Source organism: Durio zibethinus, chromosome 26 (genome assembly GCF_047325235.1).
Source record: "Durio zibethinus cultivar Kanyao isolate XHJ-2024 chromosome 26, ASM4732523v1, whole genome shotgun sequence".
Taxonomy (NCBI): Eukaryota; Viridiplantae; Streptophyta; class Magnoliopsida; order Malvales; family Malvaceae; genus Durio; species Durio zibethinus.
Genome location: NC_143187.1, coordinates 2992065 through 3064153, shown reverse-complemented (window position 1 = coordinate 3064153; position 72089 = coordinate 2992065). Strand labels below are relative to the sequence as shown.

Genomic DNA, 72089 nt, shown 5'->3' with positions numbered 1-72089 from the left:
GAGCCCAAAATTCATGTCAACTAGGCTTAAAATCCAAAATTTACCTTTAGCCCAAAATCCAGATAAAGGACCAAACTTTGACTAATAAAAATAAAAATAATAATAATAATTAATTAAAAAAAGGGGAACCCGTGGCTGTGGGTGCCATGCACCGCACTGGCACCCACGAGCCCCCTCTGACTGTAGCCCTTCACACTAGGAGCATCACTAGGCTCACCCTTCATTTTCAACAACGGCAGGTAGGGCAAAATCTCCAAGAAACATGATCTAAGCTAAAATGAAAAAAAGGACAAAAAATAAATAGAAGTCACATCGGGCGTCGTTAACAGAAGTCACATCAGGCGTCGTCGCCCTGGCAGCGTGAAGGCTGCCAGCGACACGTTGAACACCCCAAAAATCATAGAAATCCTGGATTTCGTCATTCTTCCCAGCTCTATAAATTTAGAGCTTAAGCACCACGACAAAGAAGGAAAAAAGAGGGATAACCTCCGTTAAAAAAAAAAAAACAAAAAAAGAAACCTTTACTAAAAAAACTATTTCCCTAACCTGCCAAAAAAAAAAAAAAACCCAAAATCCACATTCTGTGGAGTGGGGAACCAACCCCAGAAAAAGAAACAAATCAAAAAAAAAAAAAACCAAAGAAAAGAGGGATGTGGTCGAAAGTTTACAGGCTGATTTAGGAGTTTCTAGGTGATTTCAAGGAAAAAAAAAGGTTAGAACGAGAATCGAGAGTTTGAAAGGAGTTTGTGGGTGGCTTTGGAAGTTTTCTGGCAACCGACATGGCGACCAGTGACTAGTTACAGCAACGGACCACGGCAGCTACGAGCCATTTTCCAGGGGATAGCCTAGAGTTTTTTGGTTGAGCTTGAAGTTTTTTTTTAAAAGGAAGGCTGAAATGGTTTGATAAAAAATGTTGGGTTTTTATAGTTAAAAAAAAAGGTTAGAATCGAAACGATGCCATTTTGGGAATGGGACGATCATCGCGAACCCGAGACCCGACTTGAAGATTAGCGCGACCTAACTCGAAGATGCTGCAGTTGACGAGCATTAACCAATCTGACTGAACCGGCATGGAACTGGTTTGAATTGGAAAAAAGGGTTCTAGACCGGTAGATCGACCTTGAACTGTATCGCACTGTTGATACAGTTGTCTGATTAAGTTTAAATTTTTTTTTTAATTTTTAATATTATTTTTAATATTTTTAATATTATTATTATTTATGTATTTTTAAAATTTTAAATTTGTTGAAATAAATATTTATTTTATTTATATTTTAATAATAATAAAAAAAAATAAGTGAAGATAAACAATGAATTCTTGATAATTTAGTTAAAAAATTAAAATAAATCTCATAAAATAATATAATAAATAGCACCTAAAGAAAATAATACTAACAATAATTAAAAAAATGAAATTGATTTTTAAATTTTTGATACTTTTAAATTTGAAAAATAAAAAAAGTAACAAAAAATAAATAAAAATAATGAAAAAATGTAAAAAAGAAAAATTTTATTTGAAAATGAGATTTTAAAGTATTCAGAGTAATAATGCTTTAATAATTTTTAAGTGAACAGATTATTTTTTAAAATATTATTAATGTATTAAAATATTTATAATAAATTTTTAATATAATAAAAATATTTTTTATTAAACAAAAATAAAAATTAACTAAACAATTATTAAATAAAATAAAAATTAATTTAAAAAATAATAAAAATGATGAAAAATAAATTTTTTGTCCGATTATGGAGATTTAAGGTATTAAGAATAGTAATGCTTTAAAAATTGAAAAAAAAAAATTTTAATATTATTAATGTATTAGATTATTTATAAAAAATTTTCCTTCAACCCCCATTTCACTGCTCGCTGCCATCGGCCGCCTGCGAGAGAGAGGTCTCCTCATAGCCGCACAAACTTTCACCGAATGGGTCATGTCATCCGAGCTCAACATAAGGGTGCGGGTTCCGTCTTCAAGGCCCACACCCACCACCGTAAGGGTCCCGCCCGTTTTCGCAGTCTCGACTTCGACGAACGAAATGGTTACCTAAAAGGTGTGCTCACCGAAGTCATCCACGACCCGGGCCGTGGCGGCTCCTTAGCCCGTGTGGTCTTCCGTCACCCTTTCCGTTACAAGAAGCAGAAGGAACTGTTCGTTGCTGCCGAGGGTATGTACACTGGACATTTCGTGTACTGTGGTAAGAAGGCTACTCTTATGGTCGGAAATGTGTTGCCTCTTAGATCTATCCCTGAAGGAGCTGTCGTTTGCAACGTCAAACATCACGTTGGTGATCGTGGTGTTTTCGCTAGGTCTTCTGGTGATTATGCTATTATTATCAGTCACAACCCTGATAACGACACAACCAGGATCAAGCTTCCATCTGGTGCCAAGAAGATTGTTCCAAGCGGCTGTCTGCCATGGTTGGCCAGGTTGTAGGAGGTGGTAGGACCGAGAAACCTCTTCTTAAGGCTGGCAATGCTTACCACAAGTTTAAGGTGAAGAGGAACTGCTGGCCTAAGGTGCGTGGTGTGGCTATGAACCCAGGTGAGCATCTCCAGCGGAATCGGCAAACTGTCATAACGGTTTTGAGACTGTCAAACGTAAAACGAGTTTTAAAATCGAGAGAAATAAAAAGAGTCACCACCAATCTTTATTAGGGTGTGATTGACCATTCAAAAGGTTATCCTTTTAATAAAACTATAAAAATGGATTTAAAATTTATCAAAAAGATAAATTTCAGTCTACGAAAAATGAGGTTGGGTTCAGGAGTTGATTACGCGTGGAGAAAGATTAGCACCCCCACAATGCCCATAAATTGGTACCATTTAATTACGCTCTATTTTCGGTGTTGGATAAAAATAGTTTTAATTTGGAATTTAACACCAATTCCCTTCACTTAAAAAGAAATAAAATTTTGCTAAAATATTTATTTAGAACTATTGAGAAAATCTTTTAAGTTAAAGAATTATCTTAAAATTCTCCATTGCCTAGGCAGAATTTAAAATAATTCTTTTCGCCTAAGATTTAATACAATAATCCTTAAAATGAAATAACAATCTTTATGAAAAATAATTGTTAGTGACTTTCCAACATCTAGGTAGAGTATCAAGAATTATTTCATTCGAAATGTTATTTTTGTTTTATTTTATAATATCACTAAAAGATTTTTTTTCTTTTTTTTTTTAAAGTATTATCCCTCTTTTTTGTTTTTTACTATAAAATATTTTATCATCGAACAATAAATTAAAGAGAGAATAATGCAATCAATTATCGATGATAATATGCCAACGTATGTATGCTAATGAATGTCATTTACAATGAAATACAATTTAAGAGTTGAATTCTTAAGTATAATGAGACCACCCCGACTCTTCAACATCTAGGCAGAGCTTAGGTGCGACTGTTTATATTTAAGATCTCAATTTTATTATAATTTTATTTATTAATCTTATTATTAATGTGAATTAAGAACTCGTGTGAAAAGACTTAATGAAGTAAAATTTTTTAAATACCTCATCATCTAGGAGGCATTCGGGAACAAATTACTTTAAATAGAATTTTTATACGTGTCCTTAGGATTTTTAGGACTTTGGATTTTAAGAGGTTTTGAATCTTAAGGGATTTTGGATTTTTAGGGGTTTTAAAACTTAAAATTTTGAAAATTAAAAAAAAGTGTTTAGGGTTTAAGTAAAACACAAACATCTCTAAAAATTTCCATCATCTAGGCGGACTTTCGGAGCAAGTTCAATTTTTTTTTTTATAATTTTTGAAAACTAATTAAAAATTTCTTATGTGTTTTTTTTTAATGAAAATTTATTTATAATAATTCTCCAACATCTAGGTGAAATTATTTGTTTGAAAAAATATTTTTTATTCCTTCAACATCTAAGTAAAGAAAATAAAATGCTTATTCCATTATTACTATTATTATTTAAACATTTTTAATATATTTTTTAGTTATTACTTTATATTGTTTTCATTTTATTATTATTAATAATAATTAGATATTTATCCTAATAAATTTAAACATTTATCATGCATAAATATAAAATAACAAAAATAATAATATATAAAAAAATTTAAAAAAAAAAAATTTTTTTTTACCTGAACCAGGCGGGTCAACGATCCGGTCAACGCTGGTCTGGGCGGTCTAATCGATTCGGAGGTTGGAGCGACGGTTCGGGCGATCTGATCGAATTGGCGGTTTAGGCGACCAGCAGTTCAGGTCGATTCACTGGCGGTTCGTCTAAACCGGCTCAAGGTTGGCTGAAGCGGGTCGTCGGGTCGGGTTACGGGGATCTCGAGTCTGGTTCGATCCATGCACGGATCCTCTATGCTTGAAATGGCGTCGTTTTGGGCCTATGCTCAAAACGACGTCATTTATGTCCTATCTTTTCTATAAAAGTCATATTTTTTTTCCTCAATCTGTTTGGTTTCACAAAAAAAAAAAGCTATGAGAGGGGGTTTCTGGTCTCACCGGAATCCGACGTCGTACTTGCACTGGCGGCCGTGTGAGTCGTCATCGACGGTGGTTGTCGATGATCGAAAAATGGTCAGAAAGTCATCGAAAATTCCTCTGGACGCCCTCTTTCCAGATCCGACCTTCGCCTGGCCTAAAAGTGGCTTAACCATCACAAATCTATCTTTAAAGTTTCGAATCTCTCATCTTTTCTTTTTTTTTTTTTGTTGTGAACAAAAACTGATTTGTCTTCCTTCTTGCAGGTAGCTTGGTGCTAGGTTCCTCCCTATGGGGAGGACTGTGTTTTTTTTTATGATTTGTGTAGATCTATTTCGTTTTTGGTTTGGGTGTTTTTTTTTTTTGGGTAGCATGAAATTTGGTTTCTTATGCATGGGAATGAGGGTCTGTCTGGGGCTGTTGAGGGTGTTTTGAGGGGGGAAGAGTTCGTCTGAACTCGAAGGTTTTCGTGGGTAGATCGAATGGATTTTTTTCTTTTTTTTTTGTTAGAGAGCCGGGAGAGAAGAAGGGGGAAGCGTTCGTCTGTTGATTTTAAAGAGCTTCAATTAGGTGAGATTTGGGTGGCTGTAGGTGGGCTGAAAGAGAGTTGGTCAGGGGGCTGGTCAAGAGGCTAACAGGGGTTGGTCAGGAGGCTGACAGGGGCGGCAGCAGCGTCGTACCAGCCCCTGGTTTCTGTCTCATTTCTCTTTTTTTAATTCTTTTTTTAATTTTTAATTATTATATTTTTTTAAATATTTATTATTATTATTATTATTATTATTATTATTATTATTATTATTATTATTATTATTATTATTAGTATTCATATACTTAAAATGGAAACAGTAGACCCGGACAAAATCGATGTCTACAGCTGCCCCTCTTTGCACATTACTGAGAATCAGGAATATGGTAAAGATAAAGACAACGATTTTGTTCGAAAGTAAATCATGAATTTTTTTTTTTTACAGGTCAGGTCAAGTGATAAAGAAAGCAACATTATGAGTTAAAAAATAAAGAATCAATTAAGGCAACACCTAAAGTCGAATAAAAGAAAGTAATCGAGATGACACTGTGAGTCAAGGATTAAAGATGACTGAGACTGAACTACAAGTCGAGTGAATTAATGAAATGATCGGGATTAAACCGTGAGTCAAATTAAAGATGACTGGGACTGAACCGCAGGTCAAGAGAATTAATGAAATGACCGAGATTAAATCGCCAGTCAAAGATTAAAGATGATTAGGACTAAATCGCAAGTCGAGAGAATTAATGAAATGATCGAGATTAAACCACGAGCCAAAGATTAAAGATGACTGGGACTAAACCACAAGTCAGAAAATTAATGAAATGATCGGGATTAAACCATAAGTCAAAGATTAAAGATGACTGAGATTGAACCGTAAGTCAGAGAATGAAATGATCGGGATTAAACCACGAGTCAAAGATTAAAGATGACTGAAACTGAATCGTAAGTCAGAGAATTAATGAAATGATTAGGATTAAACCACGAGCCAAAGATTAAAGATGACTGGGACTAAATCACAAGTCAAAAAATTAATGAAATGACCGGGATTAAACCATAAGTTAAAGATTAAAGATGACTGGGACTAAACCGCAAGTCAGAGAATGAAATGATCGGGATTAAATCATGAGTCAAAAATTAAAGATGACTGGAACTGAACCGCAAGTTAGAAAATTAATGAAATGATCGAGATTAAATCGCGAGCCAAAGATTAAAGATGACTGGGACTGAACCGTAAGTCAAAAAATTAATGAAATGACCGGAATTAAACCACGAGCCAAAGATTAAAGATGACTAAGACTAAACCATAAGTCAGGAAATTAATGAAATGATCGGGATTAAATCGTAAGCCAAAGAATAAAGATGACTAGGACTGAACCGTAAGTCAGAGAATGAAATGATCGGGATTAAACCACGAGTCAAAGATTAAAAACGACTGGGATTGAACCACAAGTCGGGCAATTATACAAGACTGAGCTGTGAGTTGAGAAATAAGAGATTAGGTACTCCATAAACCAACAGTTTTGATTTTAAAGATTATGCTAACATACCATCTTCAAGGCCATCATCTTTGTTTCGAGAAAGAAAAATGTTGATTATTCCTGATGTCTCATAAAGAAACCTTATATGCAACTTATTAAGAGGCATGTAATGCGTGCAATGATTGTGATGAAAGAAAAGATAAAGATGCCATCAACGAATTATATCATGCATTTCATCCAAGTTAATTCAACTTTTGGTTCAATTTTTTCAAACTTTAAAAGCCACTTCTAGTAATCTCGTCTTTTTAAGTCTTTAAATTTTTGATCAGCAATCTTTATCTTATAACGGACCAATCTGACTTTTAGTCACTCTAAAACCTCTCATTTTTTATTCTTTATCCCTTTTTTCTTCTTTGTCTTCAGTAATCAATCGATTTCGTTTCATTCTTTCTGCCCCCATCTTACTATTTTTGTCATCCTCATATTGCATTCTCTTTTCGAGCGATGCATTGGTCTATTATGAGCTTTATAAGTCAATATCTTAATTTTAAATGACAACGCAATGATTTCAGGTTCAAAGTTGGGTGTGCAATACGACTAGTAATAGGGTATTTCAGGTTTAGAAAGATAAGCCTTTCGAGACATAAAGAACAGTTAACTCAAAAGTATTTCAAAAATCAAATATCAATTCTCTAAATACTGAACATTTGGATGACCTCGGCTTACTTAGACCAGGTCTTTTCCCAAAAACTCGTTACATTTGTGATCTTGTCACATGTGATTTCATATAACCAATCTTTGCCCCACATCTATGACTAATTAGAACTTGCCTCTTAAAAGTCATCTCTTTTAATTTTGGTGACAATTCGTCCATTTGGTGTCATTCTTTCATTTTCTGAAAAACTTTTTTCGAGCTTCACCTTTATTCAAGCCGCCTTTATAGGTTTTCAGCTTAAATGACCCCATTTGACTTAAACCGCCCTTTTCGGGTTTTCAATCTGAATCACTTTCTTTCTGATTTTTTTTCATTTTTTTTTCATTTTTATTTTTTTCATTTTTTTGTACATTTTTCATTTTATTTTTTTTCTTTTTTTTTAGGCAAAATATTTTTTGACAGTGTCTAAATTTACAGGATTTGATAATTCATCTCCGTTCATTTCTGTAAGGATCAGAGCTCCACTAGAAAAAGCCTTTTTTACCACATATGGACTTTCCCAATTGGGCGTCCATTTTCATCTATTGTCATGCTGACATGGAAAAATCCTTTTCAAAACCAATTCACCCTCACGAAAAGCATCGAGGTCGTATCTTTTTGTCATATGCTCACATGATTCTTCTTTGATACATTTGTCCATAACTGAATGCTGAGAGCCTTTTCTCTTCAATAAGATTTAGTTGTTCGAAATGATCTTGAACCCATTCTGCCTCATCCAATTTTATCCCCATCAACACCCTCAGAAAAGGAATTTTCACTTCAATTGGCAGTACAGCTTCCATCCCATAAACTAGTAAAAATGGGGTGGCCCCTGTAGAGGTTCGAATTGATGTTTTATAGGCAAGCAAAGCAAAAGGTAACTTTTCACGCCAATCCTTATATGTGTCGGTCATTTTCTCCAATATTCTTTTGATGTTCTTATTTACAGTTTCCACTGCACCATTCATTTTTGGGCGATATGGTGCTGAATGATGATGCTTGATCTTGAACTGTGAACATAATTCTTTCATCATTTTATTGTTTAAATTGCTAGCATTATCTGAGATAATCTTTTTCGAGAGACCATACTGGCATATTATCTCTCTTTTATAAATCTACACACCACTGATCACGTAATACTAGCATACGAAGCTGCTTCCACCCATTTTGTAAAATAATCGATTACCACAAAGATAAATCGATGCCCATTTGAAGCTTTAGGGGTTATGGGTCCGATCACATCCATTCTCTACATGGAGAAAGGCCACGGTGAAGCCAAGACATGTAGTGGGACTGGAGGAGAATCAATTTTATCTGCATAAATTTGGCATTTGTGGTATTTTTTAGCATAACTGATACAATCATTTTCCATTGTAGACCAGTAGTAACCAACTCTTATGATCTGTTTAGCCATTATATGCCCATTAGCATGTGTTTCAAAAATCCCTTCGTGTACTTCTTCAAGTATCATTCTCGCTTCCACAGCATCGACGCACCTTAGTAAAATTTGATCTTGACCTTTTTATATAGAATTTTTCCATCAAGCACAAAACCTGCTGCTAATCTTCAAATGATCCTCTTATCATTTTTTGAAGCCTGCTCTGGGTAGTTTTGACATTTGATATACTGTACAATGTCATAGTACCATAGTTGTCGATCTACCTCTTTTTACATATTTGAACAGTGAGCTGGTGAAACTTTTATTTGTACTCTAATGGGCTGGATTCTCACACCATTATTTAACTTAAACATCACTACCAGAGTGGCCAAGGCATCAGCAATATGGTTTTCTTCTCGATAAACATGCTGAAATTGAATCTCTTGAAAATGTTTCCTCAAGCCAACTATGTGCTTTTGGTACAATACTAGTTTCGAGTCCCTGGTCTCACATTCACCTTTTAGTTGATAAATTACTAAAGCTGAATCCTCATATACATCTAGTGTTTCAATTTTCTTTTCAATGGCCATCTGTAACCTCATGACACATGCCTCATATTCTACGACATTGTTTGTGCAATTGAAATCTAACCTCACGGTACGTGGATAATAATTTTCTTCTGGGGATATTAGCACTGCTCCAATGCCATGCCCCATTATATTGGATGTCTCGTCAAAAAATATTTTCCATACTTCTCTTACAGGCTCTTTATCTTCGTCCTGCAAGATTGCCATCAAAATTTTATCTGAAAAATCAAACTTCATAGGTTCATAATCTTCTGTAGTTCAATTAGTAAAAAAATCAATAATTGCACTCCCTTTTATGGATTTTTACGTCACATACACAATATCATATTCTGATAGCATGATTCACTATCTCATTAGCCTGCCTGATAAGGATGGTTTTTCAAAAATGTACTTGAAGGGATCCAATTTTAATATTAGCCACATCGTATGGTAGAGCATGTATTGTCTGAGTTTACGAGTAGTCCAAGCCAAGGCACAATATATTTTTTCTATTTGGGGGTACTTGGCCTCGTACTCTGTAAACTTTTTACTCAAATAGTATATAGCATGCTCTTTCTTACCAGTTTCATCTCATTGCCCCAATACACATCCTATCGATTTTTCTTAAACCATTAGATATAAAATCAATGGTCTTCCTGCAACTGGTGGAATCAACACCGGTGGGCTTATCAAATACTCTTTAATCTTTTCAAATGCATTTTGACATTCTTCATCCCATTCACCAGGATTATTTTTGTGAAGCAACCTGAAGATTGGATCACATTTCGAGGTAAGTTAGGATATAAAGCGAGAGATATAATTCAATCGCCCCAAAAAGCCTCTTATCTCCCTTTACGTGCATGGTGCTGATAATTCTTGAATGGCTCAAATTTTATTAGAGTCTACTTTTATACCTCTTTCACTGACTATAAACCCCAATAATTTTTTAGATTTAACACTAAAGATGTATTTGGCTGGATTCAGCTTGAGCTGATATCTTCATAATCTTTTGAAGAGCTTTCTTAGATTAACAACATGATCTTTCCCTTCCTCAGACTTAGCTATCATATCATCAACATATACCTCTATCTCTTTATGCATCATATCATGAAAGAGAGTGACCATCGCTATTTGATATGTGGCACCAGCATTCTTTAGCCCAAAAGGCATAACTTTATAGCAAAACATCCCCCATATTGTCACAAATGTAGTTTTCTCCATATCTTCACGAGCAATTTTGATCTAATTATAGCTAGAGAACCCATCCATGAATGAAAAAGTGGAGTCTTTAGCAGTGTTATCCATAAGGGTATCAATATGTGGCAATAGAAAGTTATCCTTTGGGCTGGCCCTATTTAAATCTCAATAGTCCACACACATTCTAACTTTTCCATCTTTCTTGGGAACTAGGACTATATTGGCTACCCATTCAGGGTACTTGGCTACTTCTAAGAAACTATCATTAAATTATTTTTTTACTTCTTTTGTTATCTTTAGCAACATTTCTGGCTTCATGAGTCTCAACTTCTGTTGTACTGATCGACATTCTAGTTTTAAACGCAACCTATGCTCAACTACCTCTGTGTTAAGTCCTAACATATCCTGGTAAGACCATGCAAATATATCCATGTACTCTTATAGCAGATTCATTAACTTTTGCTTCTCAATTGGTGATAGTGAAGTACCGATCCTGATTTCTTTCTTATCGTCACCATCTCTCAAATTTAATGGGTCAATTGATTCCTGATGGGGTTTTATAATTTTCTTCTCTTGCTTCATCCATTTCAACAGATCATGAGGTAAATCATAGTCTTCTAAATCAACACCATTATTAAGCTCGCTAATGTGAGTCAAATTTTCAAAATCAAACCCGATGTTATTGCCTTGGTCATCCATAATGTTCATTATTAAAAAACCTAAAAATGAGTATAATCATAAAGAAATATATATTGATCTTGGCAATGGCAAAGAGAATGGTAATGAAAGAAAAGAAAAATGAAAAATAGAGAACACGGTATAAGTGAAATGCATTGCATTCATCATTTTATTAAGATAATGAAAATAAGCCTATACACTTAACCTCCGCATGCTTTTGGGTAGAAGCAATTGAAATTTTTGAGTTTAAAGGTTTAAAGACAATAAAAATGATACACCATTCTTTGAGTCTTTTAAAAAGGAAAAAAGATCTCTTTATTTTGCACGACTCCTTCATCTGCTTCTATTTGAAGTCGTGAGAAAGCTTCATCTAATCCCATTACCAGTCTTTCTTGTTCAACTCCTGTCGACCCAGGGTAGATATACTCGACTAAATGAAAGGTATAAGGTACAATGACCAATCTATAATGGGATCTCTATATCGCCAATTATCTCTCTTCGTGCCCCATCAAACGCTCTTACAATCATATGGCTATTCCGCATATGAGAGGGATCCACTAAAAGTTTTGATAATGTCGTCAGAGGTATAACATTAATAGATGATCCATTGTCAATCAGCACTTTGACCACAGTGTGGGACTTACACTTGACAGTAACATGTAAAGCCTTAACACTATCACGTCCTTCCGGAGGTATTTCATCATCATTGAAGGTGATAAAATTTGAGGCTATAATATTTCTAACCATGTGGTCTATCTTCTCAACAGAAATGTTATACTCGACATAAGCTTGGTTGAGCACTTTCAGCAAAGCATTCCTATACGGCTCAGAATTCAATAGTAGAGACAGTAAGAAAATACGAGCTGACAGTTTATTTAGCTAGTCCAGCACACTGTACTCATTATGTTTGATTTGTTAACTTGTACTTTCGAGCTTACCATTGGTTGAAGATCTCGATTTTCCCTTGCATTTTCTTATCCTATCTTGTCTTTCCCTTTCTTGGCCATTTCTGACATTTCAGGGGTATAAATTCAATCGCTTCGGGTCATTCCTCCTATTCCCGCTATGTTGGCGGTATTCTTCACACTTTGGATTATTCGAGGTAATATTAGGCCCTCGTATCACTACATCATAATCATATCACCATGAAACTGCTTTGTTGGTCTGATAAGGGAATGGACTAGGACATGAATGGTCATTGGTGTCTTGGGAGAGAAGATAATTTTTTCAGTTAAGGGCTCTGGTTTCTCATCATAATAAACAGTGAGGGGTTTGGGGATAAAAAACTTGCTAGGATGCTCGTCACCCATTGTATTCACACTATTTCCATCATATTCATCATAGAATTCAATGATGGCCTCATCCATCAAGCTCTGTAATGTTTGCTTAAAAACCTCACAACTTTGGATCAAATGCCCAATTGTTCTCCCATGATATTTACAAAAATGGTCAGGGTCTTTATGACTGCCATTATCATCTAAAAATAATGATTGAATCATGCCCGTCTCATATAAACAGTCATACACCCATTCAAAAGGGGTCCTTACTTCATTCGTGCATCTTTTGATCTTCACATATTTTTTCTTACCCACCATATTGATTTTCCCTTCAGTGTGATCTGATAAAGGGTTTTCATTGACATTGGGCTTGAATTTAGTATCAAAAGACAAAAGCTCATCATTTATCAAACCTTGCACCTTATGTTTAAATGTCGTGTAATTTTCAATAGAGTGTCCTGTAACTCCGTAATGATAATCGCACTTGACGTTAGGGTCATACCAACTTGGGTAAGGTGGTCTTAATGGTTTCACATAAGTAAGAGTGACAAGGTGGCCTCTCATAACTGGGGGTACAAATCGATGTAAGACATAGAAATTAGGTCAAAATGCAATTTTTCCCAATTGTTATTATTCTGTGAGTTTCTTTTATTACTGTTTGGGTAGGTTGGTCAGGTAAATGATCAAGCTGAAGGTGTAGGGGTGTAATTGGATGGTTGAGGGTTAAAACTTAGTCTGGGTAGTGATTGTTGGGGTGCTCGATAATGGTATGGTTGTGTAGAGATTTAGTTTATGGTAGGGTAGTAAAGGGGTATGGATTATACAATATGAAAGGATGGTGTGAAGGATTTCTGTGAGTGACAGCATGTGTCTCCTGCTCTTTCTTCCTTAAAGTAGCTGTCTTCTTTTCAGACCCTTTAATTTTACCACTTTTGATAGCGTTCCCTATCATCTCCCCTGAGATTACCATGTCAGAGAAGTTTTTCATGGCATTTCCCACCAATATGTCATAATACAGGGCTTTCAGTGTATTGATGAATAGTACAATTATTTCTTTTTTAGTCAGTGGCGGTTAGACCTAAGTCGCTGCATCTCTCCATCGATGTGCGTATTCTTTAAAGGTTTTCGTTGATTTTTTCTTTGTATTTTGTAATGACAGCCTATCAAGGGTTGTATCCAAGACGTGCTTATACTAAGCAAGAAAAACTTTGGCCAAATCTATTCACGAATGAATCTTGCTTTGATCTAACTGCACGTACCATTATCTTGGAAACAGTGTATTAATAGTTTGTCGTTATGGGTATAACCCGTCATCTTTCTATAAAACATGGTGATATGAGCAGAATGACACTTTGTCCCATCGTATTTTTTGAAATCTAGGGCCTTTCATTTTGGTAAGATAACCAAGTCAGGCACTAGGCTGAGCTCATTGGCACCAATAACCCTATAAGTGTCATTACCTTCAATTGCTTTGAGCCTCTCTTCGAGTTGGTCATACTTATCACGAATTTTTAAATTTATAACAGGTTCTGACATTTCGTGAGACTTCTCTTGTTCAACAGGTTCGTCAAGATTTGGTACCATGATGGGATCGACTGAGATGGGTCTCGAATTGGTATTCAAGTGGGTCGGTTATTGACTTACAAAATGGTTGACATAGGGGTATGGCTGTGCACTTGGTGGTTGTATGTGTATACCCCAAAGAACTTGAACCTGAACCTGAGGTGGAGTGAATCTTTGAGGGTATAATAGCTCTTTCATATTAACCTCATCTCCTATTTTTGATGCGCTAGTGACTCATTTTCCTTTCATTGATCCAATCAACAATTGTTTTAATTCAGCCACATGTGCTTCAATGCTTTGTTGTATTTCCATTACCCTTTCTCGTATCTCTTCCTATGCCCTTTTGACCTTTTTAAATCTAGTTATATTCTCTTCTTCTATGGCTCGAGTCTGAGAACGAGTATTATATCTATGCAAAATTGATGAATTTTGGTTCTTTGGCTTTGCTGTCCTTGAACCTTAGTTTATTAACCATGAATTAGATTGCATGATATAATGTTGTTGATATTATTGTTAGTATGAAAATGCATGCATGAAATGAATGAAATGTAAATTAGGGTACTATCTTGGATCGATCGAAACAAAAAGAAACTTTCATTAACCATGGGAGTCTTTACACTTCATCCGATCATTCTTGCATTAAAGCCATAAAAACATTTGATTTGAGCATATTACTCCCTAGCTTCATACAAAAAGCACAATAATCTTTGACTGTAGCCTTAGGTTGGTACAATCTCTCGTTCTAGTGCTTCCATTTTTTCAACCATGTTGCTTGCTTTTCGAACAGCCTTGTAGATTTGAGCAGTCAGATGTTCGATGTATTGCTGCCTCCCTAAATTTTCCGCTCTCAACATCTCTCGAGCATTTACCTCCATATTGCAAGTGCGAGCCCAATAATCTTTTCTATCTTGTCATTCAGTCAAAATCTTGTCTATGTGACTGTGATTGCTTGTCAATTGAAGCTCCAAACTCATTAATCCATGCTCTAAGGTTTTTTTTCACTTTGCAAATTAGAGTTCTTGTTTCGTTCCCTCTTTAGTTCAGCTTTTAGCTTTTCACTTTCTTTTTAGTGCCTTGCTACCCTTTTAAAAGCTCTTGAAAGTTTTTCTTTCCATTCATGCTATTCTTTAGTGAGTGTGGAGATCATTTTTTTGTTCTCTCGAGTTCTGTTCTTTTAATATTCCACCATATCTCTTAGTTCCTTCACATTCTTCTTAGATCCTTTCAAAGGTCTACTATCCAACCTTAATTTTTTATTTTTTTAATATAGATTTTACAGATCCTCTTTCAATACTTTTCATTCTTTAGTCAACTTTTGTATTGCATCATCTTTCATCATCAAATCATATCTTAGTTGGTTAACCTGATCCATCATAGCCATCTTTTCTTTCTCTAACCTTTTTTTTTAATCTCAAACTCTCGCTGAGCGATCTTAAGAGTCGACAATACCGATACTGAAATAGGAGTTGGTAACTTCTCTGAAACATTAGCTATAAAGGCCTAATTTTGTTAACCCTTTTCATTCTTCACATATATATAGAGCCAGTGAAATTAATAGTCTAGAGATATGTATTGAGTTGAGAATAAAAGAATAAAATGATTGAAATTTTTGTTGTTCAATCGAAGTTATGAATTTTCTTGGATCATTCCCTCCTTTATGATGATTAAAAATCTGAAAAAAGAAAGTAGATTCGTAAGATATTGTTAGAAAATTTATAAACCAAGTATCCTCACAAAAATATTCTACAAGTGTTTTCTTAGAAAACGATTTTTGTACAAACTAATAAATTGATCAAAATTTTAAAGTTTTTAGAATTCTCCTTATAGACATCTCATTTTGTTCGAGGTTCAACTTAATTTGGTCTGTTGATTAAATAAATGATAAATGAAAAAATGGAAAAAAAAAAAACTTTGGTAGGTTGACTTTGTGCAGGACTATGTGTGAGGTGTTTAAATTAAATTCAAAGATTGAAATTGAAATTAAAAGGGACTGTAATTCTGTTCGGGTATATGGTTCTTTATATTAGAACTCCATAAATAGATACTCCCACAAAGACAATCACACACACGAAACAGAAAACAGAAATAAAAAAACACAGCAAGCAGAAAGCAAAAAAAAATTTTAGAGTTTTTTTGAAAATTTTTCAAATTTTGGTGAAATTTTTCAATGCCGATTGAATTTTGCTGGCTAGTTTTCCAGTATCGGTTGAATTTTTTGGTAGACTTCCAAGATTTCGGTAAGCTTCCTAGTTTTTGGCAATCATTTTTCAGAAACCGATGAACTTTTCGATAAATTTTCAATGAACAACCCAGATTTCGACAAAATTTTTCAGAATTCGGTTAGATTCGACTGGTGTTCTTAGGGGTATTTAGAGAGAAAGGGAAAGACAAGGAAAGTAGAGAGAGAGGGAGTAGAGGAATTCTGGCAAAAATAAACTGAATTTGGGCAATTTATATCCTCACTGAAATGGCGTCATTTTGACCTTAATAACCCATCAAGATCTATTTTTTTTTTATTCAATTGACCCGACCTGAAGTACGACCCATCTTTTGACCCGCGCACCAACTGTTCGCAGTAGCCAATTTGAGCCACACTGAGCCGCCAAATCGTATCCCCCTGAGCCACATTCTATGCCTTAAGCCGAGTCGTTTCGAAGCTGTTGAGTATATCCGCTTTTATTTTTTGGTATTTTCTATTTATTTAATATTCTATTTATGTGTTTTGAGTATTTTTGCATGATTAAATTTAAAAAAAAATTAAAATAAAAAAGATAAAAAAATAAATTTTGGGAATAAATATTAATTATCTAATGATGAAATTTATTGAAATTTCAAATGGTAAATTTTTATAAAATTCTTAGGTAAGAAATTTTGTCTAAATTTGTTCCAACTGGTAGAATAATTTAAATAAAGTTTTAATAACAATAATTAATATTTATTTTTAATCCAAAAAATAATAATAACAAAATAAAAAATAAAATTTTGATTGAAAATATGTGATAATTACTCAATGACGAGATCCTTAGAAATTTCAAATGGTAAATTCCTAAAAAATCTTTAGGTGAAAATTTTTCTCTAAATTTGTTCCAAATGGTGGAATAATTTAGATAAAATTTCAAGAAATAATTGTCATATTATTTTCTTTCCAAAAAAAAAAAATGAGAAAGAGGAATAAAAGAATTTTTAAATAGGCCTAAATGGTGAAAAATTTAGAGATTCAAAAGGAGAAAATATTTCTAATTTAGTCCAAATGGTGGAATAATTAGATATTTTCGACGAAAATCCCAAAAAAATAAAACTAACAAAAATATTTCCAACGACGTAGCCTCTTTAAGAAATAAAATGAGATTTTTGAATATTCTTGAGGTTAGAAAATATTTTTAAGAGTTCTACCAAATTGATGGAAGAATCTTAAGAATTATTTCAAATATTGAACATTAAATTTTAAAACCATTAGAATCAAGATCCTATGATAAATTTAAAATAAAATGATACAATCCTTCGGATGAGCATGTGGGCATGCTATAACTTTCCCCACATGTAACCGAACTCTCGAATCTTATTTTGATTAGCAGACCCGAACCTACTCTTTTAGAGAACCTTAGTCAAGCTTAGGAGCTCCTTAAAGGGATAGATTCCTTAGGTGACCAATCACACCTAGTAAAAAAGATTGGTGGAAACTTTATCTATTTGTTAAATCTAGCTATAGATTTTTAGATCTATATGTTATCACACTCTTTTTTTTTTATTTCTTCTTTCTCTTTTCATTTGCTACAATAAAATAATAAAAATTAAATGACATTAAGCCTGTAGGATGGATCTCAACATAGAAGGAAGTAAATTTCTCTTTGTGGTGAATGAATAAATAAATGGTTGAGAGTGATACTTTTTTTAACGGATTTGATAATTGAATTACAATAAAAATATATAAATAGGTATCTAAAAAATGTATAATTGCATATTATTTTAACTTGAACCTTAACATTATTAATTTAACTCGTTTGTGTCTTTCAACAATTATCATTAGACCATGTGTATATATGTGTTAGTATTTAAAAATACTAAAAAATTATGAAAAAGCTCCCATGGATGCCATTTGACATACACATATATAGCATATCCAAGAATTAATTGATTTTGGATAGGAATTTTACCACTTAGGAAAAACACATAAAATTAAGTTTTAATTGGATTGAAAGGAGTATTGATGGGTTTATGTTTGAGTTTGGATATGATTGAGTTAACTATGTTTGAGTTTGGGTTAACATTACATGATTCAAAAATTCAAGTTGCAAATTGTATATTTTTTCTTCAAATACTAATTTATATTTTTTTGAAAATTAAGATGTCAAATGTATAATTAACTTTACCAAGCATTATTAAAAGAAACAAATGAATGAGAATCGAATTCCAATAGCATAATATAAAGAAATTACTGTCAAATCACAAGAAGACAAAATCAAACAATATTTACATGTAAATCCAAATAGTTCAAATAAATTGATTAATTATAAAAGTTTCTTTTCTTTATTTCGTAAGGGTTTAGGGACATTCTATATTTGAGAAACAGCCTGATATGTATTACATACAATACTATATTCAGAAACATAATATTAGGCAGTAAAATTATGTTAGGTATGCAGCCAGATTGCTTTCCTTTCTATAGACACCCAATTGGGTCCAGGCCCAGATCAATTGGGCCTGGCCCAAAAGGATAAGCCCAATTCAATTTCTATCTGGTATTATTTTTATTATTTTTTTTTTCTTTTTTTGTATTTTATGTATTTTATTATTTATTATTATTATTATTGTGTATTAATATATATATTTATTTTTTCTGTTAATATTTATATGTATTTTATTTATATAGTTATATTTGTTATTATTATTATTATATTATTATTATCATTATCATTTTTTTCTGGTAAATATTTTTGGATTTATCTTATTTTATATTTTAATTATCTGTTAATTTTATTTTATTCATCCATCTGATTTTGTTTGATTATCTGATAGTATTATTATTTTTTCTTTTTTTTTCTTTTTCTTTTTTGATGGCTAAGATTAAATGTTGAAGAATCCTACTAGGAGTGGGGATTCAATCAAAAGAGTCCGATTGGATTCAAAGATTGAATACCCGTTCAAGGAGGAATTGGGATTGATTAGGAACTCCTGATCAACCCCTATAAAAGGCACCCTCTTGGAACAGATGAAACACACAAAGAAAACAGTGAGCAAAGCTACTGAATTTGAGAGAAAAGAGGTGTATAGAAGAGTTTTCGAAGGCTAAAGAAGGTTGAGAAGAGTTAGGATAGCTGTAGGGATCGGAAATAATTTTTTAGAAATTTTTGGCGAGAAATTTTTCTGAAAATTTCTGGGAAATTTACAGATTCCGACGAAAATTCTGACGAAGTTTGAATTTTACGATGAAAATTCCGGCCAACCTTGAAGTTTTCGGCGACCAACCCAGTTTCCGACGAAGAATCCCAAAAACCGGTGATCTTCCGGCCAACTTCCGGTGAAATTTCCATATTTTGGTGACTCTTTTCCAGAATCCGATAAAAATTCCACTGATGTTCTTCAGTTTTTAGAGAGAAAGGAGAGGAAAAAGGAAGAAGAGAGAGAGAGAGGAGAAGGGTTCTGCCGAAAAACAGAGGGAAGTGCCTTTTATACCCGCTTAAAACGACATCGTTTTGGCCTTAAGTAACCAGAGGATCCGCGCGTTTTGCCGAAACCCGACCCGACCCAAGTGTCGACCCGCTTCTGACCCGTGCGTGCCTGCCCCCCTCCGAGCCAAGTCGAGCCGAGCCGAGCTTCCCAAGCCGCCCCTCAAGCCGTTTTCTCTTCCTTGAGCCGAGCCGAGCCGCGATCCGAGCCGCTCCAGGTTTTTTTTTTTTTCATTTATTTGTTTATTTGTTTTTCTATTTTTTTATTTATTAGATTAGATTTATTTAATATTTTTTATCTTTATCTTATTTTTATTTTTTTTTACTGTTCTTTATTTTTTTTTCTTCTTTTACTTTTACTTTTATTTTGTTTTATATTCTTTAAATCAAAAAAAATATTTTGAGGAAAAGTTGAAAGTATCAATTTTCCTTAGAAATAAATTTCCAAAAAATATTTTTGGGAAAAGTTGAAAGTATCAATTTTCCTTAAAAATAAATTTTCAAAAAAAAGGATTTTTGAGGGAAAGTTGAAAGTATCAATTTTCCTTGGAAATCAAAGTTTCAAAAAAAAATATTTTTGAGGAAAAGTTGAAAGTATAAATTTTCCTTAGAAATAAATTTCCAAAAAAAATATTTTTGGGGAAAAGTTGAAAGTATCAAATTTCCTTAAAAATAAATTTTCAAAAAAAGGATTTTTGAGGAAAAGTTGAAAGTATCAATTTTCTTTGAAAATCAAAGTTTCAAAAAAATATATTTTTGAGGAAAAGTTGAAAGTATCAATTTTCCTTAGAAATAAATTTCCAAAAAAAAATATTTTTGAGGAAAAGTTGAAAGTATCAATTTTTCTTAAAAATAAATTTCAAAAAAAATATTTTTGGGGAAAAGTTGAAAGTATCAATTTTCCTTAGAAATAAATTTCAAAAAAAAAATATTTTTGAGGAAAAGTTGAAAGTATCAATTTTCCTTAAAAATAAATTTTTAAAAAAATATTTTTGGGGAAAAGTTGAAAGTATCAATTTTCCCTACACAAAAACAATCAATTCTTTCCTTCTTTTCTATTTTGATTTTTCTTTAACTAATCCGACGACGGAGCCTCTGCAAGTGAAACAGTAGTTTTTCTTGCATACTCCTGAGGTGAGGGAATTTTCTCAATTTTCTACTAAAAGTATTAGAGTCAATTGAGAATAATTTTTAATAATTAATTACTTGGTAAAATTTTAAGGCTTTTGGATAACACAAATTTAAGCTGGTACCATCTTTTGATGGGCGTTGTGAGGGTGCTATAACCTTCCTCACATGTAACCGAACTCTCGAACTCTGTTCTAGTTAGCAGACCTGAACCTATTCTTTTAGGGACCCTTAAGCTTAGGTGTTCCCTGAAAGGACAGATTCTTTAGGTGGCCAATCACACCTAGATAAAAAAAGATTGGTGGCGACTCCCAAAAGTCAATGTCTAGCGATAGATCTCCGAATCTAGACGTTATGACAGCTTGGCGACTCCACTGGGGACTTTGAGAGTCAGGCCAGCAAATAATTTATGTTATCCAAAAGCCTAATAAAATTGAACCCTTCTGTATATTTGTGTTATTATTCATTCATGTTTATTTGCTTTGTTAATTATGTCATTCATGTGCATGTGCATAACATGAGCTCTACACCCGAGCTCCGTCCCTCTAGGAGGGAGTAAAGTACCTATTGCTTTCGTGAGGTCTAATGCCTCCGCAGTGGCTAGCGAAATACTCCCACTCAAATTGAACCTTTTTCGCTTGTAGCCTGTAATGGGTGAGGATTAGAGTGCCTTACTAGTTTGTGATGGACAGGGATGTAAGGAGCAATTTGAGGACCTTTAGACTCTGACCTTAAAACTGCATGTAGTGAACTTTAAGAGTGTCTACACCTAGGATAGAGCTCTTTCTACCCAATGATAGATATACCCTAAAATTAGGACATAAAAAGGGTGTTTATCTAATCATTTTGATTGCTTAACTTTGTGTATTATTTTTATCATATGTAACATTATGCATCAGCATCACTTACATTTCATCCACGGAACTAACTATGTTGTTTGTCTGATTGTATGCATCTGTATTCTTTTCATGATCATGTTTCAACACAATCATTTGCATTCATTTCATACTAGATTTCATTCAAAAAATGTACATTTCATTTGTGTATCAAAGCATCATACATAAGGCACAGCATAATATTTCTAATCATAAGTATGGTACTCAAGGTCCGAGGATAGCTCCATCTAGCGAAAACCCTGCTCATCCATACAACACAAGATCCAGAGTAAGGCAAATGGAAGAAGAAAGTTCTCATAGATTTGAAAAGCTAGAAAAAGCACAAGAGAAGATTGAAAGTGAGCTAAGCAAGATTCTAGAAGCTCTTAATAACATAAATAAAGGAAAAAGAGTTGAAGAAAGTACAAGCCAGCAAGTTCCCCCATTACAAGAAATGGCTGACCCTCTGTACCCTCCAAGTTTTGGTCCACCTCAAACTCATTCTGCTCAAAAGGTCCCGCCACAACACTTCTCATATCCAATATATCCCGGAATACCATCAGCTTTCAACCCAGGACAGTATAATAGCTATATAAATCATGTCTTAACTGAAAAGGCAGCAGAACCGATTCTTGATCTAGATGATTTAAAAGAAAAAAAAGAAGGAAAAGATGAGAGTGGAAGCTGAAGAAAGTTCCAAGATTAGCATGCTAGAGTAAAGGCTAAGGGCTGTGGAAGGATTTAGTTTTTATGGGTCAGTTGATGCTGCTGGACTCTGCTTGGTTCCTGATGTGGTTATCCCTCATAAGTTCAAAGTACCAAAATTTAAAAAATATGACGGTACAAAGTGCCCCAAAACCCACATCACCATGTATTGCAGGAAGATGACAGCTCATGCACATGATGAAAAACTCTTGATGCATGTTTTTCAGGACAGTCTTACTAGCTCTGCTGCCAGATGGTATGTTCAACTGGATAGGACTCGCATTCGCTCTTGGAGCGATATGGCACATGACTTCATCGGTCAGTATCGACATATCATCGATTTGGCCCCTGATCGTTTGACTTTACAGAATCTGGAGAAAAAGGCAAATGAATCTTTTAAAGAATACGCCCAGAGATTGAGAGATATAGCTTTACAGGTACAACCTCCACTGACGAAGAAAGAGACCACAGTGTTGTTTGTTAGCACTTTAAAACCTCCCTATTATGAAAAGATGATAGGGAATGCAACAAAAAATTTTGCTGACATGGTAATCTCTGGAGAAATTATTGAAAGTGCCATAAAAAATGATAAGTTGAAAGGAGGAGAAACCAAGAAGACATCAGAAAAGAAAGAAGCTGAAGCTCAAGCTATGAGCTTTGATAGACAACAATTCAGGGGTTATCAACCCTATCCATCCCAAGGTTACTCTCCATACTATCCTACTATGAACAATGCCTCATCCTACCCATACCAGCTAGCTCCACAACCATCTTATTCATCCACTTACCGCCTTAACATTCAAGCTCCTGTAAGAACCCAAATTCACCCTACTAACCCAGCAAGTGGTTCACGAGAACAACGAACTACTCAAAAAAAACCTGTATTTGATCCAATCCCTATGACTTATATAGAGTTATATCGAGAACTCTATAATAGCCACTTGATTGCCTCCAGCCATGTGGAGCCGCTTAAACCACCCTACCCAAAGTGGTATGATCCTACAGCCCACTGCGACTATCACTATAGAATTACTGGCCATTCTACTGAAAATTGCACTACTTTAAAGTATAAGGTGCAACGGTTGATCAATGATGGAATGGTAAGTTTTGATCAAGGAAAAGCAGCAACATCTAATGTTAGCGCTCTGAGTGAAAGTCAAAAACAGAAAGGGTCCGAAGAATCACAATGAATTGAGGGGCAAGATGTTAATAGAGATTCTTCACATGATCGCATAGGGGGACAATTTTTTTTAAAAGAAAAATGGAGATAAGGCTGGTTGAAGGTTTCTTAGGATTTCTTTTCGAGTGATTGTTGGATTTCTTTTTGCAATGTGACTTCCCTTGTTATCATTTTAATAAAGGCAAGTCAATGCATTTCATTACATTTTTCTCTTTCACTTGATCATTATTCCATGCCCTGTTACCTTCCATAACTTCATTCCCATTCTTAAATTTCAGATGATGAATATTTAGACAATGATAACAATAATTCTGGGATTTAATTTTGAGAACTCATCCACGTTAATGTGAGGAGATTATTTGAGCAAAAAGTAAGATGTTACTGAAGGTGAAATAGATATGTCTTGAAGGTGTGCAATCTTTTATACAAGTTCATGAGCTTTGTTCAATAAATGATGTTCAAGAAAGGTATTCACAATTGAGATGAAAAATGGCCATCTTTCTTTTACCATTTGAAAAACCATTTATTGTTACCCCTTTGAGCTTATCATTTTTTTGAAGAACCCCAACCAAGGATCACCCTCTACACTGGAGGGTAAATTTTGAAAAAAAAAAAAGAAAAAAAACACCACAAAAGGTTTCAAAAATGGAAAGAGAAAGAAAAGCAAAAAAAAAATAAATGCCACACATGATTTGGGATAAAGTAGTGAGAATCCTTTGTGTCAAGAAAGAAAAATAGTGAAACGATGTGGGGGCAAAATGCCAAGTTGTATCAAATGATCCTTCGGTTTTGAACCTTTTTAATACATGTTTTGAGCCTATTATATCCTTTTTTTATGACCCTTCACCCTGGCCTACATTACAACCTTGAAAAGTCCATTTGGATCAAATGTGAATACTCAACTTGAATAATCATAGGGTGAGCAAAGACATGCTCATGATGAAGCGATGGAATCATGCTACATGAAAGATATCAACAATGGATGAAAAATGAGAAAAGAGAAAAAAAAAAGAAAAAAAAAGAAAAAAAAAGGGGAAAAAATGAGAAAATGAAAAAATAAAAAAAGAGATTCAAATTGAAAACCTGAAAGGGTGATTTTGGTAGCAAAAAAAAAAAAGATCCAGGTCAAATGGCTCACATGAATGGAAGATCAAAGACATCTGAAGATCCCTCAAAGACTAGGGCAAAGCTTACCAAGCTCAAGTTGACTTCAACAGTAAATGGAATGAGTTTTTGAAAAAGAATCTTAGATTAATGTTGAGAATTGTCTGAATATTCATCAATCGGACATACAATCCATCTCAATGACATTTTTTTCCCATTTGTTCTGTACCAAAATAGATCTTTATTGATTATCTTTACTATAGTTCACTTTCTGTCCTCTTATTGTTACACCCTTAGAATGAATTGAGAAAATGCCTGATTGCATTGTATTTGTCAAAATTTGAAATGATAATGAATGGATATGTGCTTAAAAGAATCTTACATTCATTTGAAAAGAAATCTAAGATGATAAAGAAATGGTAGAAACCTAAAAGAGATGATTTGAAAAGGTATATGATATAATGGGGCAAATTTTGAAAAGTGATGAACTGATCGATATGACTTGCAAGTTATGATTGAATGATGAAGACAATCAGTAGACAAAGTCTGTTTTGGAATGGTTAATGCTGGGACATCTATGAGTAATGACCCAGTGATGATGGATGAAACTTGTTTTAAAATTTGTTAGTGCTGAAAAATTCATTAAATGATGGTCAAGTGATGATCGATTGATGAAGCTTATTCCAAAGTATCGAGAAACTAAACAAAGAAGAATGTGAGTGGAAAGGACAATTGAGAGCTACACTGGTTCGATCTTAGAAGAGCAGTGTAATTGGATTTCTGAAGAATCAAAGGGTTTGATGCTTAAAAAAAGAGCTTGAGAAACTTGAGTACCATACATTGAACAGGAATTAATTGGCCAACATTTGCATAACATGCATTGAAATTCATATGCATTTGCATAGCATACACTACTTTCAAAAAAGTATAGTGTATAAATCCAAGAAGTAGGGGTGTTCCAAGATCCCACATAGAGAAGATAGATGTGAAGACACTTTCAAAATTGAGAAAGAAAAAGCTTGTCAGGTAAGTTCCTAATCCTTGAAATAGGATGTCTTTTAGTATCAGGGTTGATTTATAAGACCTTTGGGCATAATCTCCTGAAATTCCTTCAAACACAACTTTCAACTCCTTTGGACATGATTGTCAAGGAGCAATTTACTTTCCAAAGTCGTGGTGCCTCTGTTTAGAGGAGCAATTTACTTTTCAAAGTCGTGGTGCCTCTGTTTAGAGGAGCAATTTATTTTTCAAAGTCGTGGTGCCTCTGTTTAGAGGAGCAATTTATTTTTCAAAGTCGTGGTACCTCTGTTTAGAGGAGCAATTTACTTTCAAAACTTTCAAAGTCGTGGTGCCTCTGTTTAGAGGAGCAATTTACTTTTCAAAGTCGTGGTGCCTCTGTTTAGAGGAGCAATTTACTTTTCAAAGTCATGGTGCCTCTCTTTAGAGGAGCAATTTAGTTTTCAAAGTCGTGGTGCCTCTGTTTAGAGGAGCAATTTACTTTTCAAAGTCGTGGTGCCTCTGTTTAGAGGAGCAATTTACTTTTTCAAAGTCGTGGTGCCTCTGTTTAGAGGAGCAATTTACTTTCCCAAAGTCGTGGTACCTCTATTTAGAGGAGCAATTTACTTTTCAAAGTCGTGGTGCCTCTGTTTAGAGGAGCAATTTATGTTTCTCAAAGTCGTTGAGCCTCTGTTTAGAGGAGCTTTGGTAAAAAAAAAAAAACAAAACCAAAAAAACAAAAAACACAAAAAACACAAAAAAACACAAAAAATAAAAAAATGACAATGTTGAATTGAGTCTTGATTGGGTGTCTACGTCTTTGCACAATTTCTGTTTCACAGAAAATGTGCAAAGAGGGGCAGCTGTAGACACCCAATTGGGTCCAGGCCTAGATCAATTGGGCCTGGCCCAAAAGGGTAAGCCCAATTCAATTTCTATATGGTATTATTTTTATTTTTTTTTCTTTCTTTTGTATTTTATTATTTATTATTATTATTATTGTGTATTAATATATATTTATTTTTTTCTGTTAATATTTATATGTATTTTATTTATATAGTTATAGTTGTTATTATTATTATTATATTATTATTATCATTATCATTTTTTTTCTGGTAAATATTTTTGGATTTATCTTATTTTATATTTTAATTATCTGTTAATTTTATTTTATTCATCCATCTGATTTTGTTTGATTATCTGATAGTATTATTATTTTTTCTTTTTTTTTCTTTTTCTTTTTTGATGGCTAAGATTAAATGTTGAAGAATCCTACTAGGAGTGGGGATTCAATCAAAAGAGTCCGATTGGATTCAAAGATTGAATCCCCGTCCAAGGAGGAATTGGGATTGATCAGGAACTCCTGATCAACCCTTATAAAAGGCACCCTCCTAGAACAGATGAAACACACAAAGAAAACAGTGAGCAAAGCTACTGAATTTGAGAGAAAAGAGGTGTATAGAAGAGTTTTCGAAGGCTAAAGAAGGTTGAGAAGAGTTAGGATAGCTGTAGGGATCGGAAATAATTTTTTAGAAATTTTTGACGAGAAATTTTTCTGGAAATTTCTGGGAAATTTCCAGATTCCGACGAAAATTTCGGCGAAGTTTGAATTTTCCGACGAAATTTCGGCCAACCTTGAAGTTTCCGACGACCAACCCAGTTTCCAACGAAGAATCCTAGAAACCGGTGATCTTCCGACCAACTTCCGATGAAATTTCCAGATTCCGATGACTTTTTCCAGAATCCGGCAAAAATTTCACCGCTGTTCTTCAGTTTTTAGAGAGAAGGGAGAGGAAAAAGGAAGAAGAGAGAGAGAGAGGAGAAGGGTTCTGCCGAAAAACAGAGGGAAGTGCCTTTTATACCCGCTTAAAACGACGTCGTTTTGGCCTTAAGTAACCAGAGGATCCGCGCGTTTTGTCGAAACCCGACCCGACCCGAGCGTCGACCCGTTTTTGACCCGCGCGTGCCTGCCCCCCTCCAAGCCAAGCCGACCCGACCCGAGCTTCCTAAGCCGCCCCTCGAGCCGTTTTCTCTTCCTTGAGCCGAGCCGAGTCGCGATCCGAGCCGCTCCAGATTTTTTTTTTATTTTCATTTATTTGTTTATTTGTTTTTCTATTTTTTATTTATTAGATTAGATTTATTTAATATTTTTTATCTTTATTTTATTTTTATTTTTTTTTACTTTTCTTTATTTTTTTTTCTTCTTTTACTTTTACTTTTATTTTGTTTTATATTCTTTAAATCAAAAAAAATATTTTTGAGGAAAAGTTGAAAGTATCAATTTTCCTTAGAAATAAATTTCCAAAAAATATTTTTGGGAAAAGTTGAAAGTATCAATTTTCCTTAAAAATAAATTTTCAAAAAAAAGGATTTTTGAGGGAAAGTTGAAAGTATCAATTTTTCTTGGAAATCAAAGTTTCAAAAAAAAATATTTTTGAGGAAAAGTTGAAAGTATCAATTTTAATTAGAAATAAATTTCCAAAAAAATATTTTTGGGAAAAAGTTGAAAGTATCAATTTTCCTTGGAAATCAAAGTTTCAAAAAAATATATTTTTGAGGAAAAGTTGAAAGTATCAATTTTCCTTAGAAATAAATTTCCAAAAAAAAATATTTTTGAGGAAAAGTTGAAAGTATCAATTTTTCTTAGAAATAAATTTCAAAAAAAATATTTTTGGGGAAAAGTTGAAAGTATCAATTTTCCTTAGAAATAAATTTCAAAAAAAAAATATTTTTGAGGAAAAGTTGAAAGTATCAATTTTTCTTAAAAATAAATTTTCAAAAAAATATTTTTGGAGAAAAGTTGAAAGTATCAATTTTCCCTACACAAAAACAATCAATTCTTTCCTTCCTTTCTATTTTGATTTTTATTTTGATTTTTCTTTAACTAATCCGACGACGGAGCTTCTGAAGTGAAACAGTAGTTTTTCTTGCATACTCCTGAGGTAAGGGAATTTCTCAATTTTTTGCTAAAAGTATTAGAGTCAATTGAGAATAATTTTCAATAATTAATTACTTGGTAAAATTTTAAAGCTTTTGGATAACACAAATTTAAGCTGGTACCATCTTTTGATGGGCGTTGTGAGGGTGCTATAACCTTCCTTACACATAACCAAACTCCCGAACTCTGTTCTGGTTAGCAGACCTGAACCTATTCTTTTAGGGACCCTTAAGCTTAGGTGTTCCCTGAAAGGACAGATTCTTTAGGTGGCCAATCGCACCTAGATAAAAAAAGATTGGTGGCGACTCCCAAAAGTCAATGTCTAGCGATAGATCTCCGGATCTAGACGTTATGACACTTTCTAGTAAATACATACCACAGCCACAAATGCAAAAATGCTCCAACAATGCTACTTCACAGCACTGCAACCGATGGCAAGAAGGTTCTTATACTCTTTTAATAGATTCAAACCTAAATACCAAAGTTATACACCTTATTAATTGTAAGTTTGGTACTGTTTGTCTTAAGATTATATTTAATTGCCTTTGTCTCAAACACAAAAATTTTACCGTTTTCGAATAGATCTAGTAATTTGAAATACGATACAATAACATGATACAAAAATGATATGAATAAAGAACACGAAGATAACACGACTTAAAATTTTAGAAAAACCATAAATAGGTTTAATAAAATCAAAAATTATATTTTATGTTTTCGTGTCGACATAAACTATGACACGCGATTTTCATGTAAAACATAATACGAATACAATATTTTATACGACATGGCCACACGAATTGCCAAGTTTATCTTCGAATATCTATTGAATTTTATAATTTCTATTTTCTTATTTGTAAGATTAGTCTTATATTTCAATAAAATTTGCAATGTAAAAGCTTTAAAGTTTTTTTTCCATTATACTTATATCTTCATACCCCATTATACTATGTTTCGACAATTGTAAACTTTTGATCTGCTCGAACACTAAAGAAGGAAAAATAAATTCTTTTTGCTATAGGGGAAAAACAACTAAAGGTATTCATGTACTTAAATGGTCTATAGCCTAACTATTTTGTTCAATATTTGTATTTTGTTGAAAACTTTAACTTTTCTACCTTATTAACATTATAGTGAGAGTTGTACTGAACATTTTCATCAGAAGAGGATTTAATGGTTTGAGTGAAGCACTACTTGAACATCGACGATATACACCTCACTTAGAAGGTGTAAAGCTTATTCGAGTTAAATATTTTATGATGTTAAGTTTTGGAAGGGGACATATAAACGTAAAATATCAAGATTGACATTATTCTCCTAATTTAAGAGATTGGTTACTTAATTTTAATTGTTCAATACTTTATTTTATTATCATTTTAATATTTTCATATTTTTATAAAATGATTTAATCAAATGTTAAAAATAGACTCGGAGTGAGCCTAGACATTATTCTAGTATCCATTTATTAGAAAAATACTTGGTAGTTTTTAGAATTAATGATTGGCATGTGTTGAATTTGGATGGGATGCAATTAAGAAAAGAAAATGAGGTTTGGTCGTCCTTCTTGAATCATTAAAGTCTTCACCTGAATGGCCATAATCCACTTATTTGAAAGTATTTGGTTGTTTTTAGAATTAATGATCGGCATGTGTTGAATTTGGATTAGATGCAATTAAAAAATGAAAAAGTGGGTTAATTATCCTTATTGAATCATTAAATTCTTCACCTAAATAGCCATAATCCATTTATTTGTAAAGTACTCTGGTCGTTTTCAGAATTAATGATTGGCATGTGTTGAATATGGATTGAATGCAATTAAGAAATGGAAAATTAGGTTGGTTATCCTTCTTCAATCATTAAAGTTTTCACGTAATCCATTTATTTGAAAAGTAGTCGGTAGTTTTAGAATTAATGATTGGCACATGTTGAATTTGGATTGGAGGCAATTAAGAAATGAAAATTTGGGTTGGTTATCCATTCTTAAATCATTAAAGTCTTCACCTAAATGGCCATAATCCATTTATTTGAAAAGTAATTGGTAGTTTTAAAGTTACTGATTGGCATATGTTGAATTTGGATTGGATACAATTAAGAAATGAAAAAGTAGGTTGGTTTTCTTTCTCGAATCATTAAAGTCTTCACCTAAATAGCCATAATTCATTTATTTGAAAAGTGATTGACAGTTTTTAGAATTAATGATTGGTGTTATAATACTCTTGTAGTCGCTAAATGAATTGTAAAAAATAAAGAATCGACATTAATTTTTTTTTGTTAGGTATGATTTATTATTTATTAAAATTTATTTTTTTAATAAAATATTAATATTAATTCAAATTTTATTAAATAATTAATTTTAAAATTTATAAAAATAGTTTAGATTCAAAAATATAATTATATGTAAAAAAAATTAATATTTTCACAATATTCGTTGAAAAACGATATCAATTAATCATATATTATCTTTTGATTTTAATAAAAATGGTTTTAATATTTAAAATTAACTTGTTTTAAATTTTTAATTATAATAAAATTAATAAACTCTATATAAAAATAACTTTTTCAGAATATACTTACAAATAGACTTTTTTATTTTAAATGAAATAAATATTATTGACCATGATTATTTTTACTTTTCAAAATACATAAACTATATAAAATATATAAGTTCATTTGAAATTTTATATAAAAAATAACTTTTCAAAATGTTCTACAAATTTTCAAATATGGAATGAATAATAATATTAGAAAAAAAAAGTTAATAAATTGGTGAATGGTAGGAAGTAACTGTCAATTCATATAAAATAATAAAGCATATTCAACGTATTTAAATTAATTTACATCATCCAAACATAATTGTGTAAAAAAAATTACAACTTAATATAAAAAACTAAAATAACACTACATATATTCATATTATTTTGTATAACTAAAAAAATTATTCAACCAATTTAATGGGGCAAATCTGCTACATTAAAAAAAAAAAGTCAAATCTACTGTAACTTCCAAAAAAGAAAAAAAAATTCCACTGAAACGTTAAAAGAAATACAAAATCTCCTTTGTAATTCAAAAATTACCAAAAAATAATAATCAATCAAATATTTTTGAGTGGTGGTCTAAATTTGACAAAAATGCCATATTGCAAGTATCCTTGGTAATTCTTGAATAATTGCTAAGCTTTACTTTTATATCCTTATCGATCAGCTTTTAAATTTTTTGTGTAAATTCTGAAACCATTGTTAGAGAAAAATTGCATAATTACAAATAATCATAGAAAGAATCAAATCAAACCATTAAAAATCACTAAGCTCCCTAACCAAAACAAATAATTAATCTTTTGGACCTCTACTGTAACATGCTATTTCTTAACATCAACTGTATATAAACTTTGGCTAAGACGATTTGTATACAAAATTAAATTGCAATAGAATTTTATATGAATATATATTGTATTTCATAATATAAAAGTTAATACATTAATTCAAAGGAAAAATATATTTACAAAAATATAATACTAAATAAAGGAAATAAAAGAACATATTAATAATAATAATAATAATAATACTTACAAAGTTATAATCTTACACCAACCTTTGGAGTTTATTATGAAATATAGATAATTGGTGTAAAATATAAAAAAAAAATACAATATTTAAACAATGTATCAAGAAAAAGAAAAAAAAAAGTAAAATAATACAAATGAAAAATTTTTTTTACAACAGTATTTGTCACCTTCATCATATTATCATTATATTTATATACAACATATATATACTCATAAATGTTGAATCACAAAGATTTAGCTATCAATCAATGACTTATTACCATGAAAATTTTCTATCTTTCTTAATTACATATTATTATGGAGTTTAAATTTTAAATACATAAGTTGATATATCAATCAATTCTTTTTATTATTATAATCAATCACCCAAAATTAAGATAATGTAAGTATGGAACATTTTACCAAATTCAAAACAAAAATTGAAGATATTGAATGTTCAATAAGACCTTTTGTAAAAAAATAATAATTATTAAGAAATATTCATAATCAAAGTGTTTTTTAAAACTAAAATTAAAGCCACTGAATAGTTAATAAATTCCTTGGACAGAAATTGGAAAAATTGTTGATTAAGATCAAAACACATGATATCATTTGAGATTATTCATGAATAAAATATTAGCTCATATTTATTGACTTATTTGGTTTTTTGTCAAAAGTTAATATATTTAAGTTATTATAGTAAAGTAATATGTTTATATAATTATAAATAGTTATTAGAAGATATGTAGAATATTGATATTTATAGGAGGCAAGAATATTGATATTTAAATAATATAAATATAATCAATTTTGCCATAATAGATTATTTTAAAATAAAAATTTATCAAGTCAAATCCATTAATTAGAGGGTAAATGTTATTTACTTAAAACATTCCATATGTCAAAAAATTAAATTATCTATATAGAACAAAATGCCTTTTTTATTAATGGTTTTGGATTTTATATATTTATATAAGATATAAGATATAAGATTAGTAAAGTGTTGAAGGTACTTAATATTTATGATAACAAGCTGACTAAAAACTAAAAATGGAAGTAATGAGAGCAATTTATGGAATGTCTAAAAAATATCATTTAATAAATTAATAATATTTTATAACAATGTCTGTTAGAGTGCTTAAAAAGAAAAAAAAAATTCTAGTGTCCTAATTAGAAGATATATATGAAAATATGTTCATGAGTAATTAGCTTTCCAATTCTTTTTTAGTTCAATTGTATCATTAACCAAGTTAATTGCAACTTATTCATATAAGGTATATTCATATAAGATAAGAACATTAGGTATTTAAAAGAGAATAAATGGAATTAATTTAGTCTAACTAATTACTCTTTAAGTAATAAAACATTTCAAATAATTAAAATGCATTTATTAAAAGACATATGGCAATTTTTTAAATCTGTCCACATGTAAAAAATGTGGGTTTTCCAAGTAAGACTATTTCTATTTTTATCCAAAACTTTGTTTTTTATATATTTATATAAGTTAAGTTAACTAAAAACTAAAAATGGAAGAAATGAGAGTAATTTATGGAATGTATAAAAATTATCATTTAATAAATTAATAATATTTTATAATAATGTATGTTAGAGTGCTTAAAAAGCAAAAATAAATAAATAAATAAATCTAGTGCCCTAATTAGAAGATATGAAAATATATTTATTAGTAATTAGCTTTCCATTTAGCTGTTTTTCTTAACTTATTTGTATTATTAACCAAGTTAATTGCAACTTATTGATATAAGGTATGTTCATAAAAGGTAAGAATATTGGCTATTTAAAAGAGAATAAATATAATTAATTTAGTTTAACTAATTACTTTTTAAGTAATAAAAACATCTCAAATAATTAAAATGCATTTATTAAAAGACACATGACAATTTTTTTAAATCTGTTCATATGTCAAAAATATAGATTATCCAAGTAAGACTATTTCCTTTTTTACCTAAAGCTTTATCTTTTATATACTTATATAAGATAAGGTGACTAAAAACTAATGAGAGTAATTTATGGAATGTCTAAAAAATATAATTTAATAAATTAATAATATTTTATAACAAAGTCTGTTAGAGTGCTTAAAAAGAAAAAAAAATTCTAGCACCCTGATTAGGAGATATATATATATATATATATATATGAAAATATATTCATGAGTAATTAGCTTTCCATTTTTTTTTAGTTCAATTGTATTGTTAACCAAGTTAATTGCAACTTATTCATATAAGGTAAGAACATTAGGTATTTAACATAGAATAAATGGAATTAATTTAGTCCAACCAATTACTCTTCAAGTAATAAAAACATTTCAAACAATTAAAATGCATTTATTAAAAGACTTACTGTAATTTTTTAAATCTGTCCACATGTCAAAAATGTGGGTTTTCCAAGTAAGACTATTTCCATTTTTATCCAAAACTTTGATTTTTTTTTATATATTTAATAAGTTAAGTTAACTAAAAACTAAATATAGAAGTAATGAGAGTAATTTATGAAATGTATAAAAATTATCATTTAATAAATTAATAATATTTTATAATAATGTATGTTAGAGTGCTTAAAAAGCAAAAAAATAAAATAAAATAAAATTCTAGTGCCCTAATTAGAAGATATGAAAATATATTCATTAGTAATTAGCTTTCCATTTAGTTTTTTTTCTTAATTTATTTGTATTATTAGCCAAGTTAATTGTAACTTATTCATATAAGATATGTTCATATAAGGTAAGAATATTGGGTATTTAAAAGAGAATAAATGTAATTAATTTAGTCTAATTAATTATGTTTATGTAATAAAAACATTTCAAATAATTAAAATGCATTTACTAAAAGACACATGACAATTTTTTAAATCTGTTCACATGTCAAAAATATAGATTATTCAAGTAAAACTATTTTCTTTTACCAAAAGCTTTAGCTTTTATATATTTATATAAGATTTTCTTAACACACTTTATTTATGACAAATTTAGCCTTTTTTATTTTTTATTTTATTTTTTATATTTCATTTTCCTCACAAAAAAATTATTTAAAAAATTATTATTTCATTTTTATTTGAAAACTAAATCGAAGCCTTTTATTGAAAATTTCTCAAAATATTCTAGTATGTCGATAACATTAAAAAATTTTCTTACCTAATGATTTCTTAAGAATCATTACTCAGATTTCTTTAAAATTCTATCTTCGGAAGCTCATTTTTTTAATTAATTAATGCAATTAATATTCATACATTATTATATATAACCTTACTCTTAAAAATATTTTTTCTTTTATTATTATTTTTAAACTAATAAAAATAATAAGTAAATGAAAATCATTTTGTATTTGATATATTTCTAAATACTCCAGCACTTTGATAGCATTTTAGAAAAATATCATCATATAGAGATTTTAAAAAAATACCACGTGGATTTTCTTAATATCTCTTTGGTGAAGGATTTTCAATTTTTCTTTAAAAAGATTTTTTAACATTTTTTAAAATATATATTTATTTAAAAATTTAAAATTTAAATATATAAAGATGACCAAATAACTAACTTATAAAAAAAAATAAAGAAAATAATTAAAAAAAATTACTCAAAAGAACCTGTCAAGCCCAGTCAACATATCAGTCAATAGGTTCAAGTGACTTGGTCATTTTGTCCTAGTTCATGCGACGGTTTAAAGCTTTTTCTCTAATTTTTAGCGATTTAGCAGTCAGTTATTGGTTTAGAAGCAATTTGAACTAATTCAATTGGATCAATTCAAGGTTATTGTGGGAAGCTAGGCAATAGGTTAGGCACGCAGATCCTAGACTGGGTTAGGTCCACGCATTGATCTTGTTAAGTTTTTTTTTCAAGCTTATAAATGCCAAATTTTTTTTCAATTCATTTCAAACTTTTCTCTAAAAAAAAAAAATCCCAAAAACTCTCTATAGTTTCAAGAACTTCTATCGACCTTCAAAGCCAACCCAATTTTCGGCCATCGCACTAGCACCATCTGCTATTGTCGGCTGTCAATCATCAATCGTTGGTATTAATCGAGGCCTAAAATTTCCAAAAAAGACCCTTTCTACCTCGTCATCACTATTCCAACCTCCATTTAGCCTAAAATAACCCCAAACAGCCTAGATCTAAACTAAAATATCCTGGCTTCCACCCTTTGAAATGCCTTTTTTCGTCGTGTTATTTGTCGTCAATTTCTACTATGTTTCTCCCCCATCCCTGCTCGTTATTCCCACCAAATTTTAGGTTTCAAAACCTTTCAAAACGCCCCAAACTGAAGCCCCCCTTCTTTAATTTTGGTGATTTTGTCTTTTTTTTTCTTTTAGTTTAGAGAAAAGATCTAATTAAAAGAATTTTTTTAAAGAGAAAAAAAGTTTATCTTTTTCTAAGAAAAGAAATTTTTGTTTTTACAATTTTTTCTAAATGCAAAATTTTTTTGTTTGAAAAAAAATATATAGAAGAAAGAAAATTTTGACAAACATACAATAATTTAAAATCAATAAATAAATAAAAAGTTTTTTTGTTAAGTTTTTGTTTTAATTTTTGGTAGTATATAACCATTTTATTATTAATCCAAGAAAAAATGTTGTCAACAACAAATATATTCCCTCACATGTTATAATTAAGGTGATTTCTTACAAAAATGTCAACATGATTTTACCTAAGGTTGGCTCTTTACAGTTTATTATATGTTGGATTTGGATTGTCATGTATTTAAAAGTTCTCAAATTGTCCCTTACTATCATCCATATTGGACTAATAAAGCACCATGATCTTTATTCATCATAGGTCACAATTAGAAATGGTTCAATTTGAATTAAGTATTTTACTTGTCATTGCAAAGGTTTTTATCTCACGAGAGTATATGTACTTTACTTCTTCTTATAGAGACAAAGTTTGGATATGAGCTCATATATGAAATGTAATGTGTCATTATGTGTGTATGTGTGAGTGAAAATAACATTGCAATCTTTATCCTAAAAGCTCTATAATTTATCAAGAATAATATATACAAAACAAACAATAATAATTGAATAAATGATATAATTAAAATGAAATGCATATGATTTTTTTATTATTTTATTATTGTATTAAAAACAAAATCAAAATCAAAGAAATTAAAGTTAAATACATATTAAAACCATTAATTCAAAATTAAGGATACCACAAAATTAATTTTGGCCTGACTTTAAAAAAATTACATCCCTAGCTGAATAGCTAAGTTATCATAATTGTTTTAAGGGCTATTAGATGAGCTTTAAAAAAAAAAAGAGTTGTAACCAATCTTTTGTGAGTCTACCTATTAAAATTTACTCTTTTAATAACATCTTAAAATTAATTAAATCTTTATTAAAAGATTAATTTTTGAGCCTGAAAAAATAGTTTGCGTTCAAGAGAACGGTCACATATGAGAAACGATTAGCACCCCTAAAATGTCCATCCAAAAATATTACCAAATAATCATGTATTATTCTTTGATCTAGTGGTATTGATAGTTAATATTAATTACCTTGACTCTTTTTACTTATCACAATTTTAGCCTTTTATTTTTATTTTATTTTTATATTTTATTTTCCTTATAAAAAATTTTATTTAAAAAATTATTATTTCATTTTTATTTGAAAAATAAATTGGAACATTATAATGAAAAAATTCTTAAAATGTTTTAGTACATTACAATATTAGAAAAAATTTTCACCTAAAGATTTTTTGAAAATTACTACTCAAATTTTCTTAAAATCTCATTCTTAAATGCTCATATTTTTAATTAATTAATGTCATTAATATTCATACATTATTATATTTAACCTTACTTTTTTAAAAAATTATTTTATTATCGAATTTTTTGTTTTTAATTTTAAAAAATAAGTAAATAAGGAATCCTAGTAAGTTTTTATTTTTCAAGCTTAAAATTGCCAAACTTTTTTTTCAATTCATTTCAAACCTTTCTCTAAAAAAATTCTTAAAAACTCTCTCAAGATTCAAAAACTATCGCCAACTTTTAAAGCTAACCCGATTTTTGGTCACCGCATTGGCCATCATTTGCTATCGTCAACCTCTGGTTGCCAATGCCAACCGAAGCTAAAAATCTCCAAAAATGACCTTTTCCACCCCCTCGTAACTGTTTCAACCTTTGTTTAGCCTAAAACAATCCCAAATGGCCTAGATCTAAATCGAAATACCGTGGCTTCCACTCATTAAAACACTTTTTTTCGTGCTTATCATCATTGGTTTCTCCTATGTTTCTCCCCCTTTCTTGCTCATCCCTTTCACCAAATTTTGGGCCTCAAAACCTTTTAAAATGCCCTAAACAAAACCCTTTCCCTTCATTTTGGTGATTTTGTTTTTTTTGTTTTTGGCTTTCAGTGCTGATTTTCCCTGATCTAGGGGATGTGTGATTATTTTTGTGTTTTCTTATTTTGGGTTTTTCTATTAAGGGGGTGTGGGTTGCTTGATAGAAGGTTTGGGTGGGCCTTGAGTTAAATTAATGATGGTTTTGGTCCTTTTTGGGCGATGGTGAAGAATGTCTTCAAGTGAGGGTTTTAGCTGGATTTTTTGGTTAGTTGTCGAATGGGTTTTGGGAATGAGTGATGGTGGTGGTTTTTGCAGCTACTGGTTAGATTGGGACAAAAATGGTTTAGTTGGAGGTGTATGGGTGAGGAAATGGTGATAGTGGTGGTAATGGTAGAAGGCTCCCTAAAAATTTCTCCCTTTTCGTATTGATTTCAACTAGGTTTTAAAGAAGTGATTCTAACACATCCCAAAAATTAAGCTTTAATTTTTACTACCATGGTGATGGGAAATGCAAGGTAGGGTTTAAGGGTTGAGTAGGACATGGATTTCTACAGAGTATGTCAGCTAATAGGGGATAAGAATCTGACAAGGTGATAATTGAGTGTTGTGTCACGATACTAGAGAGGAGCCATGAATCACACATCGATTGTATATTAGAATTGATCATGGGATATAAGAGTTTACACATTTTCTTTCTTATGAGATGCTTTTTATAGGATAAAATCGTGAGATTAAAGGGGCTAAAATGGATAATACCTCACAAAGGTATTAACCGTGACAGGTAGGTTAATATGAGACATCGAATGAGTGTATGCATAAGTCTTGGAGTTGAGTGGACTTGGAGGTTGAGTCTCGACTCATGACAAGTGATATCAAAGCCAGCTCTAATGGTGCTAACGATGTGCTACCAAAAACGATGAACCGTCGTTGGAGTAAGAGATGGTGTCATAGTCCTAGAGAGGAGCCATGAACCTCACATTAGCTATGTACTAGAGTTGATCATGGGATATAAGAGTTCACATATTTTTCTCTTTGTGAGACACTTTTTGTGAGATAAAATAGTGAGGCTAGACAGGCCAGAGCGGATAATACTTCACAAGAGTTTGAAACGTGATAAGTAGGCTAATCTGGTATATTGGATGAGTGCATGCCCAGATCTTAGAGCCACGTGGGCTTGAAGGTTGAGTCTCAGCTCGTGACATTGGTACTATGCCTAGCACAATGCTTCAGCCCTTATTCTATCTTCTTTCTTTTTAATTAAAACTTAATTAATTCTAATTAATCAAATTTGGGCCATAATTGAATCTGGATAACATTTGGACTTTAAATCCAACTTGAATTGGACCAAACATTAGGACAAGAAAGTCAATTAAACCCAATATGCAATAAACAAGTCTATTCTTGACTACAATGCCTAATTAAATTTCGAATATCAAAATCATAAATGAAATTTAAAATTCATTTTTATCGATAGATAAAATTAAGTATCTATAATTTAAGATTCATTTTTATCGACGGATAAAATTAAGTGTCTATGATTAGAATGTGCTGAATTTGGATTGAATGCAATTAAGAAATGAAAAAGTGGGTTATTCTTCTTGAATCATTAAAGTTTTCACCTAAATGGTCATATCTTATATAAATATATAAAAGCTTAAACTTTTAGTAAAAAAAACAAAAGGTTAAATGTGGATGATCTATTCTTTTGTTATGTGGATGGTTTTGAACAATTGTCATATGTTTTGCATTAATTATTTTGATTTGTTGTTATATAAATTTTATTAATTTAAAAGATTTCTATTTTGAGTAAATTAAATATATTTATTTTCTTATAAATATAAAATATTATTGCCTTTATAAATATGTTACAATTCAATTATCTTAATTCATTTTCAAATAAATTCAAATTTTAATTTAAAACACCAAACATGAACACTATGAATAAGAAATATGCATTAAAAATATTGACTATTTAATATCTGTAATTTTAGTATTTAATTAAAAAATAATTTATGTAATGAGTATATAAGTCATATAATGCTAAGAATTCAAACCTAAAATAAAAGGCCTAATTAATTGCAAACATATTTTTTATATATTTCTTTCTGTATAAATATTAATTATAATCACAAAATTTACTGTTTCAAAATATATTCTCTAATAACCCATTATAATTACTCTGTATAAATTATGCTCAATTTATAAAAAAACTTTATAATCCTTACTATAAATATAAATCATATAATCTAAAAGTGTTAGGAAGCTACTTTCCAAATGTATCGATTTTATGATTAGGTAAATTTTTGTCAATACAATTATATTAATTTTTATCCATACAATTATATTAATTTATTATGACAATGAATTATTTTGATTTTGATTTCTTTTATTGTTATTTTTTTGTCAAATTACATTATTCTTTTAGTTTATTAGTCATTGTTCATTATAGGAACAACAATGCTAAATATTGATCACCAAGTTAATTTGCTTTGCTTTTGTGTTTATAGATGCTTTCCTTTTATCACATTTATTAGTTGGTATTATTTTAATATTTCTCATTTGTTTGCTCAATTTTTTATGAAAAAAAAGTAGCTTTCATTAACATCAAAAAGCATAAGTCTAAAAAACAAGCTTGGAAGTGATCCTAAGCAGGTTTGTTGGTTGCTAATCTCGCACTCAATCTTAGTTATGTGGTGTGCTAAAAAATAAACAATTCATCTAGTTTGAATGAATTGACAAGATGCACGAGATTAAGTTAAATTCAAAATATCAACAATCCGTGTCCCATATATGTATGATCTTTTTTTGTGATTTCAAAAATAGTTGTTAACGAATCATTCTCTACTATGAAAAGATTAAAATCATGATTACATTTATCATAATCGCATTTAATAATATAAATATTTTCATTTTGATTACAAAAAAGATCAAAATTATCAAATTAACTACCATTTCTATTCAATTTTGCCTCGACTAATATTACAATTATATATGATGTTTTTCTTTTCAAGATTTGTCTCTATTTCTTTCTTGGTTTAATTAGCTTGAATTGCATTTATTTCTACTTTATTATTTTTAACATGACATTGTCTAAAACTTAATCTATTTCTTAATTATCTGTTATTGATTTAATTTTTTTATTAAAATAATACAAATATACAATCAACCATAAGTAGAAAATTATTTTTATGTACGGTTCATGCTTTTATATAGTTCTAAGAGTTTTTTTAAGATCAAAATTATTAAATTTTAGTCATAATGCATTCTTTATATGTAAGAGGTAAAAGTATATACTTACCAAAAAAAAGTTTTAAATAAAGTTGGGATCATGACTTATTATCTTTATAAACTTTATACTAATTATGGTACTCAATTCATATCTTGATGTAAATATGGCAAATAATTTTATTACAACATCTCCTTAAAATGTTATTATAGTTACACATTGATCTTTAGTTTTTTTTTTTAATTTGTTTTACATCAAAATTTTTATTCTTATATAAAAATTATTAGTTGTATTATATTATATATGTATATATTTTTTTCATCCTCTAACTCTATAAATATATATATATATATGTATATATATAATCATTTATCCTTCACCTTTAAAATCATATCTCATTTCTACTTTGTATCCCTCCTCTCTATGTATACATTCATGTGTGTGTGAGATTTAGACCAAGCTCAATCTTCGCTGCAGGCTAGATCTTTCGATTCATTTTTCTTCCTGAAACCGCCTCTTAATTATCTGCAATGGAAATTGCAAGCCTAGTCTTAGAGGTAATCGCTTGTTTGCGGGATTGCAGCGAAAGAAACAGAGAGTACCGTATCTCGATCTGTCATCCCGAAAGGCTTATAAGATCTTTGAAAAGAGACACAGAAAAAGCTTAGGGAGCAAAGGAACGATGTGAAGACAAGAGTAGAAAATGCTGAGCGGCAACAAATGCGGCCTAGGGTGCAAGTCGAAGGATGGTTACGGCGAGTAGAAGAACTAGAAGCTGAACTTGACATGGTTGTGAGGGAAGGAGAAAGGTAGGCTCAGCAAAGATGTTTCCGCAACTTTTCTCCCAAAAGATTGAAGTCTCGTTACAACCTCGGGAAGCAAGTATCAAAAACATTGAAAGCTATTTCAGAGTTGAGAACAGAAGGAAGTTTTGTTGATGTGGCTGACATGTTGCCCCCGCCCTTGGTGGATGAAATGCCCCTCGAGGACACTGTGGGCATGGATTTAAATTTCAGGGAGGTTTGGAGCTACCTTTGTGATCAACGAGTGGGAATCATTGGAATATATGGTATGGGGGGTGTGGGCAAAGCCACCCTCTTGAGTAAAATCAACATTGAACTAATTGGCAGAGTTGGTCAAGATTATGATGTGGTGATTTGGGCCGTGGTGTCAAGGGATCTAAACATGGAAAAGGTGCAAGATACACTTGGCCGAAAACTAGGCTTCCCTGATGACAGATGGAGTAGGATGAGCTAAGGAGAGAAAAGCAATTCCATCTTCAGGGTGTTGAAAACGAAAAGATTTGTGCTATTGTTAGATGATGTGTGGGAGCTTTTTGATCTTATAAATGCTGGGGTACCACTTCCGAGTGAACAAAACAAGGCCAAAGTAGTACTCACAATACGTCAAGAGGATGTGTGCGATCTCATGCATGCACAAAGGAAGTTCAAAATGAATTGTTTAGCGTGGAGGGAAGCATGGGGATTGTTTCAAAGCAAGGTGGGAGAAGAAGTCCTACGGTTGGACCCAGCCATACCCAAACTAGCAGAAACGATTGTAAACGAATGTAGCGGTTTGCCGCTAGCACTCATCACTGTTGGACAAGCCATGCGTAGCAGAAGTACCATTGAAGAATGGCGTCATGCGGCAACCACGGTTAGGAAATCTGCTGCTGAATTCACTAGTATGGAGAAAACGTTACTTTCTCTACTAGAGTTCAGCTTTGATAGCTTACCAGATGATACTACTAAATCTTGCTTCTTGTATTGCGCGCTGTATCCTGAAGATTTTTATCTGGATAAAATGAATCTTATAATTGCTTGGGCTGGAGAAGGTTTTTTGGATCAAAGTGACGATCTATTTGAAGCTATTGATAAGGGGCACCATATTATAGGCACCTTAAAGCTGGCATGCCTGTTGGAGAGTGGTGAACGCATCGGAGATAATTATATTAAAATGCATGACATGATTCGAGACATGGCGCTGTGGGTAATTTCAGATAAGGGAGCTACAAAAGGCAAGTTTTTGGTGCAAGTGGCTGTCAAATTGACCAAAGCACCTGCAGTCTCAGAGTGGGAGAAGGCTGAAAGAATATCACTCATGAACAATTCTATTGATCAACTAACAGCAACACCTAGATGCCCCAATCTGTTGACTTTGAATCTTCGATATAATGCTTTGAAAATGATATCTGATAGCTTCTTTGATTTTATGCCTTCTCTTAAACTGCTAGCCCTATCTCACAATAAAAGTTTAGAAGAGTTGCCCTTAAGCTTTTTTGAATTGGTCTCCTTGCAACATCTTGACCTTTCTTTTACAGGGGTTAGAGTGTTGCCTCTGGAGTTTAGGAAATTAACGAAGCTGAAACATTTATATGTGAATAATATGGATAAACTTCAGATTCTTCCACAACAGGTTCTATCAAATCTCTCAATGTTGAAAAGATTGCACTTGTTTCATTCTGGTATTTCAGATCAACTAGAGGACGGTAATGTCTTTTCTGGTGGTAATGAACTGTTGGTGGATGAACTGGACTGCTTACCGAGCCTGCAATCCTTAAGTTTCACTGTGAAAAGCGAACATGCGCTGCAAAAATTTTTGAGGTCAGACAAATTACAGAACTGCACATTTGGCCTAGACATTGAGTTGTGCAGAGGCACTGCTATTCTGTGACTTCCGAAAGATATGGGATTATCATGGTTTCAAATCGGTAGTTGCAGTGATTTGGAAGAATTGGCTATTGACTGGTTGGAGGAGGAGGAGGAGGAGCAAGAAATGGTGCCTGAAATCCCATGCAACAGCAGGGATTTAAGGGCGAGATGTTTTATTCGACTTGGTTCCCTCATAATCAATAAGTGTAAAGTTCTTCTACATTTGAATTGGCTTATTTGGGTCCCAAACCTCAAAACTCTAAAAATTGCAAACTGTGAGGCCATGAAAAAACTTATAAGCGATGGTGATGGAGTTGAAATAACAGAGGAAAGTTGGGTTTTCCGCCATCTTCAGACGTTTCATCTTCATGATCTACCCCAACTGGAGAGCATTTGTAGTCATCCCTTATCCTTTCTGTCTCTGCGTCAAATCCATGTGTTTGACTGCCCAAAGTTCAAGAAACTCCCATTTCATGCCAACAGCGCCAAGGACAAACTATATAGTATTTCAGGACAGGAAGCATGGCGGACTGGACTCCAATGGGAAGACATGACCCTAAAATCTACTTTCTCCCGTTTCTTCCGTAACACTGATTCTCCAGCCGGACCATAATTTGATAGTTGGGAGGTACTAGACAGCTAATAAAAATTGCCTATTTCTATTTTTTGTAGGTCAACTGTTCCTTAATCTGAATTCTGAATACATTGAACTTCAAGTATATATGCTTTTTATGTTGGTGTGATCAATAATGGCTTTGTTGAAGTGATCCATGATTTGGTGCATGGATAAATAAAGAGTTTGGATGGGAGCTTTTCATCTAATCTGTCCGTAATGCATATTCACAGCCGCTCGTTTCCTTTGCCTTGTAAGCAATTTGCTTTAAGTTGACTCGAGAGTTATGGATAATTTTTTTCTGTTATTTGATCAGTGCATCCTACAATAATTCCTTCAACCTGCTGTGTTTGGACCATAGTTCTGGTTTGCATCTGTTAGTTACTTGTTTACAGGGAGTGATGTAATGGCCTGATTTGTCAGCTTGGGCCTGTCTTAAAAGTATTTCTATGGGTTTTGAGGATGGTGTTGGCTTCTTTCCCTTTATTTTACTTTGTTATGTTGTAATTTTCTGTAAGCAGAATAAATAATTCTATATGTTCTTGAATTATTTTTTTAAAACGTAAGTCAGTTGAAAATTTAAATGGAAATAAATATAATTAATGCATATAAATATTTAAAATTTATATGAGATCAAAATAATTAAATGCAAAATAGTGACAATTGATTAAGATTTTCTCTATGTCAAAAAAATGGACCATTTACATTGGATTATTTCTTTTTTAATCAAAAACTTTGAATTTTACATAAGAATATAAGATGTTCAAAATTTTTGGCAATAATTCTTATTGATTGATATTGTCTTCCATTTGGAACTTTTAAACAGACCTGAATTAGTGGCAATTCCCAACTTCATGTCTCAAACCTATAAATGGTGGTAATTTATTCAGTTTCATGATCAAGAAAATAACAGAAAACTTGTTCCAAGTCCTTGAATTTTCACGCACGTACAGTTTTATTTTGATTATTAAGGGTGAGTGAGAGAAGCTATGGGGAGAATTAGTTTGACGAGTTTTAACAATGCTGATGATGTCAATTATGCTTGCGCTAGCTGTGGCACTAGAAGAAAATATTCCAGGCCTCGATAATGCTGCTGAAAATATTCTTCCTTTCGATGCTGCCATTGCCATGCCTACTGAAACCCCACTATCTCCAGGAGCCCCTTCGCCCTCAGCAATCCCTTTGGCTCCAGGTTTGGCCCCAGATCAGTCCCCAGCAACCCCTTTGACACCTTACACGTAACACTCCTTCGGCACCAACAACACCTTTACCCCCTCATCGCCCCACCTCCAACAACCCTATTGCCCACCAACATAACCTTCGCCTCCATCAACCCCTTTATTACCTCCTGAAACTCCCTTGTCTCCCACAATCACTATGCCTCCAGCAGGCATGACTTGTGAGAACAAGTGTGCTATGAATTGTTCTAAACATATCATTGAATTCCTCTATAAGATATGTTTCAAAATCTGCAATCTTAAATGCAAGATCATTCAATCAGAGTTGATCTACAATTGTATTAATAATTGTGCTCAATCCAGGCCCACCAGTTTTGCTTCCGGTAAGAAAACTTCCCTACCTCTTTAATCAATTGTCTCTTTATACCTTATGTCTTTCCTTTAAAATTATTAGTTATCACAATTTTTCTGGTTCCTGTAATTATCCTATGATTCTGACAATGGGTGTTACTGATTTTTCAGATGAAGGGCAAATGGATAGCTACGTGAATTCATGCTATCAGAAGTGCACCAACCATAACTAGGCGTTCCTTGTAAAATTTCCTCCATATATATAGCCTGTGATGAACTTAATAGTCCAGAGATATGTCTTGAGTTGAGAATAAAAGAATAAAATAATTGAATTTTTTGTTGTTCAATCCGTAAGTATTTTCTTAGAAAACGATTTTGGTACAAACTAATAAATTGATCAAAATTTTAAAATTTTTGGAATTCTCCGCCTTTATGATAATTATGGAACTCAACCATACGAAATAAAGTTATCTTTTTAGTGAATGAATAAATGAATGGTTGGGATTTATACTTTTTTTTAACGGATTTGATAATTGAATTACAGTAAAAAATATAAATAGGCACCTAAAAAATGTATAATTACATATTATTTTAACTTAAACTTTAGCATTGGTAATTTAATTCGTTTATGCGTCATTCAACTATTATTATTAGGCCACGTATACATGTGTCAATATTTAAAAATACTAAAAGATTATGAAAAACCTCCACATGGAAGCCATGTAACATCCACATGGCACATCCAAGAATTAACTCATTTTGGATAGGATTTTTACCACTTAGGCAAAGCATATAAAATTTAGTTTCAATTGGATTGAAAGGAGTATTGATGGATTTATGTTTGAGTTTGGTTACGATTGAGTTAATTATGTTTGAGTTCGGGTTAACATTACAAGATTTAAAAATTCAAATTGCAAGTTGTATTTTTTGTTCTTTAAATACTAATTGATACATTTTGCGAAAATTAAGGTGTCAAATATGTAGTTAACTCCAAATAGCAATGTTAAAAGAAACTAATGCATAAGAATCTAATCCCAAGAGCATATATAAAGAAATTACTGTCAAATCATAAGAGAAAATCAAACATTTACATGTAAATCCAAATAGTTCAAATAAATTAATTAATTACAAAAGTTTCTTTCTTTATTTTTCTTTACTTGGTAAGGGTTTAGGGACATTCTATCTTTGAAAAACAGCCAGATATGTATTACGTACAATACCATTTTATAAACATAAAATTAGGCTGTAAAACTGTATTAGGCTATAAATATGCAGCCGGATTGTTTTCCTTTCTAACAAATACATATATAGGATTAAATTACACAAAAAAATTTTATATTGTTTTTAATAATTGATTTTAATAGATTCAAAGATAAGATGAAATCATTTTTTTCTCTTTTCATTTGGTCTCTCATTTCTTGGATTTACTGAAATTAATAATTAAAAAAGATAAAAAATTTTAATTTTATACTACCATAAATTGATCACTCTTATATATATATATATTAATATTTGATGCATTGCTAGTGTATAAATTTTACACACTATCAATGAATAAGATGATGCCATCTTATTAATGAAATAAATTAGATGATGCTACATCATTAATGAATAAGTTTTTTAAAAAATATTAATTTTTATATATTTATTTTAAAGGCTGGTATTTGTTCATTAATAAGGTGATATCATCTAATTTACTGATAGTATATAAAATTTATATACTAACAATATATCAAATAAAAACTCTATATATATATTTAGATTGTTTGAGCTTTTATAATTAATTAGCTTGTGACCCGTGCAATGCACAGTATTATATTTTTTTATAAAATTATTTTAATTAATTAAATTTAATATGATAATATTATATTTCTTTTAACTAAATTTATATGTTGTTATTATATTTAATTCAATCTGAAATCAAAATAAAAAAAAATTCTTCATACAAAATTTCTTTAAAAATTGGAAAGCCTATTTTGTCTTTATTTTTTCCAACAACCTATATATTAGGTTTGGTAACTTAAAATTAAAAGAATAAATTTGGATTTTAGTATAAAATGTGTGATAAAGAACGTAAAAATATAACATTAATTCATTATTGGACAATCACTTATTTTAAAATAAATTATTTTAATTTTAATGAATTCATCAATCAAACATAAACATTAAGAGAATTTATAATCTAAAAAATTATTTGTTAAAATTAATTTTAAAAATTTTGTTTTAATATGTTAAAAAATCTAATAATTTGATTATAGTCAATCCATTGATATTTATGTTTGTCAATTAATCACTAAATAATAAAATTAAAAGATTTTATTAGCAAGCACATTTATTTCATACTTGTACATATTACTTTTTCCCGTTGATATGTATATATATTTTAACATTATATTTGAGGCTAGATTATAAATATAAAATATTAGATAATATAAAATCAAATCAAAAGTACATAGTACTAATTTAATGTAGGATAAAATTTATCTAAATAAATTAATAAAATTTTTATAAAATGTATATAGTTATCAATTTAATAACTATATAATTTTCAAATTTTATAAGTTTTTTTTTTTAATGTCAAATAGTTGATAGATAATAATTTTTTAAAATATGTTTTTATATGAATTTACTAATTGGAAGCAAAATAAATTATTTTCTCATGAGATAGAAAAGAAATCTTTTATTTAATATAGTATTGTAATATTAGAAAGACAATATATAAAATTAAAATTTGGTCTTTTGATAATAATTTAAATTTAATTTTTTTTAGTATTAATTATTAAATGATAATACATCAAAGCAAACTCCTATTCTTTTTGGTGTCAATGTTGAATGTTAAAAGTTAAGAATAAAATTTAATTTTGAGTAATTTAAGGTAAACAATAATGAAAAATTAAATTTTAATTACAACTTGAATTGTAACTTATTCATAAAAGGCAAAAGAACTAGCTACTTATAAGAAAATTATTGTAATATTATATTTACTGTACAAATCATTCAAATAAATTAATTCTTAACTCTTAATCTTTTAAAAAGTTTAAATCCTAATTTAACTTTGCTTTGTCAATAACACTTGATTTGATCAATGCTAACACTATCTGAAAACTTGATTTTTACTTTAATTTTCAAAAAACAAATTTAGTCTTAAAAACTTTGTGCCTATTAACACAATTTTTTACTTCAATTTTGTTTTGAATTTTCAAAAGAAATGATATAGCAAAAAAATTAGCTTAATTCTCATTACATATAATAATATATAATAAATCAATATATTTATAATTTAGATAACGAATTAAAATTTTGTTTTCATTTATATGTATAAGATAATTGAATTTCATTTGTATTGAAATTATTGAAATTTAGAAATTGTTAATCCCATACAAGACTAATTTGTGTAAGCCATCCATATTTGTTTGGACAATTCCTTGCGTACCATATCCTTTTTTTTCATGGTAATAATCTTTCATTATAGTATTTGAGATCAGACATGTTCATAATAACAACTTGTTAGTAATTAGAAAAGCTAGTAAAACTTTGTACTGAATATTAATTACATAACATATGTATATACATTTGCACATAAAAATTATAAATTATTTCATAAAAAATAAACTAAAAATTAAATTTAAAGATAAAATAAAGCAAGACATTTTATATTGTGTATGAAATGTTTAGATTAATTTCTAAGGCATATCAACATATTTGTATATTATACTAATATTGTTCCAAAAACTAAAAGCATATTTTTTTTTGCTAAAAAGTGAATTGTAATTTTAAAAAAGAATAAAAGAAATCACATTTTGAAATAAAGAGGAATAAAATAAATGAAAAAAAAAAAGAAACAAATCAATGGAACAAATAAAAAAAAGTGAGCATAATAGAATTATAGAACAAAAGTCCAATACTATTATCTCTAATGAACAAAAACATATTCTTATTTAGAATGTTGAAGTTGGTGTGAAAAATTAAGAATAAAATTTAATTGAGGGTGATTTAAGGTAAAAAAACAAGTAACTTTGATTACAATTTGAATTGAAATTTATTTATATAATGTAAGAGTAATGAATATTTAAAAGAGAATAAGTGTAATAATCTAAATTAAATAAATTTACTTTTTTTACATTACAAATTAATCAAATCAAATTAAGTATATTTATTTTTTAAGACAAAAATGTATCAAATCAAATAAAATAATGTATTTATTAAATGACACATTGTATTTATTCATGATTGTACACATATAAAAAATAGGCATCTACCTTAAATATTTTCTTTTTTGTTGAAGGCTTTGATTTTTATATATTTGTATAAAATAAGATATAAGATTAATAAGGTATTCAAGGAATTTAATATTTATTACAATAAGTTGACTAAAAACTAAAAATAAAAGTAATGAAAGTAATTTATGGAATGTATAAAAACTATCATTTAATAAAAATTTAATTTTATTATCATTATTACATTAATTTCAAAATGTTTTTTTTTCAATTTCTCTCAAGTGTATTGAATACATAATATATTTGACTATTCTAATTATCAAGCACAAATTACTCTTAATTTAAAATATTATTACTCTTGATTTGGTTCTTAATTTATTTTAGTCAATTAATCATTTAAAAATAAATGTTAATAATAATCATTGAATGTGTTTTATAATAATGGAAATAAGTTATTTTAAATTAAATTTATTTTACCATTAAATTTTAAATTTTAAATGCATAATTAATTTTGAACACATGTCAATTTTTTATATTGTTTACATATAAAAAATGTAGACTGTTTATATCGGATTATTTCTTTTTTGTTATAAGTGTTGGGCTAAAAGACTCCAATCCAATCACACCAACGGAAGCAAAATCAAACAATAAATCAAACACATAAGAGACAACAATTTAACGTGGTTCGGTCTAACTGACCTACATCCACGGATGAGAAACAAGATCCACTTGTTGTAGAGAATTACAAACTTACATCAAATCATCAACCTCACTCAACAATCAATACTCATAAGACACTCTCAATCTCCTCTAATTCTATGGAGTATTCTCAACCCAAACAAATACAAACCCAAACCTTGTGTACCCTTTCAACATAACTAAACACATATCCATATGCTCTTGTAAACACCATTTTTTTATTTATTATTATTATTATTATTATTATTATTATTATTATTTTTATTTTTTTTATTTTTTTTCTGTTTTTTGCATTTGTCTTCTTCTCTTTTCTTCTTCTTTCTTTCTTCCTTCCTTTTCCTTTATTCTTCATCCTTATCCGATTCAAATCTAGTGCATTAAATGCACAATCCGTAAAGTCAAAATCATCGTCGCTAGCTGCCAACGGTCGATCGACCAGCCGCCAGTCACGAACGGCAGGCATAGTTTCTCAATTGAAAAAAATGAGATTCGAATCCCAGAAGATCTGGGATTTGAATCCTAAAAAGCTCTATAAATAGAGCTTGTTATTTGCAAACGAAAAGGGGGGAAACGGAAGCAAAAAAGGCAAAAAAAAAAAAGGGAAGAAGCTGTCGAAAAAAAAATTCTACAGAAACACAACAAAAAAAAGGTAAAATCACAGTCCCCAAGCAGGGGAACCCAGCGTCAGAAAAGCCACCTACACAAAAAAAAAGAGATCAGTCGATTTTGTCCACCAAAAAAAAAAAGAAAAAAAGGAGACCGAAACTTTGAGCCCCGATCTACGTCGATCGGGGCTTTTTTCGATAAAAAAGACATCGGATCTGGAAAGATCGCATCGAAGAGAATTTCAAAACGTATTTTCACCTTTTTCGGTGACCGAAAACCACCGACAGCGACTGCTGGCGGCAACCCAGATGGCGACCGACGCGGTGGTCCGACGATCGACCGGTGAGCTCACCCCAGAGCTCTCTTCCCCTTTTTTTTCTAAAAAATCGAAAGAATGAGTAAAAAAAAATTTTCAGTTATTTATAAAAATCATTAAAAGCAAAACAACGTCGTTTTGAGCATAGGGCCAAAACGACGCCGTTTCGGCCAAGGAGGATCCGCGCGTCAACCTGCAACCCGATCCGACGACCCACTTCTCTGTCAACCTCTGACCGATCTGATTGGACCGAAATCGAATCACCCAGATCGAACCAAATCGGTACTAAATCGTTGATCCACCCAGACCGGATCGAACCGCCGAATCGAACCGTTGAACTGAACCGCGCGTTGACTGGACCGTTGATCGGTCCGGTTCAGGTAAAAAAAAATTTTTTTTTTGAATTTTTCTTATTTTTTTATATATTATTTTATTAATATTTATGCATATTAAAATATTTATATTTGTTAGATTAAATGATGAAATTGTGGTTAAATTTTTTTATATAATTATGTTAATTTTTAAAATAAACTTTAAAAAAAATAATATAAAAATACAATTAATAATAATACTAAACTAATAAAAAATGTAGGAAAAATAAATTTTTATCCAACGGTGAGATTCAAAGGTATTTCGAGTAGTGATGCCTACGAAATCTCTAGGTGAGAAGATTTTTTTTTAAATACTATCAGTGTATTGGAGTATTTATAAAAAATTTTCAATACAGTAAAGATTTTCTTTTTTTTAGTAATAAATAAAAATTGATTAATAAATTAAAAATATAAGTAATAAAAATAGGAATAAAAGAAATTTAATCCAATGATGAGATTCTAAAAGTATTCCGAGTAAAGATGCTTTAAGAAATCTCTAGTGAGAAGATTTCTTGTAAAATATTACCAGCGTATTGGAATATTTATAGAAAATCTTCAATAGAATTAAATTCCTTTTTCTTCAAAATTTTAATTTTAAACAAGAATATTAATAAAATAATTAATAAAATTTCTAACAAAGGAGAATAAAATGCGTGCATAAACATGGTAACATTTTGCATTGCATGCATGATATTTTCTTACAAAAAATAAATTCGAGCCTCCAAAGATGAGATTCTAAAATATTTCAAGTAGAGATGCTTTAAGAAATCTCTAGGTGAGAAAGAGTTCTTCTAATGTTACCAACGTACTGGAACATTTTAAGAATTATTTCAATAAAAAGGTTTTAATTTATTTTTCTCGAGAATAAATTTTTTCTAATAAATAAAAAAAATCAAGGAAATTATTTTTTGAACACCAAAATTTGGACTATTTTTATCAAAATCAAAGGATAACACGTTGTTAATTGGTACCGTTTTTAACGGGCGTTGTAGGGGTGCAATCCTTCCCCACCGTAACCGACTTTCGAACCCAGACTGTTTTGCAGACCGTAAAATTATCTTTTTAATAAATTTTAATTAATTTTAAGATTTCACTAAAAGGATATGTTTTAATAGTTGGCCAATCGCACCTAGCCAAAAAAGATTGGTGGTGACTCCATTATTTTTATTTCATTTCCAAATTCGTCAGGTGAACACAAAACCGTTACGACAGCTTGGCGACTCCGCTGGGGACGCCATTTGTTTTCGAGAGTCAGGCCAAAATTAACTACATGTTATCCTCAAATTTTGATTTAAAAAGTCCTAATCAATTTCTTAAATTTTTATTCTTCATTTTTAGTAAAAATAAATAAATAAAACAAAACGAATCAAAAATAAAAAGCAAAAATATAAAAAAAACTCACACACATTTCTTTTACTATGCCTCTTATGTTTTATTTTTCTGTATATATTGCTCTCAATAAATTAGGATATATTTGCACACAATGGCACGATATATCTCATACATGAGCTCTATACCCGGGCTCCATCCTTTATAGGAGGAAGTAAAGTACCTATTGCTCTCGTGAGGTGATAACCTCCGCAATGGCAAGCGAAATACTTCCACTCGAATTGAACCCTTTTCGTTTGTAGCCTGTAATGGGTGAGGATCGGGGTGCCTTACTAGTCCATCATGGATGACAGTGAGGAACAATTTGGGAACCTTTAGACCCTGTCAATCCAAACCCAGCATATAATAAGCTTAGGAAACCAGCCTTATGTAGAGCCTTGTCCATCTTCTTGTAGGAAATACCTAAGAATAAAAGTTGTGTATAATATGAAACAAAACAAAACATAAAAAATCTCAAAAACACTAAAAAACAAAAAATATTTTTTTTTGAACCACACTAACTCAATTTTGTGTCATTTTTTTTTTGTATTAATCATATCATACAGTTTTACATTGAGATATTTGCTCTAAGACATATTTCTCCTAAGAAGTTTTCATGGATCTCGTAGAACTACAAATTTGCTCATCCTCAGTCAGTGTGCCATGTGAATCGTATAATAAAGTACATGTTTGGTCAAAAGAAGTTCAATAAAAGAATGAAGATTGTTTGCCTACCAGTTATGTGTCTAAATTACCTGAGAAAGTGCATTTAGATCTCACACAGAATGATTTAAAAGAGTTAGCTACTGTCTAGGGTCAGTTAAGTGAAGAAATAAAAGAAAGCTTTTACAAAAAGTATGGGCAGATTGCATCCCTCATTTCAGTAGTGATTGATGAATAGCTGGTCAAAGCAGCTATACAGTTTTGGGATCCATGTTATGGATGTTTCACTTTTAATCAGAAAGATTTGGTGCCAACTATCGAGGAGTATTCGATTTTGCTCGGGATAGAACAATAATGTCCAGATAAAGTATTTACCCGAAAGCCAAAATCAGGTTATCATAAAAAGTTAGCCAAGCTTATGAGGGTTAAAGTAAAAACCATTGATTCCTTTGCAAAGTCTAAAGGTGAACATCTCGGCATTCTGTAGACACCCAATTTGGTCCAGGCCCGGATCAATTGGGCTTAGTCCAAATGGGTAAGCCCAATTTGTTTTTTTATTGTGTATTTTTATTTTTATTTTTTTTTCTCTTTTGTATTTTATGTATTTATTATTTATTTATTATTACTATGTATTAATATATGTATATCTTTATTTATTTATTTTTTTCTGTTAATATCTATATATGTATGTTATTTATCTAGTTATATATTTATTATTATAATTTATTTATTACTTTTTTATTTATCTTGTAGTATTTTTTATTTATCTTATTATTATTTTTAATTATCTGTTTTTTTTTCTTTTTTCCTTTTTTTTCGTTTTTCTGATTTTTTTCTCGTTTATCATATTTTTTTTCTCTTTTTTTTGGGGCTGAAATTGAATTCTGTTGAAGAATCCTACTGAGAATGGGGATTCAATCAGAGTCCAGATTGGATTCAAAGATTGAATCCCCATCCAAAAAGGAGTAGGGATTGATCAAAAACTCTTCTGATCAATCCCTATAAATAGATACAGAATACAGAAGCAAAGGACACACAGAAAACCAATGAGCAAAAGCTACTGATTTGAGAGAAAAGGGGCGTGTAGAAAATTTTTGAAGGCTAAGAAAAGATTTAGAAGGGTTCTGAAAATTAATAGAAATTTTTTGGAGATTTTTGGAGATTTTTTTTTCTGGGAATTTATGGAAAATTCTAGATTCCGGTTGAATTTTTCGACAAAAGTTACATTTTTCGGTGAAAATTTCAGCCAACTTTGAAGTTTCCGGCGAGCTGTCCAGTTTTTGGTGAAGGATCCTAAAAACTGACCAACTTTTCGGTGAACTTCCGACGAAAAACCCAGATTCCGACGAGATTTTCCAGAATCCGATGAACATTCAACCGGAGTTCTTCGGTTGTTTAGAGAGAAGCGAGAGGAAAAAAAAAAAGAGAGAGAGGATGAGGAGCTTTCTGTCAAAAAACAAAGGGAAGAGCCTTATATACCCTCCCAAAATGACATCGTTTTTACCTTAAGTGACCCAAAGGATCCGCGCATTTTGTCGAGATCCGACCCGACCCGAGCGTCGACCCGTTTCCTGACCCGCGCGTGTCTTCCCCTCCGAGTCGATAGTCTAGCCGAGCTGAGGTTCCAAGCCACTTCTTCGAGCCGTTTTCTCTTCCTTGAGCCGAGCCGAGCCGAGCCTTACTCCGAGCCGCTCCAGATTTTTTTTTTTAATTTATTATTTGTTTATTTATTTATTAGATTAGGTTTATTTAGTATTCTTTTTACCTTTATTTTATTTTTTATTTTTGTTTTACTTTTTTTATTTTTTTTATTTTCACTGTTATTTTGTTTTATTATTTTATTTTCTTTAAATAAAAATAAAAAAACGGTTTTTGAGGAAAAGTGAAAAGTATCAATTTTCTTGAAAATCAAAAGTTTCCAAAAATATTTTTGAGGAAAAGTTGAAAGTATCAATTTTCCTTGAAAATCAAAATTTTCAAAAAAAAAAAAATTTTTGGGGAAAAGTAGAAAGTATCAATTTTCCTTAAAAATAAAAATTTCAAAAAAAGGTTTTTGAGGAAAAGTTGAAAGTATCAATTTTCCTTGAAAATCAAAGTTTCCAAAAATATTTTTGAGGAAAAGTTGAAAGTATCAATTTTTCTTAAAAATAAATTTTCCAAAAAAAAAAGATTTTTGAGGAAAAGTTGAAAGTATCAATTTTTCTTGAAAATCAAAATTTTCAAAAAAAAAAAAATTTTGGGGAAAAGTTGAGAGTATCAATTTTTCTTAAAAATAAATTTTTAAAAAAATCAATTTTTGAGGAAAAGTTGAAAGTATCAATTTTCCCTGCACAAGAACAATCATTCTTTTCTTCCTTTTTATTTTTATTTTAATTTTGATTTTTCTTTAAATAATTCGACGATGGAGCCTCTGTAAGTGAAACAATAGTTTTTCTTGCATACTCTTGAGGTGAGGGAATTTTTTCAATTTTCTGCTAAAAGTATTAGTCAATTGAGAATAATTTCCAATAACTAATCACTTGGTAAAATTTTAAGGCTCATTGGATAACATAAATTTCAGCTGGTACCATCTTTTGATGGGCATTGTGAGGGTGCTATAACCTTCCTCACACGTAACCGAACTCCCGAACTCTGTTCTGGTTAGTAGACCTGAACCTATTCCTTAGGGGCCCTTAAACTTAGGTGTTCCCTAGAATAATAGATTCTTTAGGTGGCCAATCGCACCTAGATAAAAAAGATTGGTGGTGACTCCCTTAAGTCAATGTCTAGCGATAGATCCCCGGATCTAGACGTTATGACAGCTTGGCGACTCCACTGGAGACTTTGAGAGTCAGGCCAGCAAATAATTTATGTTATCCAAAAGCCTAATAAAATTGAATCTGTTTGTATATATGTGTTATTATTCATTCATGTTTATTTACCTTGTTAATTATGTCATTCATGTGTATGTGCATAACATGAGCTCTATACCCGAGCTCCGTCCCTCTAGGAGGGAGTAAAGTACCTATTGCTTTCGTGAGGTCTAATGCCTCCGCAGTGGCTAGCGAAATATTTCCACTCAAATTGAACCTTTTCCGCTTGTAGCCTATAATGGGTGAGGATTAGGGTACCTTACTAGTCTGTGATGGACAAGGATGTAAGGAATAATTTGAGGACCTTTAGACTTTGACCCTAAAACCGCATGTAGTGAACCTTAAGAGTGCCTAACCTATAGATAGAGCCATCACTCTTTCCTTTTAGAATTGACCAAAAACATAGGATTCATCCCTCTTACTTTGTGTGATGTTTAAATTTACTTAGTTATTTATTCTTTTTTTGGGTATACTAACCGTTTTTTTATTCTTTTGCATTGGTTCATACGCATATCATAAAGTTGCATAAAGAACATTTGCTTGAAAAACGGTCTTCAACAAATTTTTTTTCATGGATGTCAATGAACGCTTAGTTTGTTCTTCATCAGTATTAGCACCCTGTGGGACACCCAATGAAGTAAGGGCCTAGTCAGAAAAGACTCAACTGAAGAGGGGAGATTGCTTGCCAATTGGGTATGATTTTACTCTATCTCAAGAAACATCTATCCTCCTCAAACAGAATAATTTAGAAGATTTGGTTGATATCTGGAAGAAGATGAGTCCGTCGAGACAAGAGCAATTTTGTCAGAAACATGGGCATATAGCACACCTTCTAGCAGTGGTTGTTGATGATCAACTAATCAGAGTTGTAACACAATATGGGATCCTGCATACAAGTGTTTCATCTTTAACGAAGTTGATATGACTTCCACCATAGAAGAATATTCAATCTTGATGGGTTTGCATCTCAAGACTCCTGACAAGATATATGTCAAAAAACATAAGTCAGGATTTCGTAAAAGTCTGGCTCAACTCATGAGGATAGACAAGGAAATTGTGGATTCTCATACGAAGAAGAAACAAGAACAAGTCTACCTACCTTGGAAGTTTTTTCATGAGTTTCTGATGCAACATGCCAATGAAGAACGAGGGTTAGATATATTTGCCTTGGCTATATACGGACTGGTAATCTTTCCAAAGGTTTTGGGACATATTGAGATAGCAGTGGTTGATTTCTTCGAAAGTGTGATCAATGGCTGTAATCTTTCAACGGTAATATTAGCAGAGACTATCAGATCTTTGAGTTAGGGTTCTTCAGAAAAAAAATCATAACAGGTTCAAAGAGGTAGCAATAAATGGTTTTTCGAATGGTAAAAGAAAGATGACCATTTTTTATCTCAATTGTGAATACCTTTCTTGAACATCATCTATTGAACAAAGCTCATAAATCTGTATAAAAGATTACACATCTTCAAGACATATCTATTTCACCTCCGGTAACAGCCTATTTTTGCTCAAATCATCTTCTCATATTAATATGGATGAGTTCTCAAAATTAAATCCCAGAATTATTGTTATCATTGTCTAAATATTCATCATCTGAAATTTGAGAATGGGAGTATAAAGTTATGAAAGGTAACGGAGCATGGAGTAATGGTCAAGTGAAAAAGAAAAATGTAATGAAATGCATTGATTTGCCTTTATTAAAATGATAACAAGTGAAGTCATATTGCAAAAAAAGAAATCTAACATTACTTGAAAAGAAATCTTAGAATGAAAAAAACTTTCAACCAGCCTTATCTCCATTCTTTAAAATTGTCCCCCTATGCGATCAGGTGAAGAATCTCTATTGACATCTTGCCCCTCAATTCATTGTGACTCTCCGGACCCTTTCTATTCTTGACTTTCACTCAGAGCGCTAACATTAGATGTTGTTGCTTTTCCTTGATCAAAACTTACCATTCCATCATTGATCAATCGTTGCACCTTATACTTTAAAGCAGTGCAATTTTTAGTAGAATGACCAGTAATTCCATAGTGATAGTCGTAGTGGGCTGTAGGATCATACCACTTTGGGTAGGGTGATTTAAGCGGCTCCACATGGCTGGGGCCAATCAAATGGCTATTATAGAGTTCTCGATATAACTCTGTATAAGTCATAGGGATTGGATCAAATACAAGTTTTTCTCGAGTAGTTCGTTGTTCTCGTGAACCACTTGCTGGGTTAATAGGGCGAATTTGGGTTCTTGCAGGAGCTTGAATGTTAAGGTTGTATGTAAGATCTTGGGGGCTAAAAATTGATTGGTGTTTGGATGAATAAGGTGGTTGTGGAGCTAGCTGGTATGGGTAGGATGAGGCATTATTCACAGCAGGATAGTATGGAGAGTACCCTTGGGATGGATAGGGTTGATAACCCCTGAATTGTTGTCTATCAAAGCTCACAGCTTGAGCTTCAGCTTTTTTCTTTTCTGATGTCTTCTTGGTTTCTCCTCCTTTTAACTTGCCATTTTTTATGGTATTTTCAATAATTTCTCCAGAGATTACCATGTCAGCAAAATTCTTTGTTGCATTCTCTATCATCTTTTCATAATAAAGAGACTTCAAAGTGCTGACAAATAACACTGTAGTTTCTTTCTCAGTTAGAGGAGGTTGTACTTGAGAAGCAACATCTCTCCATCTTTAGGCATACTCTTTAAAAGACTCGTTTGCCTTTTTCTTCAGATTCTGTAAAAATAAACGATCAGGGGCCAAATCGATAATATGTCGATACTGACCGATGAAGTCATGTGCCATATCGCTCCAAGAGCGAATGCGGGTTCTATCCAGATGAACATACCACCTGACCGTAGAGCCAGTAAGACTGTCCTGGAAAACATGCATCAATAGCTTTTCATCATGCGCATGAGCTGCCATTTTTCGATAATACATTGTGATGTGAGTTTTGGGGTACTTTGTACCGTCATATTTTTCAAATTTCGATACTTTAAACTTATGGGAGATAACCACATCAGGGACTAGGCAGAGCCCAGCAGCATTAACTGACCCGTAAAAGCTAAATCCTTCCACAGCCCGTAACCTTTGCTCTAACATACTAATCTTGGAGCTTTCCTGAACTTTCACTCTTATCTTTTCTTTCTTTTTCTTTTTTAAATCATCTAGATCAGAAATTGGTTCTGTGGCTTTTTCAGTGAAGATAGGATTTACATAGCTGTTATACTGCCCTGGGTTAAAAGCTGATGGCATTCCATGATAAGTTGGATATGCGAAGTGTTGTGACGGGACCTCTTGAGCAGACTGGGCTTGAGGTGGGTCAAAACCTGGAGGATATAAAGGGTCAGCCACTTCTTGCAGCGAAGGAACTTGTTGGCTTGCATTTTCTTCAACTCTTTTTTCTTTATTCATGTTATTAAGAGCCTCTAGAATCTTGCTTAGCTCACTTTCAATCTTCTCTTGTGCTTTTTCTATCTTTTCAAATCTATGAGAATTTTTTTGCTCTATTTGTCTTGCTCTGGATCTTGTGTTGTATCGATGGGCAAGGTTCTCGCTAGACGGAGCTATCCTTGGACCTTGAGTACCATACTTATGATTAGAAATGTTATGCTATGCTTTGTGTATGATGCTTTGATGCACGAATGAAATGTACATTTTTTTGAATGAAATCTAGTATGAAATGGATGCAAATGATTGTGTTAAAACATGATCATGAAAATAATACAGATGCATACAATCAGACAAACAACATAGTTAGTTCCATGGATGAAATAAAAGTGATGCTGATGCATAATGTTACATATGATAATGAAAATGATACACAAAGTTAAACAATCAAAATGATTAGATAACCACCATTTTTGTGTCTTAATTTCAAGGTATATCTATCATTGGGTAGAAAGGGCTCTATCCTAGGTTTAGGCACTCTTAAGGTTCACTATATGCAGTTTTAAGGTCAAAGTCTAAAGGTCCTCAAATTGCTCCTTACATCCTTGTCCATCACAGACTAGTATGGCACCCTAATCCTCACCCATTACAGGCTACAAGCGAAAAAGGTTCAATTTGAGTGGGAGTATTTCGCTAGCCACTGCGGAGGCATTAGACCTCACGAAAGCAATAGGTACTTTACTCCCTCCTAGAGGGACGGAGCTTGGGTGTAGAGCTCATGTTATGCACATGCATATGAATGACATAATTAACAAAATAAATAAACATGAATGAATAATAACACATATATACAAAAAGGTTCAATTTTATTAGGCTCTTGGATAACACAAATTATTTGCTGGCCTGACTCTCAAAGTCCCTAGAGGAGTCGCCAAGCTGTCATAACGTCTAGATCCGGGGATCTATCGCTAGACATTGACTTTTAGGGAGTCGCCACCAATCTTTTTTATCTAGGTGCGATTGGCCACCTATGGAATCTGTCCTTTCAGGGAACACCCATGTTCAAGGGTCCCTAAGAGAATAGGTTCAGGTCTTCTAATCAGAACAGGGTTCGGGAGTTCGGTTACGTGTGAGGAAGGTTATAGCACCCTCACAACGACCATCAAAAGATGGTACCAGCTTAAATTTGTGTTATCCAATTAGCCTTAAAATTTTACCAAGTAATTAACTATTGGAAATCATTCCCAATTGACTCTAATACTTTTAGCAAAAAATTGAAAAAATTCCCTCATCTCAAGAGTATGCAAGAAAAACAACTGTTTCACTTGCAGAGGCTCCGTCGTCGGATTAGTTAAAGAAAAATCAAAATCAAAATCAAAATAGGAAGGAAGGAAAGAATGATTGTTCTTACGTAGGGAAAATTGATACTTTCAACTTTTCTCCAAAAATATTTTTTGAAAATTTATTTTTAAGGAAAATTGATACTTTCAACTTTTCCTCAAAAATCCTTTTTCTGAAAATTTATTTTTAAGAAAAATTGATACTTTCAACTTTTCCCTAAAAATATTTTTCGAAAATTTTGATTTTCAAGGAAAATTGATACTTTCAACTTTTCTTCAAAAATCCCTTTTTGAAAATTTATTTTTGAGAAAAATTGATACTTTCAACTTTTCTCTAAAAATATTTTTCGAAAATTTTGATTTTCAAGGAAAATTGATACTTTCAACTTTTCCTCAAAAATCCTTTTTTTGAAAATTTATTTTTAAGGAAAATTGATACTTTCAACTTTTCTCTAAAAATATTTTTTTGATTTTTATTTAAAGAAAATAGAACAAAATAAAAGTGAAAATAAATAAAGATAAAAAAAAGAAAAGTAAAACAAAAATAAAAATAAGATAAAGATAAAAAATATTATATAAATCTAATCTAATAAATAAATAAATAAATAAAACAAATAAATAAAAAATTTTGAAAAAAAAAAGAAAAAAAACCTGGAGCGGCTTGGCTATCGGCTCGGCTCGGCTCAAGGAAGAGAAACGGCTCAGGGGGGCGGCTTGGAGCTCGGCTTGGCTCGACTCGGCTTGGAAGGGGGCAGGCACGCGCGGGTCAGGAAGCGGGTGGACGCTCAGGTCGGGTCGGGTCTCGACAAAATGCGCGGATCCTCTGGGTTACTTAAGGCCAAAACGACTTCGTTTTGAGAGGGTATAAAAGGCACTTCCCTCTGTTTTTCGACAGAACGCTCCTCCCCTCTCTCTCTCTTCTTCCTTTTTCCTCTCCCTTCTCTCTAAAAGGTGAAGAACTCCAGTTGAATGTTCGTCGGATTCTGAAAAATGTCACCGGAATCTGGAAAATTTCACCGAAAGTTCACCGGAAGATCACCGATTTCTGGTATTCTTTGCCGGAAACTAGGCAGGTGGCCGAAAACTTCAAGGTTGGCCGAAATTTTCGTCGAAAAATTCAAACTTCGTCGGAAAATTCAACCGGAATATGGAATTTTTCAGAAATTCCCAGAAAAAAATCCACAAAAATTCTCAAAAAATTTCTTCTAACTCTAAGAACACTCCTAAACCTTTCCTTAGCTTTCTATACGCCTCATTTTCCCTCAAATCAGTAGCTTTGCTCACTGTTTTCTGTGTTCCTCATCTGTTCCAGAGGGTCCCTTTTATAGGGATTGATCAGGAGTTTCTGATTAATCCTAATTCCTCTTTGGACGGGGATTCAATCTTCGAATCCAATCTGGACTCTTTTGATTGAATTTTCACTTACAGCAGGATTCTTCAACTTTCAATCACAGCCCTCCAAAATTAAAGAGAAAAAAAATAATAGATAATTAGAAAAGATAGGATAAATAATATCAGATATACAAAAAATCAGATAAACGGAACAAGAGAAAGAAAATTATTAACAGATAATACAATAAGATAAATAAAAAAAATATTACAAGAAATAATAATAATAATAATAATAATAAAATAATAAATAAATTATAATATAATAATAAATATAGAACTATATAAATAAAATACATATAAATATTAACAAAAAAAAAATAAATAAAGATATACAAATATTAATACATAAAAATAAAAATAATACAAAAAAAAAACGAAATTGGGCTTACCCCTTTTAGGTCAGGCCCAATTAATCCGGACATGAACCAAATTGGGTGTCTACACTTATGATGCCTTGAAAAGACAGCTAAGCAATGTAAAAGAAAAAAAAAATTAAAGGTAATTTTGGGAAGAAAGCTTCTCCAGAAGCTTCTCCTCTTAACTGTTCCTAAACGGCCAAGCTTCAGTCTCAATCCTCTGATGGATTAAGGAGCTGCTCTCAAAAGCCAGGCCACCGGAGCTATCTACGTCGAGTGTGTCGATTGAAAGAGGAGGGGAGACAAAATCAATTCCAGTGAAAAAATAAAGAGTCCTGTTGGAATTCTTCTAAGATCCATCCATTGCTTAATTGATTTTGCATGCTCTACAAACAAAATGCAGAGAAACTTGCAATGGCAGATTTGGGTTGGTTGGTCCGAAAGGTCAGTGATGTGAAAGTGATGATCTTGATCCGAAATTTCTCATTTAGTCTTTTTTTTTATATATATATATAAATAAGCTCTATGTTCGTGGAACCATTCTGGGCTACAAGAGGTAACAATTTTTTCCTTTTGATTTGTTGAGCGGGTAAGGGAGTGTTTGGATTGGTGCTTAAGAATGGGTTTTTGATTTGGTTTGGTTTTGTAAAAGGTCGAAGTCGAACTAGTATCCGAACACATCCTTGATTTAAATCGAAGGAGTGAACATAAAGGAGGAAGTAGGATGGTATTGTGGGAAACTAATGGCATATATTGACGAGGCAAAAGTGAAAAAGAATGGGTCTCATTATCCTTGCATTTGGTGTAAAGTAGCAAGGCCTTATGAAAACAGTGGCATTGTTCGTGCTAAGTTCAAGTCTAACCTCTCTCCCAAATCCATGGTAATTAAACAAGTTGTAATCAACTAAGTACTAATTAGCTTTTTTTATTAGTTTTGTTTGGTTCTGGTTTTGCTGATATGGGTCTTTTTTTCTGGTTGTATAGGGTGATGAAGTGAGAGTTTTCATGTATCCCAGCAACATTTGAGGTAATATGAAACAATTCTTTCACTTCTCTGGGTATTGTAAGATTTAACAGCATTTTTCTTTTTATGTGTAGTTGACAACTCATTCTACTATGCTAGCATTGTATTCAAGTGATGCCCATTTCTGGATTCTTAAACTGTTAAATATAGCATCCTATCTCTAGATTATGAAATCAATTTTGAAATTTATCCTGGACCCAAAAAATGTTCCTGCTTTAGTTGAGTTTTCAGTATTCTAATTTCACAAACAATGAAAATTTTCTTTCTTCTCCAATTTTCTTTTTTTTTATTACTTAGAAACTAAAAAGAATATAAAAGTTTAAGACAAAGAGTTTAATTTGAAACCTACGAACTCGATTCCTAAAAATATTGGAATTTCAAATTTTAAGTGTGCAATCTCATTATTACTGAATTCCAATATTTGACATTCTTTGCAATTATCGACCATTTTTGTTGTCATTTCACTTGTGCAAGCAATGTGCCATATTTGAACAACTTGACTGATCTTTTTCCTTTTCGTCAAGATTAATTTATTTTTATTTTTAGTTTTTTTATTTAATTTCAGACAAACAAATATATACCAACTCCGTTACATAATCTCATGCAATTTATTATATATTTTTAGGTGAAAACTGAAAACAACCAGCCAAAATAAGCCAGTAATTGAATTTTTCCATTTTAGGTATGCAAGATGTAATTTTTCCTTTTATTTCATAGCTTTTTTTTATCTAATTCGTTCTTTGAATTAAACATGGTTTAACTATAGAATATGTATTGAGTTTTTAAGATTTTTGCAGGAGGAGATTGAGGTTTAAAGAGAATGAAAAACTTGGTCTTGGATCAGAGCTTCAACATTGAAAGTGAAGACGAGGAAGATAAGGAGAAAGTGTTTAACAGAATGGAGGTGAAAATGATGGAAACAAATCTGATGCTTCTGATTATTCAGCTAAAAACTAGCAGCATAACAAACCCAGTTCCTACAATACTTAATGGCTTCAAAGTTACAGGTCATATCTCTTTTTATACCCTTTCATAATTTGCTACTATTATGTAAAACTCTGCTTTATTCTGTTCACCTGCATTTGTTTAGTCTCATAGTCATAACAACCTGGATTGTGATAAGAAGTAGGAACCGCCAGGCCGAAAAAATTTTAATGGTTTTAATGATAGAGGTTATGATGTCGCTGCTTTAGCGAATAACCTAAGTCAAGCTTTTAAATACAAAATATATGAGAATGATGATAATGAAGAAGTATGTAGTTTGGCTTCTCTAACAATCTCTTTGTCTACATGTATTTTATACCTAGCATTTTTATTTATCTGCTTTGGAGAGCATGGTAGCATTTTTATTTATCTGCTTTTGACAGCATAGTGTTCTTGGTCGAGATGATGAGGTGAGTGACTTTGATTTCTTTTAATTAATGGAAATTTTTTCTCTGTGGTTGATTATAAGGCCAATAGGTTGTTTTTCCAAAGGTTTCTCTATTTTCCTGTTAAAGACATAGATGATAACATAACCTAGGGGTATGTGTTAAAATCAGCATGAGTGATGGAGAAACCAAATAGATAGGATTTTTTTCATTTTTTAACATCAAAGTTGATAGCAAATATACGTATTCAATTTGCAGGATGTATACTTTGATGATGAATCTGCTGAGGTTGTCATATCATCTTTGAGGCTCGATGATGACCAAGGAAAGTGAGTTTTCTTATTGTTACTCATCGTAATGGAGTAATTGGTTGATGAGGTTCATGATGGAAACTCCATATGGGTGAATGTTGTTCAAGAACCTCCTATTGCCTTAGCTTTTTACAAATGTACAGTTTATATTCTTTTGTTAAAGTAGCTATATTAATGGAGATTACAACCCATGCTTTTTTAATGTAGCAGTCTGTTCACAAATTTTAACTGGTTTGCATTCCATGATGACAGAATCGGTAATGAACCTTTTGCCACATTCCCCACAAAGGTTATAGATGAGATTAACTTGAATGGCACTACAAAAGGCGATAACCATAGTAGTAATGACGAGGTGGTAGTTGGAGAAGTGGTCGAGTTGAATGGATTTAACAATGTGATGAATGGATTTAACAAACAGTTTGGTAGTTGTACATCTACTTCCAATGTGATGAATGGGTTTAACAATTCCATGATTTGAGATTTGAATCCACAAGTGGAGAAAGCAAATGTTTCTCAAGAAAGATATCAATTAATTAATCATGAGAAAGATTAATTGTGGAAATGTCTAAAGCTACCTTTTATGTGTATGTATTAGCCTTAACAAAACCATGGGGGGGATATTGCGGGCGGGTTTGGGTAGGTTATACAACCAGCTAGCCTTAGATGTTTCCTTAACAGGTTACTATAGTTCTAGCAAAAAAAGGGACAAGTTACTATAGTTGGATGCAAGTTGATATTTAGCAGACTTGCTAAAATAAAAGAGAATTGGAATGTGTAGATTGAGTTTCACTAAACAATTATTTTCATAGGTATCTCAGAAGCGCCATTGTTGATGCATGTGCTAAGCATTTCTTGGATTGCTGAAGTCGTATTGAGAATGCTAGCAATTGCTTATTGCACTCTTTTCTTTTACATTAGTTGCATGTTTTCTATTCCTGATAACAGTTGCTTTTTATTGTTTGCAGCAATCCTACTCAACGGCTATCTTTTGTTAACATAGTAGAAGCACTAAAAAAGTTGCTCAAGTCTTCATTGCAGTGGATGCAGATGGGAATGCAATAATGATGGCCATCAGCTGAAGCCATTCATAACTGCATTAATTGATACTTTAACTTGAAGGACTAAATTAATGCAGTAGAAAGAAACAATAGGCCAACTACTGGGGAAACACTTGATCAAAGGAAGCTATTGCACATGGCATTGGATGTGGTTTGTACTATTGTTTACTCGTATTTGTATCTATTAATGCATTAGAATTTAAGAATGCAGTAGAAAGAAAACACATTTTTTACAATCGCATTTTATCTATTAATGCCAACAGTGCAAGGTAAGTTTATTTTATTGATGTATCCTTTGAGCTAATTACTCAGTTGCTTCTTAACTATATAGCTCATAGAAGCTACCTGTCTTTTTCATCTTTGCCTTGGTCCACATTGAGAGGTCTGTTTTCTGTCACACTATCCTTCGGCTAACCCTTAAAGAAGATTGTTGTCTGCTTAGTTAAGGACCGCAGTCACTGTCCCATAGTTTGCAAGATTTTGGAGATTTTTGCCAAGGTTAAAAAAAAACCATTAAAAGCTTCTATCGCTGCACGTCTTCCTCATACAAGTCATTTCATTATGGGTCAGATTCATGCACGAAATAATCTCACATCTCCATAAAAAACACAAGGGTAAAAAAACCATTAAAAGCTTCTATCTGTTGGCCTTAATATGCAGTAAAAGAAACATTTGCCTTTTTATTTTTTTTCTTTAAAACTATGATGATGGTCCTTTTTATATCATGAAATCTCTAGCTGATGCTAAAAATTATTGTGGTTATTTTGTTGTCAAAGTTAATGTATTCTGCATTGAAACTGAAATGCTATACCTAATGCTTATTGTTGAAGATATTAGTTGTGCTTCTTTGGTTTCACAAAACTTTCTGTTTTTCTAAAAGAATGACATTTTCCTTGTGCAAGCTTGGCTTACTACTATCTCATTGGCTATTTTTAAGGTTAGTCTTATATTTCAATAAAATTTGCAATGTAAAAGCTTTAAAGTTTTTTTCCATGATAGTTATATCTTCATACCCCATTATGCTATGTTTCGATAATTGTGGGTTTTTTATTTGCTTGAACACTAAAGAAGGAAAAATAAATTCTTTTTACTTTAAGGAAAAAACAACTAAAGGTATTCATCTACTTAAATGATCTATAGCCTAACTATTGTATTCAATATTTGTATTGTTCTTGAAAACTTTTACTTTTCTAACTTATTAACATTTTATGGATGAGTTGTACTGAAAATTTTCACTAGGAGAGGATTTAAAGCTTTGAGTGAAGCACTACTTGAACATTGACTGTATCCATCTCACTTAGAAGGTGTAAAGCTTACTCGAGTTAAACATTTTATAATGTTAAGCCTTGGAAGGGGACATATAAATGTAAAATGCTAAGATTGACATTGTTCTCTAAACTTAAGAGATTGGTTACTAAACCTTAATTGTTCAATATTTTATTTTATTTCATTATCATTTTAAATATTCTCATATTTTTGTAAATTAATTTAATCAAATGTTAAAAATAGATTTTAAGTGAAGCTCCGGCATCATTCTAGTATCCCTTTATTTGAAAAGTACTTGGTACTATTTAGAATTAATGATTGGCATGTGTTGAATTTGGATAGGATATGCAATTAAGAAATGAAAATGTGTGTTGGTTATCCTTCTCGAATCATTAAAGTCTTCACCTAAATGGCCATAATCCACTTATTTGAAAAGTATTTGGTAGTTTTTAGAATTAATGTTTGGCATTTGTTGAAGTTGGATTAGAAGCAATTGAAAAATGAAAAAATGGGTTAATTATCCTTGTTGAATCATTAAAGTCTTCAACTAAAGGGCCATAATCCATTTATTTGTAAAGTACTCTGGTCGTTTTCAGAATTAATGATTGGCATGTGTTGAATATGGATTGGATGCAATTAAAAAATAAAAAATTAGGTTGGTTGTCCTTTTCTGAATCATTAAAGTTTTCATCTAATCCATTTCTTTGAGAAGTACTTGGTAGTTTTAGAATTAATGATTGACATATGTTGAATTTGGATTGGACGCAATTAAGAAATGAAAATTTGGGTTGGTTATCCTTATTAAGTATTAAAGTCTTCACCTAAATGGCCATAATCCATTTATTTGAAAAGTAATTGGTAGTTTTAAAATTAATGATTGACATATGTTGCATTTGGATTGGGTGCAATTAAGAAATGAAAAAGTCGGTTGGTTATCTATCTCGAATCATTATATATTGTTATGAGATGGACGACGTTATCCAACAAACGTCCAAAATTTCCAATGAACTAATTTTATAAAACCAGTGCCTCCAGAAGACAAATGTAAGTAATTGACCTTTCCGTAAGTCCAAAATTCAATATATAAATTATTACTATAATAGAAAGCGAGACTTCAACGGCATAGAATCACAACAGCGACGGCGATGGCAATTAGTCGGCCGTAATCAAGTTAAAAAAACAACAAAAAATTACCGACCAAAGGCCGTCCAATGTAAAGTAATAAGCCGACCTTGTGTGGCGTTCTTTGCAACTTTTGCATGCAGTAGCTTTCTTAATTAATTCTCACTATTTTTTTTTTAAATTTTAGAAATGTCATGATATGAAGGTGAATAAAAAAATATCTATTGTCAACAGCGGTATAATTTATTAATAAAATATTAAATTATTAATTTCAGTAACTAAATTCAAATCTTGATTTTTCAAATAAAGAAAAGTCCGATGATAAACCAAGATTCTTTGAAAAGCACCTTGCTATGATCTAACGGCGGGTGTTCAATCTGGAAAATCATGCACCCAATGCCAGATGAACTAATTTTTTTATTAGTTGGTCACCTCCAGTTCCTCCACTGAAACATTGTCCTTGGTAGAATCTCTGATTTGGACTACTTCAAGTCCATAAGGGATTCTTATTCTTCCACAATGGTTGCTAAAGGAATCTGATCCCAATCCCATTACGCTGCGAAATGAAAATTAAAAAAAAAAGAAAAAGGAAATGATAATTGAGAATGAGCATAAATGCCTTTGCCTTTTTTTTTTTTTTGTTCCTTTCAAATCGCTAAATATATGCTCACCTTTCATTAAAAAATTAGTTGGTCACCTCCAGTTCCTCCACCGAAACATTGTCCTTGGTAGAATCTCTGATTTGGACTACTTCAAGTCCATAAGGGATTCTTATTCTTCCACAATGGTTGCTAAAGGAATCTGATCCCAATCCCATTACGCTGCGAAATGAAAATTAAAAAAAAAAAAAAAAAGGAAATGATAATTGAGAATGAGCATAAATGCCTTTGCCTTTTCTTTTTTTTTTTTTTGTTCCTTTCAAATCGCTAAATATATGCTCATTTTTAATGAAAGGTGAGCATATATTTAGCGATTTGAAAGGAACAAAAAAAAAAAAAAAAAGGCAAAGGCATTTATGCTCATTCTCAATTATCATTTCCTTTTTTTTTTTTTTTTAATTTTCATTTCGCAGCGTAATGGGATTGGGATCAGATTCCTTTAGCAACCATTGTGGAAGAATAAGAATCCCTTATGGACTTGAAGTAGTCCAAATCAGAGATTCTACCAAGGACAATGTTTCGGTGGAGGAACTGGAGGTGACCATCTAATTTTTTAATGAAAGGTGAGCATATATTTAGCGATTTGAAAGGAACAAAAAAAAAAAAAAAAGGGCAAAGGCATTTATGCTCATTCTCAATTATCATTTCCTTTTTCTTTTTTTTTTTAATTTTCATTTCGCAGCGTAATGGGATTGGGATCAGATTCCTTTAGCAACCATTGTGGAAGAATAAGAATCCCTTATGGACTTGAAGTAGTCCAAATCAGAGATTCTACCAAGGACAATGTTTCAGTGGAGGAACTGGAGGTGACCAACTAATCAAAAAATTAGTTCATCTGGCATTGGGTGCATGATTTTCCAGATTGAACACCCGCTGTTAGATCATAGCAAGGTGCTTTTCAAAGAATCTTGGTTTATCATCGGATTTTTCTTTATTTGAAAAATCAAGATTTGAATTTAGTTACTGAAATTAATAATTTAATATTTTATTAATAAATTATACCGCTGTTGACAATAGATATTTTTTTATTCACCTTCATATCATGACATTTCTAAAATTTAAAAAAAAAATAGTGAGAATTAATTAAGAAAGCTACTGCATGCAAAAGTTGCAAAGAACGCCACACAAGGTCGGCTTATTACTTTACATTGGACGGCCTTTGGTCGGTAATTTTTTGTTGTTTTTTTAACTTGATTACGGCCGACTAATTGCCATCGCCGTCGCTGTTGTGATTCTATGCCGTTGAAGGCTCGCTTTCTATTATAGTAATAATTTATATATTGAATTTTGGACTTACGGAAAGGTCAATTACTTACATTTGTCTTCTCGAGGCACTGGTTTTATAAAATTAGTTCATTGGAAAATTTGGACGTTTGTTGGATAACGTTGTCCATCTCATAACAATATATAAGTTTGGAAAATTTTACCAAATTCAATACAAAAATTGAAGATATTGAATGTT

The 72089-nt window shown here is 31.5% G+C and overlaps 2 protein-coding genes, 1 long non-coding RNA gene and 2 pseudogenes across 4 annotated transcripts; 4 read left to right on the top strand and 1 right to left on the bottom strand.

The window, feature by feature from the left end:
* The first annotated feature begins 1639 nt into the window (after positions 1-1639).
* On the top strand, positions 1640-2785 carry LOC111274124 (large ribosomal subunit protein uL2x pseudogene; annotated as a pseudogene).
* Positions 2786-7785: 5000 nt separating this feature from the next.
* LOC149511127 (uncharacterized) lies at positions 7786-8124 on the bottom strand. The gene has a single exon (XM_089755108.1). The coding sequence runs from the start codon at positions 8122-8124 to the stop codon at positions 7786-7788; it is 339 nt and encodes a 112-aa protein (XP_089611234.1).
* Positions 8125-41865: 33741 nt separating this feature from the next.
* LOC149511126 (putative disease resistance protein At1g15890 pseudogene) lies at positions 41866-45283 on the top strand (annotated as a pseudogene). Its single transcript, XR_016334186.1, has one exon. The product of XR_016334186.1 is annotated as a putative disease resistance protein At1g15890 pseudogene (transcript).
* LOC111274123 (putative disease resistance protein At5g63020) lies at positions 41997-42723 on the top strand. The gene is made up of 3 exons (XM_089755107.1): positions 41997-42023; positions 42124-42275; positions 42318-42723. The coding sequence occupies exons 1-3, from the start codon at positions 41997-41999 to the stop codon at positions 42721-42723; spliced, it is 585 nt and encodes a 194-aa protein (XP_089611233.1).
* A 20177-nt stretch (positions 45284-65460) lies between the features above and the next one.
* LOC149511125 (uncharacterized) lies at positions 65461-67863 on the top strand. Its single transcript, XR_016334300.1, has 4 exons — positions 65461-65523; positions 65639-65848; positions 66470-66540; positions 67488-67863. It is a non-coding gene; the product is annotated as an uncharacterized LOC149511125 (long non-coding RNA).
* The last annotated feature ends 4226 nt before the right edge of the window (positions 67864-72089 follow it).

What these genes read in the sequence shown, in the direction of transcription:
- LOC149511127 (XM_089755108.1), bottom strand. Translation starts at nt 8,124, where the DNA reads ATGAATGGTGCAGTGGAAACTGTAAATAAGAACATCAAAAGAATATTG.
- LOC111274123 (XM_089755107.1), top strand. Translation starts at nt 41,997, where the DNA reads ATGGAAATTGCAAGCCTAGTCTTAGAG. An exon ending in TTGCAAGCCTAGTCTTAGAG is followed by an intron (nt 42,024 to 42,123) that starts GTAATCGCTTGT and finishes AAAGAGACACAG; the next exon opens with AAAAAGCTTAGGGAGCAAAG. An exon ending in GTTGTGAGGGAAGGAGAAAG is followed by an intron (nt 42,276 to 42,317) that starts GTAGGCTCAGCA and finishes TTCTCCCAAAAG; the next exon opens with ATTGAAGTCTCGTTACAACC.